At 47.4% G+C, this 51,498-nt stretch overlaps 3 protein-coding genes across 3 annotated transcripts; 1 reads left to right on the top strand and 2 right to left on the bottom strand.

The window, feature by feature from the left end:
- Positions 1-1,695: 1,695 nt before the first annotated feature.
- On the bottom strand, positions 1,696-3,416 carry LOC127308827 (lecithin-cholesterol acyltransferase-like 1). The gene is made up of 2 exons (XM_051339730.2): positions 2,849-3,416; positions 1,696-2,767 (listed from the first exon to the last, which is right to left on the bottom strand). Exons 1-2 carry the CDS (start codon positions 3,274-3,276, stop codon positions 1,864-1,866), a joined length of 1,332 nt encoding a protein of 443 aa, XP_051195690.1. The 5' UTR covers positions 3,277-3,416; the 3' UTR covers positions 1,696-1,863.
- A 24,476-nt stretch (positions 3,417-27,892) lies between these two features.
- On the top strand, positions 27,893-29,047 carry LOC127310768 (uncharacterized). The gene is made up of 2 exons (XM_071822018.1): positions 27,893-28,772; positions 28,848-29,047. Exons 1-2 carry the CDS (start codon positions 27,893-27,895, stop codon positions 29,045-29,047), a joined length of 1,080 nt encoding a protein of 359 aa, XP_071678119.1.
- Positions 29,048-40,511: 11,464 nt separating this feature from the next.
- Positions 40,512-42,854, bottom strand: LOC127308828 (catalase isozyme 2). The gene is made up of 3 exons (XM_051339731.2): positions 42,712-42,854; positions 41,049-42,458; positions 40,512-40,809 (listed from the first exon to the last, which is right to left on the bottom strand). Exons 1-3 carry the CDS (start codon positions 42,724-42,726, stop codon positions 40,750-40,752), a joined length of 1,485 nt encoding a protein of 494 aa, XP_051195691.1. The 5' UTR covers positions 42,727-42,854; the 3' UTR covers positions 40,512-40,749.
- Positions 42,855-51,498: the final 8,644 nt, after the last annotated feature.

Here is a 51,498-nt window from a genome sequence, read left to right as displayed (position 1 = left end):
TAGTTGTGAACCGGCTAAAGAAGAGTGACCAATGTGGGCAATAGACAAACCTGCACCGTTGGCCACCTGAACCTGATCCGTCCCGCCATAGCGCTCCTGCATGTGGAGACGCTGAAGAACATTTGTCAGATGATCCGTCGCCCCGGTGTCCATCATCCAGGGCGGAGAGCTGGTCGATGCCGAGTTGCCGGCACGCTGCTGGTTGTTGCCGGTGCGCTGCTGGTTGCTGCCGCGCACGAAGTCGGGGTTGAAGCGGTTCCGACAGTCATCGGCGCTGTGCCCCCAATAGCCGCAGATTTGACACTGCGGGCGCTGACGCCGGCGTCCTCCGTTCTGGCCGCGGTTGCCACCGCCGCCGTTACCACCGTAATTGCCGCCAGTTGGGCGACCGTTGCCGTTCCCGCCCGTTGGCGGTCCGTAGGGCTGGGCGTGGCCGCCCGCCGGCGACCCATAGCCGCCTCCACCGTTACCGCCGTAAGTCTGACGGCTGCTGTTGCCCCGCCGTAACCGGGCTGAGAGCCTCCGCCAGAGAAGGCGAGCAAGGGCGCGCGGGGCTGCCAGGGAGCACCACCACGAGCAGCAGCATTGGCAGACGAGGCCCACTCCTCGGTCTCAGCCAGCTGTGACAGCTGCAGGCCCTCGTAGTTCAGGACCATGGAATAGAACTCGGCAGCAGTAACCACCCTGGTGATCATGTTCAGGGACGCCGCGATCGGATTGAAAGCGGAGCCGAGGCCGGTAAGCATGTAATCGATGATTTCATCGTCACGAAGAGGAGACCCAGCGGTGGCCATGGCGTCAGCCAGAGCCTGCACCTTGTGCATATACTCGCTTGCGGTCGCATCACCCTTCCGCAGTCCCTGAATTTGGCGACGGAGATGCCTGACTCCAGCGCGGCTCTGCACGGAAAACATGGCTTGGATTGCCGTCCAAGCCGCGGCCGCCGTCTTGCAGCCGAGGAGCTGGCTCGCGATCTCCTCAGTCATGGAGGAGAGGAGCACGCCCAGCACCTTCTGGTCCTGAGTCCACCACGTACCATACGCGGGGTTGTCAACCTGCCGAGCGGCGTCGCCGGTGCCCTCGGTGATGGTCTTGGCTGGCGCCGCCACCGTGCCGTCGAGGTAACCATGGAGCGAAGCCCCGGAGAGGTTGGTGAGCGTAAGAGCACGCCACAGAGCGAAGTTGTTGCGATCGAGACGAATCCCAACAGTGGGAACCGTGGGAGCAGCCGTCGGCGCGGGCGGAGAGACAACCGGTCCGATGACGGAGAGCTGCATCGCTGCGCTAGAGGAACCCATCGGAGAGGGCGGCGGCGATGAGATCGGATCGGGAGAAGGGAGACCCGTGCGGCGGCTGTAGGCTCTGATACCAAGTTAAAACACACGTTTAGGGTTTTCGTGGATGGAGCAACGTGCTCCCCACCTCTTCTATTTATATACTTGGCAGGTTACAATATAAGGCACATACGATACAAATACACACGTATGTGGACCGATCTCTTAACAACATATGGGTTGCAACAGAGAAAAAACACCCGGATCGTTGAACTGTTTCGTGATTCGTATTAATCATGAGTTGCAAAATCCCTGGACCGTTCAATTATCTCGTGATTCATGCTTAATCACTAGTTGCAACTCGAGTTGTAACGAAAATTTGATGACATATCTTATCTTAATTCTCAGTCAACCCAGAGAATTAGTCACATCCTACATTTGTATTAGAGTTAAAATATATACATCCAACTTCATACATACATAGAATTCCCCTTAATCGTGGTACTTTGTTGTAATTCTGGTTTTCTCATTGCTCATTTATACTATGGGGCTTGTTATTAGATATTTGCTCATTTTCTTCCTAGGCAAGCTACATCACCTCGGCGCTAGTGACCACAAGAATCTCACCGACCAATCTCCGCAAAGCAACAGGATCCGAGACGACGCCGCGGTGAGACATGTTGGCAATCCTGACGGACCTGTAGTACTCCTGCCTTGGGTCTCCACCGATCACCCTGTCAAGCGCCACTATGCTGGCCAGGTTCACGACCCCGTCGCCGTCTCCATAGGCCACCTCCGGGGCGCCGTCGAGGCCGTCCTTATACACCAGCATCTCCGTCGTCGGCACCCCGACGCCATTGACGCACGTCACTGGCACCAGCGGCGCCCCGAGGTTGAGCGCCACGGGGAGCTCCCGTGTCTCGTAGAGCCGCACCATGTCAGGAGGCAGCCCGGCGGCTGCCAGGAACGCGGGCATGTCTCGTGCGGCGTAGCTCCTGTTCCGCGTGACCACCAGCGGCGTGTCGTCGCCGAAAGCCACGGGAGACGGCAGCGCCGTGAACCTGCTGGGCAAGGTGCTGCCAACGCTGGGCAGCGACATGGCGGTTGCAGGCGACGGAGGGGAGCTGGAAGATGAGTCGTCGGTGGAGGCGAAGAACTGCATCGACACCACGAACCCGCCGGCGCCCGTGGACGCCATCACGTGGTGCTTCACGAACCGCCTGCGCCATGATAGCGGGCTCCGTCTGAGGAAGTCCATGGTGAAGTAGCCGCCCTGGCTGTGCGAGACGAGGACGACCGCCTTGTCCCCGTTCGCCCTGCTCGCGCGCTCAACGAGCGCCCTGAGCGCACGCCGGAACCGGGAGAGCTCCCTGTTCGCCTGTCCCTCCGCAGCGGGTGCGTGCCGGAAGTCGTACGGAGCGCCGAAGAGGGACTCGCCGTCGCGGTACCCCTCTCGCTCCAACGCCTCGACCAGCTTCCCCATGCACAGCTCCCTGCTTTGCAAGTTTGTTCATGAAGTGACGACTTATAGAGAATTAGTAGTAGAGATGAATTAGTTTTGGATAATTACTTACCTGTCGGCAGGTTCGTTGGCGAGGAAGCCGCGGGTGGAGCCGAAGGAGAGGGGGCGGGTCTCGACGCCGCGCGCGTTGCGGTAGTCACCGCTGGCGTGGTCATAGACCAGGCGCAGCTGATCGGCGAAGCACGGGACTTCAGCATCAGGAGCAGTGATGTTCTTATATAGCAGGGACCACCGGCCGTCGCGCTTGAGCGCCTCGCAGACCGGCGACGGCGGCTCGTAAGCATCGGTGAGGCGAACCTCGATCTGGCTGCAGCTGCTTCCCGGCAGCAGCACGACGGGGTAGAGGCCAGAGGGCTGGTCGAGGTATCGTTGGTGGGACTCAATCCATGGCAAGGCGGCGGCGATTTGCCCAACGAAGAAGAGAGTGGAGAGGATGAACAGGAGCCGTGGCAATGGCAACCACTGGAGCTTTGTGGCCATGGAGATTGGAGGACGATTTGTGCTTGTACGTAAGGTGGTGGTTCTTGTTTGGCTTTATAAGGAGGACACAGCTCGAATGGATAGTAGATAGTGCGCAGCAGGGATCGAGTGGTCGGCAGTAGATTACTAGTTGCTAAACTAACGATTTGGCCCTTTTTTATCAATAATTCTATAGCTACGGACTGGTTGGTTACGGGAGCTCTACGGACATGCGTGTTATCAACTGGTTGGCTTATCGTTGGTTGGCTTGCTGAAAATCCAGGCTATGCACGTTTCTGTTTTCGCCCTATCTGCTGCGACCTGTGAGTCTGAAAGCAATTTTTGTAGAACATGTCTGTACGTGTGGCGCGTTACTGCCTTTTTATAGGGCCTTGTTGTTAAACTCAAAAGGTTTGCAATCAAGATTAGTATACGATTTGGCCAGGCCTCATGAGTTAGTGACTTAGTGTACACTCTATGTGTCACACACATATTGCTATTTCGTTTGAATTTTACCCGTGTCACCTAAATATTCTGACGAACAAATCCAATCGTTTCTGCATGCTATGTGTGGCTAGATTTACTACAGGTTAATAATAATAATAATATATTATTATTATTACTACTACTATTATTATTTTGTTATAGTACATGATATTATAACTATTTATATTTTCTTATGTTTATTTGGTGAGACACGGTAAGTTTGATGACCTGTTCCATATGACAGAATGAGGTAATAAATTATACTCCCTCTGTTCCTAGATATAAGCCATATAGTTTCGTAAATTGAAGAACACACATTTAGGAAAAATTACACCATGTTTAGCTAACTTTAACCCTAGGAAACTGACGTGAGCTAATAGATGACTTTAAATAAGATAAGGAAACCTTATAAAATCCATAAAAATATTATACAATACAAGCGGGGCAACGCAATACACCTTATATTATGGAATTTTTCTAAAAAAAACTATATGTGCATAGTTTTATTGATAAGGATAAACGAAACAAATTCCTTCTTTATTAGACATTTGTTATGACAAATGTGAAGCTACGAGGCGAAAAATGAAATCTACTCTTATTACAATCTTTAGGGGCCGTCAAGACTCACTCTGAGATGGAAACCACAATACATGTAACCTAGTGATGTGCGGTCTGTTTCAACCTATTTATATCCAACACATTGTTTTATTTAGCCTTTGCCTCCATGGAACGCGCGCGCCATTGTGATGTCGCAAATATAAATACCTGTAGAAACTCAGACTGAGACGTAAACCAGTGAATGCAATGTTCCCAAATACAGCACGGTTGAAAAATAAAGGAAATTCGTCGTCGTCGCATCCAGATATGATGTCAACGGATGCCTGGAGTGGATCGATTCGGTTGCCGGAAATTGTCACGTAGCTCTCTCCTACGCCTACAGCACTACACATGTTATGCTCCTCCAAATGTGTACCCTGCATGAGAAGTCCCGCTCATGATCGTGGCTGGACACGTGCACTGGAGGGACGGAGGGAGAGCTCATCATCGCGCTCGACCGTGACCCAACTTTTGTCTCGATCTCAAGCTGAGACGCCTCCTAGTGACAGCTACCCGCGGTACAATGTTACTCCGTCACTGTATGGTTCTCCGTGCAGCGTGCAGACCAAATTTCTAATAATAGCTAATGCCAATGCGTGAAGCTGCTCGTGCTGCTTGCCTATCTCGCGCCCTTTTGCAATCCTGGAGATGCCATTCCTATCTCCACTTTAATAACGATACAATTGACATGAAGAAAGAGTGCCTAGGAGAGAATTTCAACCAAATTTTTTTTTTGAAACGAAGGCAAAAGCTTTGCCTTATCCATTAACTAGCAGAATGCCCGTGCTTCGCTACGGAGCAAACAGCAATTAATATCTTTCATATGTATCTAAGGGTAGTGTATGGTACCTCGCCATGTAGTATACAATCTGTGCACACACAAGTAAAGGATATTTAGCTCTGGAGCATTGTTGCTTGAAGCCTATAGCGCGTCTATCTATTCCATGCAAACTACATATTGGTGTTCTAGAAAGGCTCAAGCTTGAAACATGAGGCAGGGAAAATTAGAGAAGCGAGACAAGTCAGGGCGTTAGGAAAATATAGACATGGGCCTGAGAAAAATTTAGAAGTTCTCTAAAAATTGTCATGGTGATGCTGATGTATAATGGGTGCCAGCGTTCTCCCTGAAAATCATAACGAACTTGCGGTCAATGAGATTTTTCAAAGCATCAATTTCATAATGGACTTTGATGTTAATACATATCTGTGCCAATAATACAAGATTCAACATAATGTCCTAATATGGACGAAAAATAAGCTCAGTTTAATCTCTATCATTTTGAACAGATAAATATGACAGTCTATAATCTGTTCTTTGGATTCATTCAATAATGAGAAAAGTGTATTCGTATTTAAAGTGGGTACAAAATCTTTCTAGAACTCCAAAAAAAATCAAAGCATAAACATATACCGCGGATAAACAGAAAAATCCCATGTACAACAATTATAAATCCCCTAAAGTGCTCTTGTCAATTCAGTATGAGAAAGTTGCATTTTGTACGAACGAGGACATGATAAAACAGAATCAAACACATAAAACTAATCATGTACTGAACCATGGATCACTTGTTATCTTCCTCTCTAAAGCTCATCTTCTCTAGTCCTCTCCTATAAAGATGTATATTTTTTTGGCCATCCAAATGTCTCCACTAACCCCTTAAATCGACCTTTGGCCACTCTGGTTCTCTATCCTATGTTATTCTTCTTTCTCCATGTTGATTCGGCCTCCAGTTGCAGGTTTGACATAATAAGGTGCATTTTTTGACAATTAAGCATTGATGATTTACAATATATATTGTCTATATCGCTATGTAATAATACTCAAATAGAAACTTGTGTAGTAGCCCCTACCACGAACAATAGGAAGAGTAAGAAGTGAGCCTAGCTCACTTGGTTAAGGAAGTGGATGTACAACCCAGCCACCCAGATTCAAGTCTCCAGGGACGCGAATTTGGGTTCTTATTATTTAAAAAACCAAATCACTGTAGGGGCTTCCCCTACCGTATTCCTTTCAAAAAAACAATGGGAAGAGTAGGCAGATCAACAATTCTCCATGCATGCGCGCTGCGTGGAGTGGCGGATACAACACAAAATTGCAGGGTGGTCCAATTGAGTATTTATTTAATTTTATTTTATTTATTTATGATTTTTTATATATAGGCTATGTAGAAATTCTAGGGAACACATGGTGTAATTGGAGAAACAAAATCAGATGATCTAGCAGAGAAAAATAGGTGTATACATCTCGCTTTCCACATCAAATTCCCATCCAAGCGGAGAGAAAGCTACACCAGTGGAGGTCAAGTGTGCCACACCCGAAGAACATGGCCAGGAGATAGAGTCTAGTGTAGACACCAGCACCTCCCGCGTCCAACCAGTGTCACCACCTAATTTTGGAATTGATCCAACATCAACACCAAAATATGTACATAAAATGCATCCTCGCAATCAAAGTTCAACAACTACATAGGCCACTGAAAAATTAACAAAGGTTGAAGGATAGAAAATTGAAAAGGCCAACATTTTTTCATCAGTGAAGTGGTCCGGAGCGGGTCACATGCTGAGAAAGACGTTGCGGCCTCTTTCCCCTTCCTGCCACCCACACAACTCCATCGACTCCAGCATAGACGTAGCCATGATTCGGGCAGCGGTGTGGTGCCGCCTCCTAGCGTCCTCCTTGCCATCGGGCACTGCAGTATAGCGGTGATCGACACGGCGGAGCGCGCGAGCGAGGCAAAAGGGAGGCGGCCGAAACGACGGAGCGCACGTGGGAGGCAAAGGGGAAAGGGCGGAGCACGCGAGCAACGAAGGAGAAGGAGGGAGGCGGCGGGCGGCGTGGCGGGAGGGGAAGGGGAGAGACGATAGTGTTTCTAGCGATTGGCGATTGCCTTTTCCCCTCCGTTCAGGATTTTTTTTGTTTCTCCTCGGGCTGACCCAACCAGAAGCCTACTTGTGGCTCAATGGATGTGGAGGGACGCGAGCGAGTGCGCATCGCTTTCTCGACACATGCCCTATCATGGATAGGCCAGGAGTGCTCCATGAGGGTGCAACATTTATACCTTTAGATGTTACCCATGTATTGCTCCTATCGTTCTATCATCGGTACCGTCTTTCTAGTTGTTATTCCTCAGTCGGTGGCATGGTTGGCAGTGTTGTTCGTACCGGCGATGGCGTCATCCTTATAGTTGGTGACATGGCCATCAGCGTCGTCGTGCCTACTGTCAACGGTGTAGTCAGCAGCATTGGTGACCCCGTCCCTACTATCTGCGGTGTGGCGCAGTGGATTAGAAGCAGAGCAGGCAGTGTGGCGAAGTGGTCAAGCTAGGCAGACATGAAGGCAAGGAAGGCTAGGCAGATATGAAGGCAAAGAAAGCTAGGGTGTGTTTGGTAGCCCGGTCCAACAGAGAACAACTATCTGCCTTCATACAAGCTGACCCTAACTTGGTTGAACATAGATTTTCTTGTATGTTTGGTAGGTCGGGCCAACCGAGATATGTTGAGTGCATCTATTGTTTGGTAGGTGGTATGTGCTAAGAATAGCTGAGGTTGTCTAAAATTTGCACAAAGACCACTGCATATAAAAATGAAACGAGATCCAGTCCACATGTACACAAAATAACCAATAAGGTCCCTGTAAATAGGGAAAAAAAAGCAATCGGGTCCCTAAAGAGGAACCCTGGCCGGAGCTCCCTCGCCCACGCCGGAGCTCGTCAGTGGCGGCCTTGACTGCGCTCTGCCGTGGCGGCGCTCGTCAGTGGCGGCGCTCGTCCGTTGTCCGTCGTTCGTCGCGGAACTCGGCCGTGGCGGCGCTCGGGCGTGACGGAGCTGTCCCTCGAGGAAGCACGGCGGCGCCGCTAGCGGCGCTCGGTCGCGAGGCGCTCGGCCGCGGCGGCGCTCGGCCGTGGCGGAGCTTTCCCCGAGGAAGCGCGGCGGCGCTGGGCGGCGGAGCTCGGCCGTGGCGGAGCCTCCTCGAGGAAGCGGCGGCGCAGCCCTCGCCGTGGCCATGGAGGCGCCGTCTGCGCCGTGGTGGAGCCGGCCCTCGCCGTGGCCATGGAGGCGCTCGTCTGCGAGGCCCTTGGCGGCGGCGCGAGGCTGTGGAGGCGGCGCGAGACCGCGGCGGCGCTATGGCTGTGGAGGCGGCGCGAGACCGCGGCGGCGCGCGAGGTTGTGGAGGCGATGAGGAGGAGGCGGTCGTGGATGGAATACGGGGGCAAATGGGCCTGCGGGGCTGTGACCCCTAGCTGGCTGCCTCGCGCACGCGGGCCGCGGTGGCTTTTTCCGTATGAGCTCAGCTCGGTTGAGTAGAGAAGCTCAATCTGAGCTTCGCTCTCGGGCAGTGCTAAGGCCTCTTTTTCGTATCATGTGGGCAGTGCCCAGTTGGCCCGAGCCGGTCTAACAAACAACATCTCTTGGAAAAAAGTGGGATGAGGTGAGAAAATCTGAGCTCCCCCAGTCTACCAAACAGGCCCCTAGTGTAGCTTGTACTATATGTTTTAACGTACTCTGTTCAAAAAAAAAAAAAGCAAGCCAAAGCTAGCTAACTAAGCAAGCAATCGAATTGATGGATGGATGGATTGTACATTCATGTGTACGTGGTATTCTGGCCTGCTGAGCGTGCATGCTCACTCGCGGGAGATGCGGCCGTCCCGCGCGACGGCAGATGGCTGGCCTGAATTGATCAACCCATTTAAAGCTTTTCTCTAATTTAAGCGGAGGACAGTTGGTAGTTCGTGAGGATGTTGTTAGCAATTTTATAGGAATCGGATAGATACCGCTCTTTTTATCTACTCTCTTCACTTATCCAGCCAGACGTGGGATAAATCATCTTGGATAGTAGACGTGAGGGGTATTATTGTCCATACTGAAAATGTGACACCAGGTTGCTCTTAATAGTAGAGATTAAGAAGAAGATGCCCAGTTAATTGCGGAAAACCGGGCGAAAACCGATACAACCCCACGTCCACATAGGCATCATGATAACCTCTCAACACACGTACGCAACCCTGACACACAAACAACACAACAGAGCTTGAGAAACCTGAACAAAAGACAACATGCGACACCAACACCACATAACGACTCAAACGGTGAGGACAAGAAATCAAAGATCATTCATCAAGCACCTGAAGGCGCCTCTCCTATGGTGCCACACTTCTTGTCTTTGCGTCTCAATGGCTTCTCCTTCCGGATGCCCGTCCTAGGGCAATCACCCACCTTCTTGCTTTTTCCCTTGATTGTCATTCCCGTTAAGACACAAGCAATCGCCTTCCCAATTCCAGGATTAGCAGACTCCAAACTGCTGAGAATGTCGCAAAGCTCTTTTGCGAAGAGAGCATTCCCAAAGAACCATGCAGACGTTAGCTTGAAAACATTCAACCAAAAATTGACGGCACTCCCAAAGAACCATGCAGACGTTAGCTTGAAAACATTCAAGCTTCTACTGTGGCATAACCGAGTTTGATAGAACTTGTTCCTTTGAAAGATGGCTTCCGATTGCTCTTAAACTAGGGAGTCAAGAATTCACCCTCTTTCTGTCTGAAACAAACAAACAAAATACAATATACCAGGCCCACTTTTATCTGGACGGTGTTTGAAACTCACTTCGGTACCTTAAATTTGATAAACTGGAGCAAATTTTCTATCAGTTCACAGCTTATAGTAGTTTGAGTAGTCCAATACGGTATGAGTTAAGCCCAGTTTATTTTTACTCAATTATGACTTCAGGGTTGTAGATGATCGAATTATACTCTGATAGTATTTTCAATGCATAATTATATATAGCAGTATGTAACAATTTCCGTGGTAATTCACACATTTGGTAGGTCGCAGTTACGTTTATGAGCTTTTCTCTAGAGGATAGGGCGTCAAAAGATACATTATATTGTTTACATTGTTCATACTTGGTGTAATATCTGATACATATGCCATTTTTTTGTGTAGGCGAAGACCTCCAGCAAAATCATGACGCATTTTCTTTGGTTTCTTTCCTTGACGCGTCTCCTGCATTGGAAACTTTGGTATTAGAAGTAAGGCGCTGACGATTTTCATTCATTTCATCCTACAATGCTATCTGGTATGTATGGATCCATAAAATTGAATCATTTATCCATTTTGCAGCTACGCATGTTGAACGACTCAATTACATGTTCACAACTAAGGCACATGCATAAATATCCCCATGGCTGACTCGATCAAGATCATGGAGATCAGTTATATTAGCCGTTCAAAGAGCCTCATCGAACTTACAAGTTATAATATAAAGAATGTGGTGTCGCTTGAGAGTCTTACAGTGGACCTCATTCAACGCATCTAGGTGTTATCAAGGTGAGTGTAAAAGTTGTACTCCCATGACAACTGAGCTTGAGGCCGATAGTGAGCTCGACTATCAGAATATGCATTCAAATGAGTTTCCATCTAGAGTCGAACTAACTGTTCTAGAGACTTGCAGCCGAAGCTAGAAGATACGCAGTACTAGAGGAAGACCCCACATATCTGCTGCAATTTTTGGGCATTTGGCTTTTGGCCCATGGACCCTTATTAAATTCTGAAACTCACATGGCCCATTATAATAATCAGTGGCTGCACTAGTGGGGGCTGAAGTTTAGTCCCACATTGCTAGTTGGAAGAGAGTTGGAGTGGTATATAAGGTGGGCTGTTACTAGTCCTAGTAAGTGAGTGAAAAGAGAGAGAGCCCTCGCGCACTCCTCCTCCGCTGCCGCTCGCCTCGTCACGTCCCGACGCGCCGCGGGTTGCGGGAATCTCGCCGAGCCGAGCTTATCTTTTTGCTGTTTAGAATTTAGGAAATTAATTGTGTAATCAATTTTGAGTCATTAACGGACGCGTTACTCAGCCGTTTTGCCTTCCGGTTTTTCTGGATCGTGGCTGGCTGTGCCGACTCAGACGTGGGCTGCGCCCCACGACCTTCCCGAACCGCAGTACATAAGACCCTACGCAACCATAGCCGCCACAACTAGACGCATACGCGACTACCTGTTTCCAGTTCATTGCGCCGCCGCCTTCGTCTTCCTCATCCCGTCCGTCGGCGTGCACCGACTGCCCTGCCTCTCGTGAACCTGTACGGATGAGGGGCAATCAGGTTTTTGGGGAGCGCTCCGGTGCGACTACTAGCATCACGACGTCGTCATAGGACGACGAGTTCCTCCACACCGACAACTTCTTCCCGGACCTCAGCTACTTCTTCGACAACCTCAACATGGGCGACAACGACGCTGCTGCGAAGTATGTGATCTTGTCGTTTCTCGTTCAGCCTCTGTTAGAGTTTATTCTTCTAGTTTCTGTGATAGATGCGATCTGTTTGTCTTGTTTAGATGTGCTCTGTTCATCTATCTTATTAGTCTGCACGATTAGTTTATTTGTTGTTTTCATGGTCATAATTTATCATTTATTTGTACGGATTATTTTATATGGATATTTGCTTATATTTTCAACAATATCATCATAATTGTGTATTGCCATTTTTTAATATTAAGTTAACTATGCTTAATTTTTTAATTAATATTTTAAGGTTGTGACAGAATGTGCGATGAATTTAATTTAGTTTTAATGGACCTTGCTTTGTTTCCGAACTATTAGACACAGGTTTATTATGTTCTGCTTTTTATAGTATGGCATGCTGGTCCGTTGACAGAGATAAGCTGACAATATATGTTTATTTTACTGGGTGCAAAGATTAGGAGCTTAATCCGCTCAGACTAGCTAGCTATCTCATGAGTGAGTCGCCTTCGCCACTCCACGATAGCACCACCACCATGCCGCCCTCAACACTGCGCAACGCGGAAGGTCCATCTCACTGCCCGCAAACTACCCATGAGACCAGGAACCAAGCAGGCTGACACATCCGTCGTGCTGTCATGGCGGGCCACGCCGCTCGGTGCGCGACCAGCACGGAGCATGACGGCATCCATTGATGCGTCACAAGCTCGGGCGATGGTGCATCATCGCGGAGGGCTACTACTCGTCGTGCTACTCTACTGCAACTCCTTTCTGGACGTTCTCCTCGTCGCCACCACCCTTGGGCTTCCAGCCCTTCCTCTCAGGAATGCTGTTCATGACGCTCATGCTCGCTGGACCAGCAGCGCAAGTGAGCTTGGCCTTCTACATTGAAATGTTCACTTGCAAGGAATGTTACACTTGTTTCAACTTTCGAAACGTGCTAGTGTAGCAGCAGAATGATGGAAACAATGCTTAATCTGCCGCTCATCAAATATGAGTACGAGATAAGAAAACCAAATGCAAAAGCTAACGTCCATCAATCTGTGCTGTCCGGGAGATGAATGGTGAACATTTGTCAATCTTTGATCCAAATTATTACTCTCTCTATTTCAAAATAATCATCAGCTTCTTTGTACGCCAAATCTTTATGGTTATTTTCGCAAAAAAAAATCTTTATGGTTATGCTCTTACGTACAATCACTGTTCTCCATCAAGCTTCACTACAGGAATGGACGCATACGCCGACGGCCAGCTGCCCTCGGCGTAGCCACGCCTGGCCCTCGGCGTAGGCTACGCCGACGGCAGCCCTCGGCGTATGGCGTCAGCGTTTAGGTCCCTCGGCATAGATAATATTGCCGTCGGCGTAGCCCGGCCCTCGGCGTAGCACGCTACGCCGACGGCAAAACCGTCGGCATACAAATTTTAAAAATTTGAATTTTCATTTTTCCAAAAAAAATTCAAAAAAAAAATCGAAAAAAAAATAATTTTTTATATGCCGAGGGCTTTGCCGTCGGCATAGAGTTTTAAATTTTTTCAAATTTTAATTTTTTTACACCATTTTTTTTCTTTTTTTTACTTGTTTATCTTTCACCCATACACTTTTAACTCTAAGTACACTTAATCCTAGGTCAAATTACAATCATGGTTAAACTTCCTAGCCGGTCACCCATCCTCACACTACTCCAACCTCAGCACGCTTAACTTCTTGGTTCCATTCGGATGAGCTTCCCTTAAAGAATTGACACCTTACTGATAAAAATAGTCTATCAACCCTATTAACCCTTGGACTGTGATGTCACAACTCTTTATTTTTAAATTCCAAAAAATTACTTAAGTAAACAACAATGAATATATAAGTAACAATGAATAATAATATTGAATTCAAATAACAATAAAATGAATTTTTTTTTGGTTTTTTTCTATTTAATATGGAATAATTAATATCTTTAAATCGAAAAATCGAAATTCCACAAATAATATGTGTAAATCGATCAGAAAAATGAGAGGAATCTAAATATAACATCCATATCATCATTTGAACCTAAAAATTAGATTAATCCAAATATGACGTCCAGCTTGCCATCTGGCCAAAACGGCCCTCTCGGGAGATGCGAAATGGCCGTACCGGACGCGCTGGTGCACCTTCGCCAACATGCTAAACGAAAAAAAATTAGCACATAAAGTGATGTGTTATAGACCTAAAAAAATTTTTCGCGGAATTTATTGAGCGACGGAAAGTGTACCCCTAGTTCAAATCCGGTCAGTTTCCAGCGGATTCGGCGGGACACCGCAGGAAGCCGTAGGGATTTCCAGATAGCTAGCACGCACATATGGCATGTGATATGTGGTGCGGAGGCGGTGTCCTACCATCGGCCAAAAATGAAAAAACCATCGGCCATGGGTCGGATTGGAAATCCGCTTCCGGGGCATTGCTTCCCATCCCAGGGACCACGCACGTGCCAAATATGGCCTCGTTCCGACAAACTCTGCGGTGTCACGGACCGTTTCCTACTCGTTTTCCCTAAAAGTCATAGAACTCCGGACTTGATAGCCCTGTTTGTGAAGGGTGTTCCAAAATAACTGCCGTATCCCAATTCCGTCTTTTGGAGTGGTTACTAGGACACATAAAATGACGCCATGCGGCTCCGCGGGATTCTCTGACTTCGTTTAAATCGCCATCTGGCCAAAACGGGAATCCGATGACATATAAGAAAGTGTTTGAATTGTTACTATATTAACATGATATACATGATTCAAATATGCATGATTTTGACATAAACGGATAGAGGATGTTTTTCTGAACATTTTGATACCTTATACGCATTTTTCTGACATCATATGAATTAGTTATGATTTTTACAAAATTAGACAAATTTGACAAATAGTCTACGCCGAGGGTGGCCGTCGGCGTAGCCCTGTCTACGCCTAGGGCCAAACATATGCCGAGGGCTGCCTTCGGCGTAGACTTCGCTACGCCGACGGCAACGATACGCCGAGGGTGAGACTCGCTGGCTGGCTGTGCCGGGCCATACGCCGACGGCCCCGACATTTGGCTGTCGGCGTATGCCACGGCCCTCGGCGTACGTCGCCATTCCTGTAGTGAAGAAGACAGTCAACAATGCGGTGCATTATAACCAAGGAAAAAAATAGCGCGCTATAACAAAATAGCGTGGGTCTAAAAATACGCTATTAGCATGTTATAGCGTGCTATTAACGCGAATAGCGCGCTATAGCGCCGAAATAACGTAGCGTTGACTCTCCAGATATGCTATAGCATGCTATTAGCGTTGGAATAGCGCGCTATTTTTTTTCATGATTATAACCCTGTCACAGCTCGACGGCAAAGGCAGGAACCCACACACACAATGGCCTCTCACGCTAACTCTTGGCTTGGTCATGGCCCATAGGAAATAGGCCCAGTTGCAGAATCTGTCGGCACATCTGCTATTGGCCTGACACCACCCTACCACCTTGGACCCTGCTTGCATTTGTGTCGGACGGAGGACGTACCGTAGAGAGCATATGCATCATAGGATCTACGACCCCTTTTTGTGTCATCTCTGTTACAAAACCGCGCAAATAAAAGTAGATCAAACGAAGAACAAGAACACAGATTTTTACGTGGAAAATCCAAACCGAAAAAACCACGGAACGCACAGCGGCGTATCACTATAATTGGAGGAGTATTATAATACACGAGACGACAGACCCTCTACGTGCTATCAATATGGTGTATCTCTCTCTCATCTATTCTATGACTACCTTGGACTATATATCGGGCAAATAACTCTCCTTCTTGGCAGACATTAAATAGAGTTGTACTATGCTACGACTAGCACGTTTGGCATGCCATAGTCCGTTAGGACTCCTTCCATAGTACAACAGGTAAATGGATTTCGGGTCATATTCAACAATCTCCACCTTGAGCCGAAATCTCTTACTAACAGTCATAGATAGCATTCAACTCCTGAACTAAAGCCATCATCACAAGTAAACCTTGTGCCTTGAAACGTCCATAGGACTAATAAACTTCTCATGAAGTCACATTAAGCAAATTAATCTTGGGTCCTCAAAGAAAACTGAAACTGCTCAATCATCAAATGACATAAGTCATCATATCTCCTGGGGTGCCTAAGCGAGCGCATAGCTCGTGGTGCAACATCTTGGTACACATAACATTGTGAAGAACTCATCTCATGGAATCTAAACGTGCATGCTACAAACCTGAAAGCACAAACCTCGACAAACATACTCATGCAAAAGCATCTGGTACGAATGACATCACGTACACAAAAACTACCGACTTAAAGGTTAATGAAAAATCCATGACATGGTCAAAATTGTCTCTGAAGAACAACTGTCGGATAAATGAACCTCAACATGCAATGGAGCTTCTCCTTCTTGCACCTCAAATAATCCTCATCACGAACTTAAGTAACAAAGCAAAATATTCACATGCATAACAGCAAAAACTCGGAGAGCAAAGAGTATAATGCTAGCTACCAACAGGTATAAAAATTACCTCCTCCATTTTTTTTGATAACTGAATTATGTTCTTCATATAATTGCAGCAACATAATCTAAACTTGCATCCACCATATCTCCTGACAGGTCACAATCCAACAAACTCCACCTTGAAGTGAAAACTGTTAAAAATGATGATCATACCAGCGGCAAATCATCAAACATAGGTGGCATAATAATCCTTTTCCTCCTCACTGTCCAAATAATAGCATGCTTATTTTCCAAACTATCCAGTGCATCCTCATAATCGGCTTGCGCCAACCAGCGCCCGCATTAACTTGCCACAGAGAAAACCTTTGTCACCATACAGCAGCGAAATATTCAAATTCATGGTAACCATGAGTAGATTAATCCGTGGCGCAAAATAGTACAAGTCCGAACGGAAAAATTCTTGCAGAACTAAATTTGCGGAGCAACAAACACAAAGTAGATAGCACCTGGTTTTATCTTTGGATGTGGACGTAAGAATTGGAGATCAAGAATCAATCTGCACTTCACCACGTGAATTAGGCTGGGAACCTGATCGCCTTTTGATGCCTCACCTGGGAACTTGATCCGTGTGATCACGATGTAGAGCTTTATTGAGTAAATACGTCTGGCCGGACAGCTACATCAGAAACCGATTCTCTACAGAACCGATGGAAAGTAGCGCTGGATTGGAAATCGTCGCGGACAGGACTTGCACACGGCCGGAAAAATTGCAGGATGATGCTGGCGATCTCGGCGACTCATCATCAGTGAAGTCAGGAGAAAAGCTGGAGCTGAGATCTGACGAAGAGACGATCGGCAGAAGCGACACATCAGACGACCACGAAAATCTCCAAGATCCAATCTCACCATGAACCACAACCGTGACTCTGCTTCTATCGATCTTGGCAGAAGCTATTTAGATCGCACGAAAGCGGCGCACGCATAGAACGCCGACGAAAAATTGCCAACAGATCTCACAAACCACAACCGTAGCTCCGCCTTGATGTAGCTGCTTGATGTTGCAAAACGCTATGCTTGATCCAAAACAACGCGGTGTTGCCCCGGGAGCAAAACGGAGAAATCTCCCGGGACAGCGGATCGATCTTGAAAACTTGTGCTCTGATACCACTTATTATAAAATCGTGTAAATAAAACTAGATCAAACGAACAAGAACACAAATTTTTACGTGGAAAATCCAAACGGAAAAAAACCACTGAACGCACGGCGGCATATCACTATAATTGGAGGAGTATTACAATACACGAGAGGACAGACCCTCTACGTGCTATCAATATGGTGTACTATGACTACCTTGGACTATATATAGGGCCAAACAACTCTCTTTCTTAGCGGACACGAAATAAAGTTGTAGATGTGCTACGTCTAGCACGGTTGGCACGCCGTAGTCCGTTAGTACTCCTTCCATAGTACAACAGGTAAATAGATTTCATGTCATATTCAACAATCTCCAAGAACGTTCCATCCAACTCATGCTCCGATGGAACACTCTCATGACTGAAGTCGGAGAAGGCAACATCGTCGATGATACTCGCTGGTGATATAAGTGTCGGCTGGTAATCCCACAGATTTTCCGGAGTAAGAATTTTCCGTTTGTATTCGGTTTTCAGCGAGCTCATAGCCACCAGCCTGGTGCCGCTGCCACCGACTTCTTTGTCTTCCCCTGCAGCCTTATTGAGGTTGTATAAGTAGGCACCACTAAAGCTAAAATTGGCGAAGAGAAGGCCATCTCCACATTCCCAGCCACCCAACAAGTTATCATCCCATGGAGAGTTTTCATTGACTAAAATCACTAGTAGAAAACAGGCATATAGTCCCGGTGCGTTTGGATCTTTAGTTCCTGTTTTGCAACCGGGACTAGACCTTCGAGACAAAGACCCTCCCTTTACTCCTGGTTGTAATACAAATCGGGACTAGGCCCCGCCACGTGGGTGGCTAACGTGCATCGAGACGAAGGACCTTTAGTCCCGGTTTGTAACATGAACCGGACTGAAGGCTATTTCGTTAAAAAAAATATTCATTTGGTTTTCTAATTATTTTCTATTATTTTCATAATTTCTAGTATTTCAGTTATTGGCCAAGTTTAGTCTCTAACTACACTTAATCTCTAATCAAATTACTTACCTGTGTGGTCAAACTTCTTGCTCGGTCACCCATCCTCCCACTACTCCAGCACTAGGATGTTTTACTTCTGAGTTTCTTCCCGTCCCGCTTTCAAGTGCTTCGCGTGCATGTTATTGATACTAGCATCATATCAATCATATTAACATGTTGGTCGATTCACACTTATTTATTGTTTGAATATCAAATAATTGTTTTAATAAACAAAAATAATAATGTAATAATAATCTTGAATAAATAAATAAATATTAACTTTTTAATTTGTATTATAATTAATTTATTTAATTTTACAAAACTAAAAAAAAGCGATCCAGGGGGAGGTGGAGGTGCGTATGGAGACAAAAAAAATCTAGAAATCCTTTAGTCCCGGTTGGTAAGGCGCACCGGGACTAAAGGGTAATACCAACCGGGACTAAAGGCTTTTGCCTTGGAGGCAGCCTATCGTCACCCCTTTAGTCTCGGTTCGTAATACCAACCAGGACTAAAGGTTATAAACTAACTGGGGCTAATGGCTTTATAGGATGAACCAGAACCAATGCCTCCCATTAATTTCGGTTCATTTTTAAACTGGAACTAAAGCTCCCAGGGGTGCTTGACGGAAGTCTTGTTTTCTACTAGTAAATGTATAGCTGCTCCCACCGGTGATCTGTAGCGAGTAACCAGATCATGGTGTCTTGGCCCTTTCGCGTGTAGATGCACGGGTGGCCATGTAACTTCAACATCATGATTCGTGAGATATCATGCCCCTCCGGAGTGGCAATCATGGTCACAGACTCCTTGTCCACATCAAAAGCGAAAACCAATACGTCTTCCGAATTCTCAAATACATTGATTGCATACATAAGGAAGTAAATTTTGTCGTCGGTCGTGTGTAGGTTATGTTGACAATCCATATAGACATCGTATGAGAAGACCGTCCTCAGTTCTTGACCGCCGCTGCAGTCAATGATACAACCATAAACCTCATGCTATCGTCCTCAATCTCCTCACGTATGAGAGCCTTGTAGACCTCTTGCTTGATGGTCCATACCTAAACCCCGAGACAAATTGGCACACCTTCTGCTTGCCAGGGGACAACAACTGCAAGGATAAGCATGCCTCCTCCTTTATCACCGGGTTAGAGACAATGACGTTGATGCACGACTATCCGGCTATCCCTCACCAGGGTAGCAGACACGAGGACTAACCCACTACGTACGTGCTTGCGTACCAGCTGCGGTGCTCCGCGATGAGCCGATGACTGTTAGACTTCCGCCGTACAACACACGTGCCAAGCTAGCTAAGAGCATATCTAACAAAGCCCAACAAACAAACTTAAAACACCGAGTTCAGTTCACCGAACTCGTGTTTACGGGTCGAAAAATCGATGGCGCAGAATAGAGCCCGTAAGGTTTTGGTTTACAGGCTCTGTTCTGTGCCAGCGACATCTGAACCCGTAAAAGTTGGATTTTCATAGAATTTATATGCAACATGGTATAAACATGAACATACAATAATCGATCACAATTAATCAAATAATCATCAAAACTATTACAATAGATAAACAAATGTCTCAACCAAACTACTACAGTTTTGAAATAATAAAACAAATGAACAAATGTCTCAAGCAAATTACAATAGTTTTCAAACAATCAAACAAATGAACAAATGTCTCAACAATGATACCTCTCACACTTAAATGAATGCGCGACGACCATGTCGCTGCCAGTGGTGTATTTTGAGATCATAAACAAGCTGGGCATGGGTATAGCATTCTCAATCCGCCGATGTGTTTCAAGGAAATCTTCAATGCGATCGGGATTCCATTGGGGTTGAACTCGGGTGCCAACGTTGTCGTAGAAGCAGGGCAGGCTTAACCCTCTTTCATCCTCGATGATCATATTGTGAAGAATTACACAACATGTCATGATGTTCACAAGGTTTTTTTGTCCCAAAACTGAGCTGAACCCCGAATAATGGCAACCTTGCTTACAAAACACTGAAAGCTCTCTCAATATCCTTGTAAGTTGCTTCTTGAGCTTTGGCAAATTCAGCTTCTATTTTGTCTTGGGATCCTTCACAGACTTCACAAAAGTTGCCCAATCCGGATAGATGCCATCTGCTAGATAGTATCCTATTGTATATTCATTGTTCATGACCTTCTAATTGCAAGTGGGTGCATTCCCATTTGCTAGTTTCGCAAATAAAGTGGATCTTTGCATCACGTTGATGTCATTGAGTGTTCCAGGCAAACCAAAAAAACAATGCCAAATCCACAAATCTTGTGATGCGACGGCAAACCAAAAAGTACAATGGTAGCATCTTTGCTCTTCCCACAATATTGTCCATGCCATGCCTTGGGACAGTTCTTCCACGTCCAATGTATACAATCATGACTACCAAGCATTCTAGGCCAACCTCTTTTCTCATTTATCTCAATCAATTTTTTTGTGTCATCCTCATTGAGAGCTCGAAGATAGGTTGGCCTAAACAACTTGATAATCATGCGAGCAAACCTACGCACGGACTCCGTGGTTGTATCTTCACCAATTCGAAGATACTCATCGGTGTAATCCGCAGGGATGCCATACACAATCATCATCATGGCAGCCGCGATTTTTTGAAAGGGGCTGAAACCCATCACGCCGATAGCATTTCGACGTTGCTTGAAGTAATTTGAGTTGGCTTCGCAGGCCTTCACGATTTTGACGAACAAACTACAGCACATGTGATACCTCGTACAAAATAGAGGAGGCGATTCCATCAGTTGCTCGTGGCTGAGGAGGCGATTCCGTTGGATGTGGTTCCGGCCACTCACCGAGCCGCGCCTCTGATTCAGCTGTTGCGCGCGATCCTCCAGCTCCTTGACGGAGAGAGGGAGGATGGTGGCCTCCACCTCATCGTCCTGGAGCAGCTCGTAGAGGTCAGAATCGTCCAAGCTCGACAAATAAGACAGATCGACGTCGATGAACTCGTCGGCGGAGCTCATCCTCGACCCGGCTGGCGCGGCGGCGTCGGCACCCGGAGCTGGGCGAGGAACCACGGGCGGGATGCGAGGCGACCTACGCTAGCTCCGGGATGCCGGGCTTGGCCGAATCGGGCGGTGCGACGGTCACGGCGGCGGAGTGTGTTGGCGGCACGGGGGAGGAGGGAGAGACTGAGCGGTTGTGTGAGGTGAAATTTCAGCGCGCCCTAGATATGGATCCACCGTTCGGTTCGCTCGTTCGCCCCCTACAAATACATGCATAATTGGATTTTTGGTCTCGGTCTGGAATTTTTTTCGGTTTTGCCTCATTTACGGTGACTGATCGGCGCCGTATTTCCGCCGAACCCGTAAACTAGCGGTTACTTTTCAATTTTAGACCTTTCAGGGCTCTGTTAGAGATGCTCTAAGCACCCAAGCACACAGCTTGAATAATTTCGGCTAGCTCAACTGGCATATCGGCCGGCCGGAAACGTACACCTCTGAAGCGATTGGACGAGCAAAGACAATCCTCGAAACACGATTTGGTTTTCCTCTGCCCGTGGGCTTCATCGGTATTTTTTGCTTTTTATTTATAGCGGCCAAAGGCTTTTGCTTGACACTTAAAAGGAAATACAAATCGACTCAACCTAGCATAGTGACTTGGATACGAACTAGTACTCCTAAGACTCATTGTAAACGGCAAAGTAGTCAAAATTCTAGGGGGAGAATTAGGCTATGAAAATCTTCGGGTAAAGCTGGAGCCGTGTAGCAGCATAGAGGATGCTATGGATATCATTTGGAAACTGTGGAAGGAACAAAACTTAAAGATTATTACTATGTGGTGGCTATGGTGGAGGGAACGAAACATAGTGAGAGAAGAAGAACTACCTACATCAGTTATTGATCAAGCTCACAATATAAAATGTACTTCAGCGGAGTTCTTGAGCTGTTACACCAAGGGAAATTCTCCTAGCAACCCGGGTGAGTGCAAATGGAGGCCACCCCCAGAAGGGGATATAAAATTCAATATTGGTGGAGCATATGTTGATAGAAAGGAAGTTGGGGTGTTGTGGCGAGGACGTCGGAGGGGGAAGTTGTTGCGGCGAGGGCGGGATGTTTTGGAGCAATTCATGATGCTTTCACGGCAGACTTAAGAGGTATGGAAGCAACATTTGATCTCGCTACAGAACTGGGTGTGATAAAGGTGGTTTTTGAAACTGATTCGCTTTTACTAGCTACGACGTTAAATAGCATGAAGCCAGATTTTTCTGGGCAGGCATCGGTCATTGAAGATCTAAAAATTCAATGACGTACATGGTTCTCCTCTTGTTCTATCAGGTTTAGTAGAAGGAGTACAAACAAATTTGCCCATGCACTTGCTCAATAGGGTATTAAATGTGATGTAAACTCTTTTTTGTCTGGGATTATGAGGTGCCCGTGTGCGCAAATAATGCTGTAATGGGCGATTTAGCCCAAAATGTTTCGTGATAAAATTATGTGCTGTAAAAAAAAGACTCATTGTATGGAAATAACTAACCGGTCTGTGCTAGGTACCGGACAAGTTCTGATTATTTCCAACAATCTGCCTCTAATCCGAACTTGCCATCTCATCGACTCGATTCAGCGCATGATTTGGACTACCAGCCCAAACGGTCGCATCTTCGCGTGCAACGTGTAATACTGGACGCACATCAGTCTTCACGTCGTTACTAATTTAACTGGTCACTGTCCCACTACATGCTAAGCTTCCCCATCGACGCATGCATATGACCCAACTCAACGACATAAAGAGAAGAAAAAACATGATACAGATTGACCTTGTCGCAGCTTCAGAACAACGCTGGCTCATCCTCATCGCACGCCATGTTGAGATTCACCATCACCTTCTCCTTCCTTGGTTTAGGACACTCCCGCGCATTGTCCATAGATTTTAAAATTATAGCATCTAACTGTCGATCTATCGCAGGGGCGTCCTCGCTCCTTCGCCAACCATTGCGACCTGGTCAACATAAGTTGCTCATCACCTTTCTCTTTAACGGAACCTCGTAGACGTTCTTCGTGAGCCTTCAGCCTCCCAGTAACTTCCTCTATGGTCATCGTCCTGAGATTGCCAAATTGTTCTGTTGCGGATGGCACGCCTCGATAAACTTGCCGGCACGCCTCGATAAACTTGCCGGCACGCCTCGAAGAAATTTGCCAAATCGTCCTCGAGAAACTTGGCCGGCACGCCTCAAAGAAATTTCATGACAGAGTTTGAATCCTAACTTTTCACCGAGCAGACGTATGTCATTGGTGATGGTTGTCATCCTCAGAGCAAAGTCGCCAATTGATTGAGTGTCCTTCATATGAAGCCTATTGATCGGACTTGAGTGCTTGCACCCTCACCTCCTTGATGTGATCATCTCCCAACCGATTTGTCTTAATCGCCTCCCAACCTTCCGCGGACATCTTCTTCTCAGCGATCAAGGGAATCAAATCTTCTAGGACACCTTGATTTTGTTTTAGATAAAGGGAATATATTAATATCACGAAGATACCAATTACACCCAACCTCTGCAACAACGCAGTGCCCTAATTGCAACATGGATGCACACAACAAAAAAAGAAGGAAGAATTACGAAAAAGAAAAGTCCCGCTACAGTGATCTATTCCTTGTAGCAGCTGACCAAACACCACCAAGATAACACCAGAAATCAATCTTCTCCAAAAATAGTGCCTCCAAGAAGGGAACGGTGCACAAGCGCCGTCGCCGCGCAGATCATAGATCATAGGTTTTGACCTTGGAGAAGGTCCGCTCTCTCAAAAACAATGCCTTCAACAAGGCCATTGACAGGCTCAACCAATTAAGGCCACACCTTGGGTTTCACCCCGAAGATTAGACACTGAAGTTCTCCTGTGCTGCCGCCCCCCACTTGCCGATGCCACTGATCCAAGTCACAAATCACCAAGCCAATCCTACATCTCCACCCTCCACCAGGACTCGAACCCTCATTACTTGTCTACAGATCTTGGCTTCCATGCCATTTTCCACTACTGACATCACCATGGTACTACAACATGTTCCACGATGGCAACAGACTACAAAGCTTCGCATCGCTCCCTCTGAAACCAAACGGTCAGAACAAACATGGTTGTGCGCGACCGAATCTCATCCGATCCGGCAATCTCCGGGCATGAGTTGTCCAGTTGTGTTCGCCGGCGGAGCCTTCCAGAACACGACACTTCGTCCAGATCAATGAAGACATGCATCAAACAGATCTCCGCCTTGGCTTGAGAGAGACCTTAGGACTAGCTCCTTTTTGAAAGCCGAGCCAGTAGCCCCCATGCCACCCGCCGGTAACCTTCAGGATCCGCTGCTCCCAAGTGAAATAACGAAACAAGGAAAGACAATGCCTTTAACAAGGTAACGACGCCAAACGAGGACGCCATCGTCTGCCAAGACCAAAGTCGAGGCACGGTTTTCACCGGCTGCCACGTCAACCCGAACTCTTCGGCGGGACCACCCGGTCGACCACCTTCGACGGAGAAGGATGCCATCACCACCATGCCGGGGACAGTCGACCACCTCGTATCGTGAGCATAGCCAGGGAGACCTGTGCGAGCGGCCGACGAGGGACAAGAAACAGCAAGCACCATTCCTACAGCCCAACTAAGCCCTTCTGGGCCTAGATCGGGGCCTGGAGCCGCCGCCTGCTGCCGTAGAGTAACTCCGGCCGCCGCCAGCCACGACACCACCGTCGACATCGGCCAGGTGTAGGCGCCGCCGCCAAAACGAGATCGTGCCCCCGCGATGGGTCGCCGTCGAGGTAACCGCCGCCGCCGCCACGCCACCAGAGCTTTGCCCGTCGACACTCAGGGCGGCGGCGACGGGAGGGGAGGTTGAGGAGGGGGTCGAAGAAGGGGAGGGTGGCGGCCGCCCAGCGCGGCGCGGCGCCATCACGCGGGTGCGGGAAGTTGCAGGTCGCGGGTGTGGGAGGTCGTGGGTGCGATAGTTGCAGCTCGCGGGTGCGGGAGGTCAGGGACACCTTGATAGATGGCCGTCTAAGATCTCTGATTCATCGTCTCGTCGACGGTCTTGCCATTTTCCGGCTCCATCGCGTTCCAGATTTTTGCACCGCGCACCCTTTCATCTTGATCGTCCAAATCGAGTAGTTGCTCTTCATCAGCATTGGAACTTGGCCAAACATGATACCTCCGGCTGCAGCCATGATCTTGGTCTTCGCTCCTCCCGACGACGTCGAACCTGACGGCTCTGATACCAATTATTAGACTTATGCCGCACAACACACGTGCCAAAAGCTAGGTAAGCACCCAAGCACACAGCTTGATCGATTTCAGCCGATTGGACGAGCAAAGACAATCCACGAAACACGATTTGGTTTTCCTCTGCCCTTGGGCTTCATCAGTATTTTTTTGCTTTTTATTTATAGCAGCCAAAGGCGGTTGCTTAACACGTAAAAGGAAACAGAAACCGACTCAACCTAGCATATTGAGTTACTGACTTGGATACAAACTACTACTCTAGGTATGGGAATAACCAACCGGTCTACACTAGGTACCGGACAAGTTTTGATTATTTCCATCCATGACAGTGTGTTTCATGACGAACGTGGGATCGGCAACGTGGAAGGAGAAGGTCGTGATGTCGGTGTGTGGCATTGGAGGCACCACATGCAGGAGGAGCTCCAGGGGCGCGCGTCGGTGACGAAGCCAGAATTGCGGGCTCGTGAGGAGGTGGTGGAAACGCTTGGAGAGCACGGTGCAGCGCACGGCGGCGCAGGCCGGCAGACGGGCGAGGATCTCGTCCACCACGAACTTGTCTCCGAGGACGACTGCCTTCTCCTCAGTTGCTCCGGACGCCATATTTGCTGCAACAACCGTGCCCCGACGGACAGGCCTTTAGATGATGCTCCTGTTAGGATGATCTCCACGTCACCGATTCCAACGGATCGGTAACAAGTCCTTGACCTCGTTCGCGCCCTGATCGGGGGCGTCCAACCCTCTTATGGTTGGTGGGCCCCTGTGACCTGCGCTATATAAAGAGGTGGGGGCCGGGGCACACGGTACGAGGTTCACCGCGCCGCCAGTCACCCCACCTACATTCCCTACCGATCTAGGGCTAGCGCAGTGCTCACGGGAAGCTCTGCCACCGCCGCCACCGCACGCTCACGCCACTCGCGCCGTCCCCATGGACAACGGCTCGAGCTCCTCCTCGAAGGGAGAAGGTTTGTCTCCCATACCTCTCTCGATCTCTCTCCGATCTTGCAGTATACATATAGATATAGTGTCTACCCGCACGGATGCTACTCTAGTTGATCTAGTAAAGTAAACATTGGTATCAGAGCGGCTTCTAGATGTAGATCTCGTGTTTATTTTTCGGGTAGAAAAGAAAGAAGAGAAATCCTAGATCCTCCCTGATGCAAAGAAAAGTACACCGGCCGAGGCCCTCGGGCTCGCCGGCACAGTTAGCGCCGCCGCAAGGCCGCGCCGCTCCTCTCGATCCCGATGCGCATCGGCATGCCGAGGCATCGGGAAGAAGAGCCACTCCACTTGCGCAAGCAAGGCGGGGCAAAGAAAAGAAGAGCCTTACCCGGCTTACCGTAGTACGCAACGTCGGCGGAAAAGGAGCCACCTCTGCGCCCTTTGACGGTGGTGCGCCCACTTTCGGGTGCACGCGCCGCCGGCAAAGGGGACAGGGGGGCTCGCCGCTAGCGTGTGCTGTTGCCTCCGTTCCTTGGCCGCGCGCGGGATCTGGTGGAGGAAAGAAAGAAAAGAAAAGAAGCGGGCGGCGCCGTCGACGAGCCTCTTGGGCGGCGCGGCTACGCGAGCCGCCGGAGAGCGCAGGCGGTGCGCGCGAGAAAGGGGCGGTGGGGCTGCCGAGCGAGCGCGAGGAGCCGCCGGGCGCGCCGTCGCAGCCGCCAGCGTGCTGCCGAAGCGGCGCTCGGTCGCTCGGCCGCCAGAGGAAAGTCTGAGAGGGGGAAAATGGCCTTAGGGTTAGGGTTTGGGCCGTTGGCCACCCTTTTATCGGCCGAAACAGAAGGGGGACCGTCGGATCGAATCCGGCGGCCAGAGAGGCCGCCGCGTGGGCACCGATGTGTGCGGGCAGCGTGGGCGCCGGCGGCAGCCGCGGGCAGCGTTAGCGGGCAGCGTTGGCAGGCCGCGTAGGCGCAGCGTGCCTGTGCGCCGCTCGGCCGCGTGGGCGCAGCGTCTGCTGCATGCCGCTCGGTGCGAGCAGGCCGCTTGGGCCGCGGGCCGCGTGCGCAGTAACAGTAACAGGCTGTTTTTACAGTTTTGCACAGTTTTTTGTTTAATTACAGAGGCTTTTTTTTAGGCAGTTTTGGGTCATTTTTGGCCAAAATTTTGTCTAGTTTTTTCTGAATAAATAGGACCAACGAAATATTTGTTCAGAAATTAAAAAGTAAAGGAAATGTCTCTGTAAAGTTCAAAGTTTAAAGTTTAAATTCATAGTTTCCGCTGCAAATAGTAAAAAGAAGCATTTTTTAAATGCAAAATGAAAAGTAGTTATTGTGACAATTATGGTTCTGTTATTTTTTGACCAACGTTATTAATGACATGACCATGTTTTGTTGCAATGATATGTGCATTTATCTCTATTTCTGCCCAACGGTGATATAGTTTTATTTGCATTAACAGTTGCATGTTTTAATTCGGACCAACGTTGGATTATAATTTGCAATTGTACTGTTCTCACTTCTTTGTGGTTTTCATGAGGGTTCTACTTGATGAGCTGCATCAAAGATGTTCCCACCCTTAGAGGGGATAACTACACGGAATGGAGGAAGAAGGTGGATTTCGCCTTCGTGTGTGCTGAGGTGGACTGGGTGGTTGACACACCGCAGCCCATCAAGCCTGCTGACCCCGTCAGAGCTGACGGGGATACTGATGATGCATGGGCTCAAAAGAAAAGGGACCATGCTCCTGTGGAGATGTCCTACGCCTTAGAGAACAGAAAGTGGCAGACTGCCAACAAAAAGTGCATGGCTTTCATAAAGAATACAATTGAGAACGCTATAGTGGGCTCAATTACAGAGTGTACTTCCGCTGGGGAGTACCTAGAAAAGATAAAGAGCCAGTTCACTGGTTCTTCAAAGACATATACAACCCAGCTGTTGAAGCAGCTGGTGACAGAAAAGTATACTGGAGGTGCACATGGCATCAGGGAGCACATCCTCAGGATGAGCAACATGGCTGCAAAGCTGAAGCCCATGGATGCCGACACAGAGCTGAAGCCTGCACTTCTGGTTCACTTGGTGATGGCTTCATTGCCACAACAGTTTGAAAACTTTGTCATCAATTACAACATGAGCCCTGAGAAATGGGACATTGAAAAGACCATTGCCATGTGTGTGCAAGAGGAGGATAGACTCAAGGCACAGAATGGAGGTACCATCAATTATGTGAAGGACAATAAGAAAAGGCCCTTCACACCAAGCAACAATGGTTCTCCTTCAAAGCAATATGGTAAAGCCCCAATGCAGCATCAGCAGAAGTTCCAGCCCAGGCCATTGCCAGTGAACAAAGATCAGTGTCTTCACTGTCAGAAGACTGGGCACTACAAGAAAGACTGCCCTGCTTTTCTGAAAGAACTAATGGCAAAGAAAGGTAACAATTTAGTTTCCTTTGTAAATGAATCCCTGTATACACAGTTTTCGAAATCTACTTGGTGGATTGATTCAGGTGCAACTGTTCATGTTGCAAATTCTTTACGGGGATTCCATTCGACGAGGACTACGAAAAGAGGCGAAGGATGCGTTGAAGTCGCGAATGGAATTCAAGCAGAAGTTGAAGCTGTTGGCGACGTCCTCTTGGAGCTAGCTGATGGCTTGACTATTACCTTAGAGATGTCTTATTTGTTCCTTCCATACATAGAAATTTAATAAGTGTATCGCGCTTAGATAAAGACAGTTATCAATGTTATTTTGGACATGGCAAATGTGCCATATGGTGTAATAATTCTTATGTTGGGGTTGCTATACTCCATGATGAGCTTTATTTATTGTCCTTGCGTGAAAAAGTAATGTCTGTGTGTAAAGTGAATGAACAAATATCCTCGTCGGAAACAGAAGGAAAGAAAAGAAAAAGAACTGATGAATCATCGAAATTATGGCACTGTCGCCTAGGCCATATTTCGAGGGGGAGAATAGAAAGACTCGTTAAAAATGATATTCTTCCTCCATTAGAATTCTCAGACATAGAATAGTGCATCGATTGCATTAAAGGAAAATTTGTAAAGCAAATTAAAAAGGGTGCAAATCGAAGCACAGCAACACTAGAAATAATTCACACCGATATATGTGGACCATTTCCGGTGAAAAGTGTGGATGGCTATGATTCGTTCATAACATTCACGGATGATTACTCCCGATATGGTTATATTTATCCAATAAAAGAAAGAACAGAAGCGTTGGATAAATTCAAAATATTCAAAGCTGAAGTTGAAAATCAGCATGATAAAAGAATAAAGATAGTCAGGTGCTGATCGTGGAGGGAGTACTACGGTCGACATACTCCATATGGCCAAGTCCCTGGACCTTTTGCAAGGTTCCTACAGAGACTCGGAATAGTCGCCCGACTCGATGCCGGGCGAACCTCAGCAGAATGGGGTAGCTGAAAGGCGCAACCGTACCCTTATGGATATGGTGCGCAGTATGATGAGCTATTCCACCCTACCATTGGGATTGTGGACTGAGGCGTTAAAAACCGCTATTCACATTCTAAACAGAGTACCAAGCAAATCGGTGCCCAAAACGCCGTATGAGCTATGGACAGGGAGAGTGCCTTCTCTAAACCACGAAAGTGTGGGGAGCCCTGCTGAGGCCAAAGTATTCAATCCAAATATCGCAAAGTTAGATACCAAAACAGTCAGTTGCCATTTTATTGGTTATCCTGAAAAGTCAAAAGGTTATCGTTTCTACTGTCCAGACAAATATACAAAGTTTGTGGAAACGAGACATGCTGTCTTCTTAGAGGACGAAATGATGAGGGGGAGCATGGTAGCTCGGAAAATTGATCTTGAGGAGAAGAGGGTGCATGCACCCAATCCGATGACTCAGGAGCCATTTTTTGCGCTACCATGTGCACCTGTACCGACGATCCCTGCGATTGTGGTGCAAGCGCCTGTTGTGACTCCACCCATGACAACGATGAGTGAAAATTCGGAACCTGTCCGTCAGGAGACGAATGAACCATTTGTTGAGCATGAAAGGGAGCAACAACGACCACCTCGAAGCTGAGCCACAAGTTGAGGAACAGAATGCTCAAGAGAATGTGGCCCCTAGAAGGTCTACAAGAGCTAGAAAATCAGCCATTTCGACTGATTACAAAGTTTACAACACGTAAAAGAGTTCATATGGAAGGTGATCCCACTTCATATGAAGAAGCCATGAGAAGCCCAGATTCATCAAAGTGGGTGGAGGCCATGGAAGACGAAATGAGATCGATGAGTACCAACAATGTTTGGGACTTAGAGAATATTCCTAAAGGAGCCAAAACAGTGGGCTGCAAATGGGTCTACAAAATAAAATATGACTCCAATGGGAATGTCGAAAAGTACAAAGCACGACTTGTGGCAAAAGGATTTACACAAAGAGAAGGGATAGATTACAATGAGACATTTTCTCCGGTCTCATGTAAGGATTCCTTCAGGATCATCATGGCACTAGTTGCACATTTTGATTTAGAGTTGCATCAAATGGATGTAAAGACGGCATTTCTAAACGGGGATTTAGAAGAAAATGTCTACATGAAACAACCCAAGGGTTTTATCATGGAAGGCAAGGAAGAAATGGGATGCCGCCTAAAGAAATCCATTTATGGATTAAAGCAAGCCTCCAGACAGTGGTATCTAAAGTTTAATGAAACAATTAAGAGATTTGGGTTTAAAGAAAATATTGAGGACAATTGCGTTTATGCAAAGTTTAAAAGTGGGAAATATATTTTCCTAATCTTGTATGTGGATGATATTCTGCTTGCCAGCAGTGATGTTAGTCTACTGCAAGAGACAAAGAAGTTCTTGTCCTCAAATTTTGATATGAAAGATCTTGGTGAAGCGTCATATGTTTTGGGCATAGAAATTCACCGAGATAGAAACAATGGAGTATTAGGACTATCGCAAAAGGCTTATTTAGAAAAGATTCTAAGTAAGTATAATATGCACAAGTGCAGTGCCACACCTGCCCCTATAGTCAAGGGCGACAGTTTTGGGAACCATCAAAGTCCCCAAAATCAATACGAGCTCGATCAAATGAAAGCGGTTCCATATGCTTCGGCTATTGGAAGCCTACAGTATGCACAAGTGTGCACTCGCCCTGACTTAGCATTTATCACCGGAGTACTCGGTAGATATCAAGAAAATCCAGGTTTCGAACACTGGAAAATGGTAAAGAAGGCATTGCGTTATGTGAAAGGCACAAAGAGTTACATGCTAACATACAGAAGATCTGATTCCTAGAAATAAGAGGGTATTCAGATGCAGATTTTGCGGGGGATAAAGATGATAGAAAATCCACATCTGGATATGTATTCACCCTCGCAGGGGGAGCTATTTCGTGGAGAAGCTCCAAACAGACCATAGTTGCATCATCCACGATGTATGCAGAATTTATAGCATGTTATGAAGCCACGGGGCAGGCATTATGGTTAAAGAAATTCATACCCGACTTGAAAGTGGTAGATTGTATTGACAAACCACTAAAGATGTACTGCGACAATGAGCCTGCAGTATTTTATGCTCACAACAACAAGTCGAGTAATGCTACGAAACCGATTGAGGTTAAGTATTATGTTGTGAAACACAAGGTCCAGGATCAAACAATAAGTCTCGAGCATATAAGGACAAAAGATATGCTTGCGGATCCGCTAACGAAAGGCTTACCACCCAGCGTGTTCAAGGAGCACGTAGCCGGCATGGGTTTAAGGGAAAGTCTTACCTATCCTGGATCATAAGAGGCCCAAAAGTAAAAGAATTTGTTTCAAAACAGAGAAGTGCATTGTGGCTGTCTGATTCTATCGGCAATAGAGCTGTGACGATGAAACATGCCCTATGAACTAATCCAATATGAAACGAATAAAGTGAAAGTATAAAGTTAAAAGAAAAGTTGAGATCAAGGGGGAGAATGTTAGGATGATCTCCACGTCACCGATTCCAACGGATCGGTAACAAGTCCTTGACCTCGTTCGCGCCCTGATCGGGGGCGTCCAACCCTCTTATGGTTGGTGGGCCCCTGTGACCTGCGCTATATAAAGAGGTGGGGGCCGGGGCACACGGTACGAGGTTCACCGCGCCGCCAGTCACCCCACCTACATTCCCTACCGATCTAGGGCTAGCGCAGTGCTCACGGGAAGCTCTGCCACCGCCGCCACCGCACGCTCACGCCACTCGCGCCGTCCCCATGGACAACGGCTCGAGCTCCTCCTCGAAGGGAGAAGGTTTGTCTCCCATACCTCTCTCGATCTCTCTCCGATCTTGCAGTATACATATAGATATAGTGTCTACCCGCACGGATGCTACTCTAGTTGATCTAGTAAAGTAAACAGCTCCCACCAACAGGAAAAAAAATCGATGATTGGGGTTGTCATTGTGCCGCGCAAAATCAAGAGGAGATATATAATGGGAAACAGGGAAATCTCGATCGGAGTTGTAGTCCATCTCGGACGTATTTTGATTCAGGTACGACTTGGATCAGCACAGGAGTACAAAATGAGCGCGGACGGAGTAAAAAGGCTCCTCGGCGACCAACTTGCAACTCGTGTCTGATCTGACGTCGTGTGCACGTAGGTTATGTAGTTCATGTCCGGGTAGATTCGTAGTTCAACTCCTAGTCGGACTATCGTCGGTCTCGCTTTGTATAGGTCGATCAAGAGTGCATAGTACTATACGTATAAATTAAGCTACGGCTAGGCCGTCAAACTTTGTACCGATTTGTGAGTTGAAAGCAATAAACGTGCGCGCGTGCGTTTGTGTGCTACTGCTAGCTTAGCTTAGTTTAGCTTGTTGAACTAGCTAGCACTCGACGGCAGAGGCTAGTTTCTTGAACCAATCGCGCAACGACACTACACCTCGAACAAGAAGGCGATTTTTCAATGGAGACGGCCGCTCGTGACATCGAGCGCCTGCCGGAGGAGCTCCTGGCGTCGGTGATTTCTCTCACGTCACCTCCCGACGCCCTGCTGCGCGGCCGCTGTCTCCCGGACATTCCGCGCCGTGGCCGACTCCGACGACGTCTGGTCCAAATTTCTGCCCTGCGACCTCCCGGAGATCGCCGTCACGGCGCCGTCCAAGAAGGCGCTCTTCAAATGCCTCTGTGATAAACCGACCCGTCTCCCCTGCAAACTCCTGGTACGTACAGATCCCCATGCATCTATCACCCCACAGCAGCTACTTAGAACTGCTTCTCTTTGCTCGTTTCAGACAGAATAGGCTTATTGACCGATCAACGTTTTCTTTCTGTAGAGCATGCAGCTAGACAGGGCTACGGGCGACATGTTCTTCATGTTATCGAAAATAGAAGAGCCAGATGTTTCGTCGGGCGAGGACGAGGACGAGACACCGGAGCCCTGCGAATGGATCAGCCTCGGTTGCGGTGGCATCGAAAGAAACAAAAGGTTCGAGGCGTTTCAATCGGCATTTTGGACGAGTTGAAGTAGTCATCTGTGGTACATTATATGATCATGTACATGTCAACAGAACTATATCGTGTGAACTGTGTTATGTGTGATCGTTAATAAGAATTCAGAACATTCCCATTTCCAAATTATCTAGATCTTCTCCTTAATAAATTTTGGACTAGTGATTAGTCCAAAAAATAGTACTAATTCTGTGATAAAACCACTCATTCGTGGTAAGACAAGAGAAGCCATTAAAAAGCTACTAAACGTAGTAAAATATTTTTTTGGCATTGGGATAGATATTCCTCCCAGTTCGATCTTTGAGATAAACAAGACGCATTTTATAAGAAGCTATTCCTGCATTGCATTGTGGGGTTCAATGTTGTTCTTTCCAATGAATCCGTTCCTGCATTTTATGAGAAGCCGTTCCCGCATTGTTATGAGCGGTGAGCGGGAGCTCCAGCGCGCGTGGCATAGCGACACGCGAGGATCTCGTCGAGAATGAACTCATCTCCGAAGCCGACGGCCTTGTCTTTGGTTGCCTCGGACGCCATGTTTCATGCGACCAACGTACACCGATAGCCGGCATGTAAATGATAAGTTCCTAGTCTGAAGAAGAATTTCTATGGTTGTGGTGGAAAACTCTCCGTTGCACCGAGCGGCATATGAACCCGGCAGATGGCAAACTTTCATTGGCCTCAGCTTTTGAGATTGGGACCACAACAGCAACTGTCTGTCTTCTAACATATGGGAAATACAAGTATGAATACAGCCGTGGGGGACCAAGAATTAAAGCATCTACCCCCCCCCCCCCCCCCGTCTCTCTACAGCACACGAACTCGTTCTGAACCAGCACCGTACTGCGTACGGCGGCGGCCTGAGCTAAACAAGGGATGAAGGCGACGGTGCTCGTTCGCCGGTGCATTCTGGTTTCTCTCCACATTGCATCCCGGCGAGGTTGCTCTGTGCCAGCCTGAGAAATCAAGGCTGGCCCACTCGCTGATCTCGAAAAGAACTCGGGCGTAGAGGTCATTGAGCTCTGACAGGAAGACTCAAGAAGCGCAGCAGACCACAAGGATGGAGGCGGGGCCTCTTCCGGTGATGTGGTTGATGTTGATGACGTGCTCCTCCAGAGTCCAGAGCGGTGACTCGGTGAGGTTGCCGGCAGTCTCGTCGGAGAGGAGGATCTCGTTTAGAAAGAACCAGCGGAGGTACGGATGGTCGCAATGCCGCAGAGCTCGAGCACTCGAGCAGAACAACACCTTGGACGGAGCGGGACGGAGCAAGGCGAAGCTGGATGGTGGGCGGGACGCAGCCGACCTTGGCCTGGGAGTCGCGGACCTCGCGGAGATAAAGCCTCACGGCGCGCATTCCCGGCGTCGCTGCTAACCCACCGCCGGGCGGAGGCCAAAGCTGCTCCTCCCGCACGGGCGCGAGGCCGAGGCCGCAGCTGCTCATCCCCCCGCCGGGCGGAGGCCACCGCCGCTACTCCTTCCGCACGGGCGCTTGGCCGAACGCCGCTGCTGCTCATCCCCCGCCGGGCGGACGCAACCGCCGTTGCTCCTCCTCCTCCGGCGACCATAGAAAATTCTGTGGCGTACCGGAGGGTGGTGCGCCACAGAAATAAGACTTTCGCTTTCTGTGGCGCACCACCCGCCGGTGCGCCACAGAAATAAGACTTTCTGTGGCGCATGAGCAGGTGCGCCACATAATTCTTATTTTTGTGGCGAGAATTCTGTGGTGCACCGCCCATGCGCCACAGAATTGCTTTTTGGTGCGCCACTAATGAGCCTTTTTCTACTAGTGTTGGACTCATACGCGGGCTGTGAATCGGGAACTTGCGAAGGGATCTGAGAGTCCCCAACGCAGACAAGCGCCTGGGTAAAATCATCGCAGAAGGAGTCCTCACACATCGTAGTACATCCTAAATTAGACAAGCAGTTCATTGCAAGAACAAACCCTAGGCAAGATCATGGCATGTGAGCACATTTTGGACTAACCCCTGCTACAAGAACAAACCCTAGGCAAGATCATTGCAGGTGAGCACATTTTGGACTAACCCATGCTATAAGAACAAACCCTAGGTAAGATCATGGCAGTAGCATACGGAAATGTCGAATCCTAGCTAGATCATGATAGCTCACTACAATCCGAACTAACCCCTGCTACAAGACAAAACCCTAGGCAAGATCTAACAACTCCTAACCTAGATCTAAACATCACCGCAGTCCGGGGATAAGGGATGGCTTACAGTCATGTACGGAGGTGAAGATGCGCTGGACCAGGAGGTATCCCAGATGTACTCGCCACCGCCGACGCCGCTGCAACCGTCACCGACCGGAGATGCGTGCGCCTCTTACCTTCTTGCCGACGGGAGGAGGAGCTCGAAATTTGGGGGGGGGGGGGGGGGACAGTGGAGGAGGGGGTAGAAATAGGCCATGGCGAGCGGCGGGAGGTGACGGAATCCTTCCCGCCCCCCTTTTCGCTTTTCGCCGATGCGCGCCGCAGCTCCCGCCATGTCCATTCTCGTCTCCACCCGTGCGCCGAAGATTCCACTTTGCATCAGCGGACGTGGAGATTTGCCTGCACCGCTGGAAACTGCCGAACCGGGCGTTCCTCTAGGGTCTGGCCCAACACTGCTTTGAGAAGTGGTTGCTGCAACAACGCAGCTCGGCCCAGACAACCAAGCGGGCCGAAAATTGCTGGCCCGATGCGAACCAAGTGGGATGCAGCCTACCAAACACGCCCTATGTGTTGGATTGCTACGAGCGCGTGCTTGCCTGTGTGGTTATTTGGTCCCGGCCTGGTGCACCTGGTAACTTGTTGAGTCACACGCTCTCAGTCCGATCTACTATACCATGTATGCCATGATTAGGTTTAGGTGGATAGGATATAGCAGGCACTGTCGTCCAAGGACACAGCTCATGTACTTCACTGCAGTGGTTTCTTCCTTCGCGGGACCTGTCCTTTAATTCATTGGTTTAGGTCCAAGAAAGGATGTCGATCCATTTCCACGTAAGAATATAAAGATATACCATTGAACTCATATTTAAAATAGTTTTCTAAAGAAAATTATGACCCATATTTTTATTTTATTGACCAAATTAATGGTCAAACAAGATTTACCATTTTGAGTCGACGTGTGTGGTTAGATTTTACCTATCTATTCTCAAATCTATAAGTAGAAAATATTTACCATTGTGCATATCCAGAATACCGAATTAATTCTCAACTTATTAGTTGTCCTATCAACACATATTTCCTATAAATCCTATGTAAAAAAGTACTGCACCCTCCGTTCGGAAATGAAATAAGTGTCTGAGATTTGTCCGGATCCGTATTTCTCTAGACGTGTTTTTGTGTGTAACATAGGAATCTATACAAATTCAAATCACTTGTTTCTCGAGGAAGTAAGAAATTGATTTAGAATATGATAAATAAGTACACGGTTCTAGATGGAATCGGATATTGGAATAACTCAATCACGATCGATGCACAGACGAGATATTTTCTTGGAGCCTGGAGGTATGTCAAGGTCCTGGTGGTCCGGTACGCCAACTTCCTGCTCCTATCCTATCATGCAGTAGCAAGGCCAGCACTACAGCAAGAAGATCGATCCAGATGGATGGGTGTTGCTTTGTTGTCGTGTACCTTCGCTGAGACGAATCTCACCTCGTCATCTTTCTTTTGAAGTTTTAGTCAAGCTCGTGCACCTACACGATGGTGCCGATTATTATGGTTTTTTTTAAATTCCTATCCATTCACTGTCGACTGATTGCGATGTTTGTATGTTTGTGCTTGCCCTTCTTTTGACGATTTAGTTTTTTTTAGATAAATGGAATATATTAATATCAGAAGATACCAATTACACCCAGCCTCTGCAACAACGCCCCACTCTAGTGGTAGTACAGATGCACACAGCCAAAAAAGAATAAAGAAAACTAAGAAATAAAAGTTTCCCTACAGCCTTCTAGACCTAGCAACATCAATACAACCACCACCGTGACAACACCTGAAGTACAGACTCTCCAAAAACGACGCCTCCAAGAAGGGAACAGTGCACCAACACCGTCGTCGTCCGACGAAAGGTTTTAGGATTTCACCCTGAAGATAGTCCTCACTCTCAAAAAATGCCTCCAACAAGATCATTGACAGGCACAACCAGTTAAGGCCAGACCTTGGGTTTTCACCCTAAGAGGTAAGACTCTGAACTCCCCCTGTGCTGCCGCCCCCACATGCATACCACAGCTGCAGAGCCCGGAACGCCAAGCAGATCCCTCAGCATCACGGAGACTCAAACCTCCTTTAGCCAGTCCACCAATCCGGCCTTCATGATATTCCTTCTTCTGACTTCACCATGGACCAAAAAGTCACCTGATGTCAACACAGAATAGAGCTCCGCGCCGCTCCCTCCGGAACCAAACGGTCGGAATAAAAACATGGATGCGCGCGACCGAATACCACCCGATCCAGCAAACTCCAGGCAAAAGATGCACTGTTCCATTCGCCAGCGGAGCTTTCCGGAACTCATCTCTCCAGCCAGATCAAAGCAAACTTACCTCCGAAAGATCTTCATCCTCTCATGCGAGAAACCCGAGGACCGCCACCAAAAACAAAGCAACATCAGCAACCCCCACGCCGCCAATCCCTCCGGCCGGATCACCGGGGAAGAGGACAGCGGCGCGGATCATGCATACCACCGCCGAACCGTTACCGAGGGCAGAGGCCGCCACCGCTCCACCGAATCCTCCATGGCTACCGACGGAGAGCCTCAGGCCCCGGCCAAGTAGCCGTGCCGCCCGGCTTCCTCCACCGGCGCTTGATCACCTCCCATCGAACGCCGCCGCGGAAACCCTCTTCTCCCCCTCGTCGTTTCATTGGAGGGGGTGCCGCCACCACCGCCAGAGCCGGGCCGGGGCCGGGACCATGGTTGGGGCCGGGGCACGGGAGCCGGGGCCGAGGCCAGCGCCGTGGCCAGGACCGCTGCCGGCAGTGGCAGCGGCTGGAGGGCAGCTGGCGGTGGGCGGCTGTGGGATGCGGGGGAGGAGGAGCCTCCGCCGCCGCCCGGGAGGGGGGCGGGAGAGGGAGGCGGCTGGTTCTTTGACGATGTTTTTTCGTGAAACTTGACAAACACACTTATATTATGGATATGTACATGCAGGATTTTTTATCTAAATTTTTTGACATTTCGAAATATGATTTTTTGCTAGAGGGAGCATATGCACCCGGGAGCCGAATTGAATTTCCGGACATGTAGTACTGCTCCATTACTTTTTAATAATACTACATCAGGTTTATAAAATTGTCAAGCAAAACACACATATTTCCATGTTTCTCCAGCGGAGATCCAATTAATTGTCATTTCCAGGTTACTTTTTCTGCGAAGGATCCATCTAAGCAAAGAATAGTGAGGCGTATATAGTCACTTCGTCAATTTAAGACTCCTCGGATCAGTTTCTTAGACTCCGGCTCTCGATGATGCGCATAGAAGATAACCTAGTACACTAGTACAGGTGACGTGACATCACACCAAATAAGTCGTGGCCCTTTGGAGAAATGCAACTCTAGCGGTGCATTTTTTTTGTTGAGATCTAGCCATCCATTTGGTCTATTTTCTTCGAGATATAGACAAACAGGTAAGTTTTTGCATGTATATAGTACAATGGCCGACAATGCTTCACACATTCATTTAGTCCTCAATCCCAGATTTTTTTTTTTTTTTTTGAGAACACAGTACAACGCAGACGCTCACAAACACGCACGTACAAACACCCCTATGAACGCACGCACGCACACCCTACCCCTATGAGCACCTCCGAGGGACTGAGCCGGCATATCTTGAGGTTGACGAAGCCATATATATAAGTACTCCCTCTGATTTATATTATTGCCACTAGTATGAATGTACCTAGAGTTTAATTTTTTTTTTTTGATAGTGAAAACGTAGGGAAAACCCCTATAGTAATTTTCTATTAAATGGATCATATGTACAAATGATGAGAACTAAAATATATCCAGATAAACGTATATTAGTGGCAAGTAATATGGATCGGAGGGAGTAAGAATACTAATCAAATTAATAATTTGTTTAAACACATGTATTTATTTCTATTGAATTCCTTAAATAATTTCAAAATTAACAAAATTTAAAACCTGAACTCCGGAATATAATGAAACGTTGTGGTCGACAATGAAAAGCAATGCAACATGTTTATGTTGTCTTTCATCAATACATTCTATGGTTTGAACTCCAAATAAATTGGCAATTATTTTTCAACTATGATAAACCCACTTTGAAACGCTAAAGAAAATTGTTAAAAAAAAATACTTTCACGAATCACCCCCGGGTTGCCCACGCGTTCTACTCCTTGTTAGGATTTGTGCACGCGGGAACGACACGAGAGCGTGGGGGGAGCGTGTGCCCTCTGGTACCATCCACCATGTTTAATATGTATGGAACAACAGAGGGAGTACATTTGCCAAAAAAAGGTTCCTAAAGTACGACGATATATCCTCCGGTTTTGTGCTGGCGTCCATAGCAAAAGGAATAGCGGGAACCACGACTTTGTGTTCATATAGTTCTGTTGTTATGATTGTCTGATTCCGATCTTTAAAAAAAACTCTATTTCATAAATTTGGGCATTTAGAATGGTACGATTTAGGTGAATGAGATTTTGAGAAAATTCATGCGGAAGTAAGAAATAGCTGAACCAGAATAAAGGTGGGAAAATAAGGTTGGTCCGAAAGCACAGTACTACCCACTTTAGTTATAGCTGGACCAGGAAGGGCACTGCGACATTACAGAAGATAGCAACATAATAACTTTGTAATAGCACAGTAGATAATTGATCCCATGCCTGATCCATGTACAGTAGATCTGGACATGGTCTCTTATTGATGGTCCGGGAGATATATAGCACAAAGTTTTACAGGTCAAACTTTTAGACACACCGGTCCATTGCAGATCCATCCATCACATGCTTGGCTTGACGTTGAGGCGGTTGGCCACCTTCATCCCACACGACTCGTCACACTGCATCGATCGCCAAATAAATCGAGATTCAGTTAGTTTTTTGTTCGGAACATATGGTCCAAATTCAGTTTAGTGAGTGTTGAATATATAGTCCAGATTCAGTTAGTGAGTGTGAAACTCGTGCAGGCTCCAGAGTGAAATCATCCATGCATGTATGAATTGATGAATCATATGAACTTTAGCACTAGCTAGCGTAGCGGCAGTGAGAGATGGTTTATATACTAGTGAATAGTACTGACCTGTCTGAGGAAGTTGATCCAGATGATCCTGAGCTCATGGCTGACCTTGGGATGGCCCAGCGCATCAGCAAACCTCTTGCAGAACCTGTCCTGCCGGTCGGGCGCCCAGCTGCGGTACCTCTCCCCAGGCTGCACGAAGTCGTTCTCCTTCTTGATCCTCGTCTTCTCCCTTTTTCCTACTATGGGCCGTGTCGGCACGGGGAAGCTGGGCGGGTCGGCTTGCCGGAGCGGCGCGTGGCGGGACGGGTAGTAGTCGACCTCCTCGTCGCGGTGCATGAAGTTCATGGCGCCGTCGTAGTGGTTGTTCTTGAATCCGCACTTGGGCGCGTTGACGGGGAGCATGAGGTAGTTTGGTCCGAGGCGGTAGCGCTGCGTGTCGGCGTAGGCGAACACCCTGCACTGCAGCATCTTGTCGTCGGAGTAGTAGATCCCGGGGACGACGAGGCCGGGGCCGAAGGCGAGCTGCTCGTTCTCGTTGAAGAAGTTGTCGACGTTGCGGTCGAGGACGAGGCGGCCGACGGGCTGGAGCGGGACGAGGTCCTCGGGCCAGGTCTTGGTGTCGTCGAGCGGGTCGAAGTCGAACTTGTCCTCCTCGTCGGGGTCGATGACCTGCACGAAGAGCTTCCACTCGGGGAAGTTGCCGGCGTCGATGGAGTCGTAGAGGTCCTGGGTGGCGTGGCTGTGGTTCTTGCCGCCGACGAGGGTGGCCTCGTCGTCCATGAGGCAGCTGACGCCGCAGGTGGGCTTCCAGTGGAACTTGACGTAGCGTGACTTGCCGTCGCGGGTGACGAAGGTGTAGGTGTTGACCCCGAAGCCGTCCATGTGGCGGTAGTCGGTGGGGATGCCGACGTCGTCGAAGAGGAAGAAGAAGGTGTGGAGGCTCTCGGGGAGGTGGGAGAGGAAGTCGAAGACGCGCCAGTACTCCTGGACGTGCGACTTGGGGTTGGGCTTGAAGGCGTGGATGACGTCGGGGAACTTGATGCCGTCGCGGATGAAGAAGACGGGGAAGTTGTTGCCCAGCAGGTCCCAGTTGCCCTCGCGCGTGTAAAACTTGACGGCGAACCCGCGCGGGTCGCGGATGGTCTCCGGCGAGCCACGCTCGTGGATGACGGTGGAGAAGCGGACGATGACCGGGGTGCGCGCCCCGGGCGCGCGCAGGAAGTCGGCGCAGGTGAGGCCGGTGACGTCGTGCGTGCACTCGAAGAAGCCCTTGGCGGAGGCGCCGCGCGCGTGCACGACGCGCTCCGGGATGCGCTCGCGTGCGAAGTGCGCGATCTTCTCCAGTAGGTGGTAGTCCTCCAGCAGGATCGGGCCGCGCGGGCCGACGGTGAGCGCCTCGTTGTCGTTCCACACTGGCTGGCCGGCGTTCGTCGTCGTCGTCTTCTTGTCGAAGGTGCTCGACGGGCGGAACTGCTCTCCCCATGCACGCAACAACACGCAGCAACTGAATTAATTAAGACCGATCGGGAGTAGTAGTACACTGAATTAAGAACTCTATGAAGATGGTCAGGAATTCTCTCAAAATTGCTCTGTTCCAAAAACTGGACTAGACAGTGCACGCTAAATTCAGCATCTTGGACAAAAAGAACTTAAATTCAACATCGACTAGGAAGTACTTGCAGGGATGTGATGCTAATCAATTATTTAATCTGATGCCGCCTACCTTGCAGGGATCCATGTTTCCTTCTTCCTCGGAGGAGCAGCTCAGCTCAGCTCAGCTAGGAGGGGAGCGTGGCCAGCTCACTCTCACTCAGTCACTCTGCTTGCCTTGCCACTCCAGTGAGCTGTAGGCAGTCCTTAAATAACGGCGTGGCCGAAGGTGGCGTGATAGCCAGGCTGCTGTGATCACTCCCTGACAGGTAGGGACCGGACAGGTTTCACGGTACCGGCAAAAAGACAACGAGAGGATAGGGTTTGGTGGGACCCCACGTGTGGAAATACTGTAGCGGTGACAATTGCAGTTGCAGGTGCAAGGCATCGTGGCTGCTCCGGCATCATCATCATCGTCGTCGGCGTCGCGCAAGTACACAACATGCCAAGCCTGCATACATATCCCCTTCCATCTGATCTCGCCAGCGTTGCACATTTGGCCATTTGCAATCACCCACCGTAACTCAATGCTCTAAACGTAATACGTATGTAATTAAGTGAAAGTTCCCAGAGAACGTTGCATATGTCTAAGAATCGGGTCATGTGTATTGCCTTTTTTTGAAATGGGGAGTTTAACCTCGGTTTCTGCATCATCATGATGCATATGGCCTTTTATTAAAACGTAGTTGTAAATAGTCTTTACATCTCGAACATCTCAATCATCGCCTATAGTTGATATAAAAATCAACCAGCGAAACAAAAGGAACATAGTAAAACTACACATCACTGTAGCCTCCTAGTATGACGCCAGCCAGCCTGCCACAAAATATCCTGAGCGACCTTCTGGAGCCTTGTGCATCCAAAAACAATGGCATCCCGTCCCTCCGGCGAAAGGAGAGCCCATAGCTGAACTGAGTGCGCCATCATATGGATAACCTGCAAGTAATGAAAAGATTGTTTTTTGTTAAAAATAATATCATTTCTTGCTCTCCAAATAGACCAACATAAAGCAGAAACCTCAATATGGATGAAAGCTTTAGATTGTCTATCTACTCCATTTAAACAATTACCAAACATATTTGTAATATTGGTTGGAGGTGGAAGAACAAAAGTGAAATTGACCGTACGCCAAAGAAGTTTAGCTAATGGACACTGAATGAACACATGTTCAACGGTTTCCTGTTCCCCACAAAAAACACACTTCATACATCCGTTCCAATTCCGCTTAGCTAAATTATCTTTAGTTAACAAGACCTTATTACTAAGAAACCACTTGAATATTCTTTTTTTAGAGGTACTTTAACTTTCCACAGATATTTTCTCAGGTATGGAGTGTGATCGCTCATAAGGTCCTCATACATAGATTTCATCGTAAATCTACCATTTGATGTCAAACCCCAAACAAAGCCTCAAAACTATTTTGTTACAAACGCCAAGCGATGCACGCCCACATACACACATACACAATGTCTACAAAAGACTGAATCCATGAAACGTCTGTCGCACTGGGAAGAATGTTCTACATAATGAACAAATAAAATAAGATGCCAAACATGTGGCGGAAATACGCTCGTAACCATCCAACTATAGATTTGTTCTTCATATATCAGAAAATGTAATAACCCACATTATAAAAGAAAAAGTATAATTTTATATGGTTGGGTCGATCTTGTAGGGCTCGTTGTTTTGGTACGAGAAGAACGAATTTGCTCAAAAAAATAAAGTTTGCAGCAAATGTTGTTTTATTGATGTCACGTAACAAGTGTATTAATCAAGGAAACAAAACAAACCAGGAACTTAATATGCACATATATTATAGTTGATCCGTGGCATCTATGACCTTCTTAATGCTACAGCTCAAGAAAACCGGTGGGAATAGCCGAAAAATTAACACCGATGGTTGTTTTTCACTCACTACAGTTGCACCTGAATTTGGTCACATTTCCCGGTCATAGGTTCACAGTACAAAGTTTAATAAAAAAAAAGAGCAATGTAGTGCGTTGATGACTCATTAACCATAATCAAATCAGCACGCGCTTCTTTGGTTGATTTCCTTGTACCGATTGATCCACTTAATCAATCATGAATTAACAATGCTATTCGTCTCCGAAACCGCTCTAGAACTTTTGAAAAGTAAGATAGCTGCTTTTTTTGTTGCATCGTGGCAATATGTAGTTGTCGAATTACTCCACTTATAACCTAAAAAATGAATTACCATACCCATATTTACCTACTAAAATGCCATGTTTACTCACAAACAATAAGGCACAAGGATAATGGGTCATGGCTTATTTGATGTGATGCCACATTAAATAACAGGAGACACGGGTCAATATTTCTTAAGGCTGAACAAGTTTATAGATAAAAATATGCAATTAATATTAATATTAATAGATTCACCATAAAAAATATTGTTTATCGTGTATTTATCCAAGGAAAAGTCTATTTGACAACCACTTATAGCTATGTCGCTTATGCCCACTTGCGTCACATGCTCCCGCCACCATGTGATCGCACTGCCACGACACGGGCTTCCGCCACCATGCGATCCCCTTTCTCGGCTACAGTTGCCATGCACCCTTATCGTTGATGTAGGAGAGGCCTTCCCAGCAGCTGCTCCCCTGCGCGGCAGTCGCTTACCGCAGATCTCCTTGGGATGCTACCGTCGAAACCATGGTTCAGCTCATTTGTCACAACCCTTTCCTTGCGCACACAAGTGAAGGCCGGCAAGCTCAGAAAGATCCGATGAGCACTAGTGGTACTCTGGTGAGGATGATTTCGCGTCGACGAGTTGAGGGACGGTTAGTCGTTGCATCCAATGCTAATGGCAAAGGTCATCTTCTTCGGGATATTTTGATGTTGCCCCTGGTGTTACTATCTGCTACAAACACATATGAGTTTTGCTACGTTTGTGTATTGAAAATGTAGCAAACGGTGACATGTTTTTCAGGTTTTTCTACAACCAAATTGGGATTGTTGCATACATTGTTGGTTTTTGATACATGGTTGTGTTTAAAATGCTACATCCTCGTTTTCTACATGTCACAAACCTGGCAACTTTTTTAAGTGTTGCTACAACTAAATTGGGATTAGTTGCTTACATTCTTGGGTTTTGCTACATGATTATATTTAAAGTGCTACAAATAATTTTTTGCTACATGTCACAAGTTTTTAGAGATTCGAGAAAATTGTTGCTAACAGATGTTGCATGCATAAAAATTGCTACATGTGGAATATTTTTGCTACATGATTGGATGCGCGGGATTTTCACACTTAAGTGCATCGAAAATCTCAGAAGGTGGCTACTGTTTTGCAAATATCAGCCGGTTGTAGCCTAGCATTTTCCTTTATCAAAAATTGTAAATGCTGATATTTTTATGTGTATATTTGGTTAAACCTAGTAAACTTTCTAGTCAAGGGAATAGGTCATACATGTTTTTCACATTCTAGGATAAAATAATTTGTAACCAAATTTATGCATGAGCTCCTCAGGTTCCAGAGATTTGAGAGCGAGATTCAAGAGGGAGTTTGTCTAGAAAATTTCGGCACAAAATATTTAATTGATTGCCTATAGAAACCAATGATACTTCACAAATATTTTTCTTTGAGAAGGACATGCCAGGGCTCATCTTGGTTTTGAAAATCTGGCATAATATTCTCATAGAAATTTCTAGTACATTTTTAATCGATGACACGCAAGGATGGAACAAGCACATGGCTACTTGCTAACAGCGTTGATATATATAAAACAATTAAATCACCACTGGAAACTTTTCATTTGTATATACTTCACTAAAACAGAGGTGGCCCATTCCTAGATTATTAACAACCACTCCATGATTTTGAGGAAAACGGAAACGTTTGGGAGACTTTTTCTCTTCCTGAAGTATGTGATATCTCATATATATTTCATGCTCGATTTAGTTTATAAAAGTGAAAGTGTTTCCGCTCAATGTGTTTGTTAAAAGAGACAGGTCTCCTAAAATTGGACGTGTTTGTTGACAAAATATAGACATCTACAATATCAACACATCCACCGAAAAAAGAACTTATTAAAATGTGCTCCCTACTGACATATAAATGAAATGGACAAGGACGGGGGGGGGGGGGGGGGGGGCATGCTTATTTGGAGGTGTGCCACTTGTACTACTTTGTATTACTGTACCTTAGGTTACATACATTTCACCAAAGCATCAATATCATAGATTTTTTTTCTTACAAATATGATATTCATAGAATAAATTAACTTCTAAAAAAACAAAACTACCGACCGTGTCATATACCATCACGAGTTTATAAAATTCATGATATTTAAATACAAGATTTTAGTGGGAGCTTGTCTAGCAAATCGTGCTACAAAATCCTGAAAGCGATTTCGCCAAACCAACGATACTTGAAAGAGATATTCTCTTTTAGAAGGAGGGGCCAGGGCCATCTTGTTGTTGTAAATCTTGAGGTGGCATTTCCATGAAAATACCGGTGCATTCTAATTTTGTGATATGAAGGGATGGAACAAGCACATGGACACATGAAAATACCGCTGACAATAGTGATTTTTAGCAAAATATTCGTTAAGTCACTACTGGTCATATGTATAAATTGACCCATTCTTCATACATGTGTTTGATAATTGCGAGCGGTATTATCTTGGATGAATCATTATATATAATCATCCTTCTCAGTTAAATTTTCTTTATGGGTCTCGTTGTTTCATACCAGATTGTTTAGGGTATGTTAACAGAAAAAGTATGGTTTGGGCAACATATCCTACTTCAAAGATTAATTTTCCTAAAGAACGAGGATCCAGGGCCCATCTTGTTTTTTAAAAACATGACGCAATATTTCATGGAAATATTGGTGCATTTTTATTTGATGATATTGGGAGATGGAACAAGCACATGGCCACTTGCCAACACTAGTCATACTCGGCATAACATTAATTAAGTCACTACCAATAATTGTGCATCTATATAAACTGGCCCCATTTTTTGTGCTCAGAGCACAAAGTAAATAAAAACGGAGGAAGTACATGCTGTATTGCTGTCTAACTTGTTGATACTTGATAGTCATATTAATTTGGCACGGTTGGGTCCGTGCCGCCTCAGGCACAGTTGGGGCTGTGTCTTGGCTGCCGGGGCAGGGGCTCCGGGCAGTCGCGCGACGCCGCTCCAAGGGTGGGTGGCGCTTGCTGATGCTTGCTGCTTGCCAGCCACGGTCGCGCGCGGGTGATGCGGTGGTGGCGGTGTTAGCATCCGGCTCTTGTCGCCGCCTCACCATATGCTTGGCGGGGCGCTGTGCTTCGCCATGGACGGCAGGGGCTGCTCCGAGGCGGCATGGACGGGCTGTACACGCTATGGTTGCTCCGGCAATTCTGGCGGTGCGCGGCTGGTGTCGGCGTTGAGCTTGGCGTAGTTGACCCGGGGTCTAGGTCACTGCGTCCCCTGGGCTGGCAAGACTGGTGTAGTGTTGCCGGCGGTGCCAGCTCTGTTTCCAATCTGCGGTCTCATGGTGGTGGCCGGCCTCGGGTTCGGGGTGGACATCGGCGAAAGCTGTGCAAGGCCTTGGCCGCTGCGGGTGACGACGACGTCCTCGACGACGTGTCCCTTCTTGGAGGCGTCACCAAATGTCCCTCCTTTTTCGTAGTTGGATCACGCCGCCATGCTTAACTTGTGCGCTTCTCCGACGGCGCAAAGTTCTCTTCTTTGGCTTTAGGCACACCCTCTCCACCTTCTTTGTGCTTGTCGCCGCCGTTGTCTCCGTGGCTACATATACACGGTGTTCGGTCTGGTTTGGGCGGCCTCCTAGATACCCAGGGATGGTTTCCTAGGCCAGCGTCATGCCTCAGGCGATGCCGGTGGTTTCTTCCTTACGCCGTGGGAGCTATGTGTCGTAGGATAAGTGTCAAGGCTGCGTCTTGAGGGGTGGTGGTTGGGCTAGGGCGAAAGCCCGGCAAGGCCTCGGCCGGTGCGGGTGACGGCGACGCCCTTGGGCGCCGCTCTCCTCCTTGGAGGCGTCTCCATCAGGCCCTCCCTCTTTAGTATCTCGAGACAGGAAGATAACCACGCTCTGACGGTCATGGGTGCGCTTTGCAAGCATGGGAGATCTGTTAGTTCTGGGCAGTTCTCGGCGCCGTGCCCTTGCAACAGAAGACAACGCTTCCATCGACGGAATCAAGCTCTCTGCCTAGTTAGCTAGTGTTTTGTAGCTTGTTTCTCTTCTTCTTCTTTGTTGCTCCTTTTGGTGTATCGTTAGCTGGTAACCCCAGCATTTCGCTGTTTTTTCTTATCTGTTGTTGCTGTTAGGGTAATATGCTTGTTGTATTACCAGGGGGCCAAAGGCCACAATATATAGTACATGTACAGGTGCACATATGCAGAAAGCCCCCTAACATATGGGGAAACTACAATAGACAAATATATACATCTAACAGTTGCTACCGTTGTACGCCTGGCTGGTTGATGGCTTTGTTAATTCAAAGTCGGGCTTTCGAGTCTTATGTTTAAAATATTGATTTGGCATATGCTCGGTATAGTTCTAGAATGTCTTTCCACTCATTATACTATACAAAACGAGACGAGTGATTATTTGGCTATAAGCTGCAGGTGACGAGGAAGGTATCTCTACTATTTACTCTATGATGAAAGAGCTAATGCGGTGCATTATTACTGAATCGTCAAAAAAAAAAGGAAAAGAAGCACAGCCGTACAAGCATTGCAATCAACAAACAGTGAATCGATAGGAGCTAAAAATAAGATGATAATCGGCACCGATCGAGGAGGCGCACGAGCTTGACTAAAACTTGACAAAGAAGGATGGCGAGGTGAGATTCGTCTCAGCGAAGGTACACGACAACAAAACAAACCCCATCCATGATCCACCTAGATCGTTCTTCTCGCTGTACTGCATGATGAGATAAGGCCAGGAAGTAGGAGTGCTCAAGTAGGACCATGATGTAGAGAAAATATCTCCTCCATGCGCTGCTCGATTGGTTTATTCCTGTATTTGATTCCACCTAGAACAGTGTACTTATTTATCATACGGTCCAATTTTCTCACTTACTATTACATATATAGTTTATATAGATTTAGAACTGTTGTGTAGATTGGAGAGCTAATAATTTCAGAACTTATTATACATGATGGACTCACAATGGTAAATCTTTTCTGTTTTATGGACTTGACAACTAGTACGTACGTTGAAAAGTAAGAGTCTGTTTAGTTGCCAACAATGGGTTTTCTCGCATACGTGGAGATCAAAAACGTGTGGTTGGTTGCCTAATGAAAAAAGATTTCCTGCATCGCACAAACTTTAAAGCACCTGAAAAATTGTACGCGGAGGAACGCTCGATTTGGCCGTTTCCGGCGATGCAGCCTCGTCTCGCGCTCGCTGGAGCTAAACTGCGCCACGGTGATGAGAGGGAGAGATGGCGGGAGCCCGCGCACGACGGGAAAAATACGGTGGGAGAAATTCAGTCACCTCCCGCCGATACCCCCTATTTACACCGCCCAAAGGTGCGCCACCATTTTTCCCTTTTGAGCTCTCCGTCCATAGCTATTCACCTGCGACCACGGTAAGGGGCGGTCTCGTCTGCAGACGGTGGACCTCCGCTGCGGCTGCTCTTTCTCCACCGCCTGGCCGACATGTCGTCGTCTTCCTCCGTTGGGTTCGACTGCCAGATTACTATGAGTACCTCCCAACCCTGGCTTAGATCTACACCAAAGTTGCTGTTGTGTGTAGGGATAGAGAGTTCTTTGTTCAATCTACCTATTTTGCTTACTTGGTGCTTCGATCAGTAAAACCTAAAGTAGTTTACCTTTGTTTCTTGCTTCGATCTGCACTTTTAGTGTACTTTTGGACGTTTATGCTTTGATATGTAAGGGCTTGCTACGATCTATAAGAGTATAGTAGCTTTACACACGAGTTCTTGCTTCGATCTATAACCGTAGAGTAGTTCTGCTTAGTTCTTGCTTGGATTTGTAAGCGTCTAATCCCCGTTATTTCGATGAACACATATGTCTGCATTCTTCTAAGCCAAGTTGTCCACGTATAAGTGCGATAGTTGGTACAAGGACTGGTTCTACGATGTGTACAACTACTCCTTGTACTAGCTATGCATTTACACATGTAAGCAGTCATAGAAGATTACTACTGAGTTATGTTCAATCTGTGTGCCTACAACGTGTTTGGAACTTCACTTTACTGCCATGCTTGCACTTTGATGCATATAAAATGCATACATAAACTTCTTCCTTTATCATATTAAATTCCCACATATTTGCAACATATATGATAATAATACCATGTTTACATTGATTTACGGGGATTTACCAATGATCCCTTTTATTTGGTTTATAACCCTACAGAACAGGAAAACCCTGTTTCCCGTATTTTTCACTCTCCGAGACCTATACAGAGTCAAATAGATCTGGGATTTTTTTTAGCATCATTTTTCACCGGGAGGAACATAATGGAATTTTGTAGCACACCTGGAGAGGCCTGAGGAGCGAACGAGGCCCAACTTCCTAGCCGCGCCACCCACCTCCGTTCGCACCTCGATAGTCCGATTTTCCTGATTTTTTGAACTATCGACATATTTTGCCCTAAAAACGACTATATATATGGCTCCGAAGATTTCTCAGGAGGAGAGAGCCGCACAAACACAGAAACACCAAAATGGAGGCTGCTGCAGAGAAGATTGGAGGGGGAATGATAAGGGGTGGCCCGATCTTCTCAGTAAGCAACGGTGGTGATGATGATCACGGGGTGATAGCAGCGGAAGAACACGACGATGTAGTGGAAGATAACTTGTACGATGCAACGAGATCTCTCGATTGGTCCCTGTCGCCAATGCAACAGCTCT

Source organism: Lolium perenne, chromosome 6 (genome assembly GCF_019359855.2).
Source record: "Lolium perenne isolate Kyuss_39 chromosome 6, Kyuss_2.0, whole genome shotgun sequence".
Classification (NCBI taxonomy): domain Eukaryota; kingdom Viridiplantae; phylum Streptophyta; class Magnoliopsida; order Poales; family Poaceae; genus Lolium; species Lolium perenne.
Note: the sequence above shows the minus strand (reverse complement) of the source record. Positions and strands in the feature narration are given on the sequence as shown.

Bases quoted from the DNA above. Each gene is read 5' to 3' on its own strand.
- LOC127308827 (XM_051339730.2), bottom strand. From the start codon at position 3,276: ATGGCCACAAAGCTCCAGTGGTTGCCATTGCCACGGCTCCTGTTCATC. The intron at 2,768-2,848 runs GTAAGTAATTAT...CTTGCAAAGCAG, and splicing joins GCCAACGAACCTGCCGACAG to GGAGCTGTGCATGGGGAAGC.
- LOC127310768 (XM_071822018.1), top strand. From the start codon at position 27,893: ATGAGCTGCATCAAAGATGTTCCCACCCTTAGAGGGGATAACTACACG. The intron at 28,773-28,847 runs GTAACAATTTAG...GGATTGATTCAG, and splicing joins AGAACTAATGGCAAAGAAAG to GTGCAACTGTTCATGTTGCA.
- LOC127308828 (XM_051339731.2), bottom strand. The intron at 40,810-41,048 runs GTCAGTACTATT...CGATCGATGCAG, and splicing joins GGATCAACTTCCTCAGACAG to TGTGACGAGTCGTGTGGGAT.